Source organism: Emydura macquarii, unplaced genomic scaffold, assembly GCF_026122565.2.
Source record: "Emydura macquarii macquarii isolate MOO-44397 ecotype Brisbane River unplaced genomic scaffold, CSIRO-AGI_Emac_v2 contig_2768, whole genome shotgun sequence".
NCBI lineage: Eukaryota > Metazoa > Chordata > Testudines > Chelidae > Emydura > Emydura macquarii.
In genome coordinates this window covers 6616306-6687274 of record NW_027132905.1, presented here as the reverse complement: position 1 = coordinate 6687274, position 70969 = coordinate 6616306, and the positions used below count along the sequence as shown (strand labels likewise).

Sequence of the window (70969 nt, the reverse complement as noted above, 5' to 3'; positions counted from 1 at the left end):
AAATATAAAATGATTATAAATTCACAAATGGTCATTAGGGGTGGCTTTTAACTAACACGGGTGCATTGTGTTCCATGTTGTATTTTCAAGTATGAAGATGTAAATCTGCTTTTATTCACGTTAAACACAATGTACAACCAGGCAACTCATCTTAAATTTAGTATTTAAGAGAGTTATACATCAGTTAATAGAACCATGCAGCAAGGACAGTTAACCAACATCACTTTGTAAACTCTAGTTGTAGGTAGAGGAAAAAAACAAGGTTTTGGGGTAAATTGTCAGCCAAAGAGAATATGCTGACCCAGGGTACTATTTTTTTATTTATTTTTTTATTTTTTTTATAAATACACAAGATTTCACTTTATATACTAACGTTCACTAAGATTAATTTTTCATAAGAATGTTTTCATCCCTGATCTTAAGAATGTTTCATAGCCAATTATACCATCTGAAATCCATTCACAGATTAAGTGATAAAACATCAACCTGTCAAAAACAGAATGGACACTCCCTTGGGAAAAAAAAAAAAAAAAAAAAAACCTTACAGGTAAACTGGTACCCATTAGTGAAGCAAATGCTGTGTCTGACCAGATTGCCATAGTGAACACCTGTTTCTTTCCCCCAAAATATTGTATATTCTCTCCATCATGCACCCAGTAGAGCAGTATAATTTCAAAGTGTCCCTTGAAGTGTATATTTTAGAAACAATTTAAATCAAATAACTGCAGCTTGGAAAACCTATTAAACAAGATCTCCCTCAGTTTCCTGACTTCAACAGGAGTTAGGATTCTCAGTACATGCAGGATCAGGCTCTTAGGAAGCAACAGAAACGCAATTATACTGTGACAATGGCGCCAACAGATAGCTGTAAAGACAGGGATGATCAATGATCACTTATATAAGGCTGAGTCTACATTCAAGAAATGTACCATTCTAAGACCTATTCATTATAAAAACACCTTTTATTCACATGCAGACATGCTCCAATCATGGGTGGAGGTGAAAGTAAATACCACTTGGAATGGGCTATGTTTCAGCAGGGCTAAATATTTCAGCCTCACTCATTTTAGTGCCAGTGTAGGCACAGACTAGCTGAAAATTCAATTAGTCATCTTACTACTGTTCTACAGTGCACACTGGTGGCCTTTTGGCACTTCCCTGAAGACAGTTTCTAGAAGCAGAGTTGGGCACTGTGAGGTAGTTATCTAGAGGCAGAATCTAGAGCATGGCAGTTGAAACCATGTAGGATAGTACTAGATGAACACAGGGCAATCGAAAAGGTTTCACCATAGCTACTCTGTATGTACTCTGCACTACGAGAGTTCTGTGACACCTTAAAGACCAACAAATTTATTTGGGCATAATCTTTCTTGGGCAGAAACCCACTTCGTCAGATGCACTGAAACTTTTGTTCAATGCCCTAACATGCACACAAGCTAAACATACAAAATGGGAAGAGGTGGGAAAAGATTTCATTTTTAAAATATGTACTTTATCTCTGCATCACTGCTCTAACATCAGTGACCCACAGAATTTTTTCAAGTAATCAGAGTGAGATGCGTCACCAGCGTGACTGGTAACATTTGAAAAATCAGTCATCTGAACTGCCTGCCACCTTATACATAAGAAAACATATGGTTTATTTTCGTTACATTAATTTGTAGGGATTATATATTAAATATATAATTTATAGGTGTTGTGGGTTTCTTTTAAATGCACTAGTTGTCACTTTAATAAAGATTCTACTCAGGGCTTTAAATGAGTCAAGTAACTTAAGTTACTTTTAAGCTAATGGGTCAAATGCTGTTAACTAGAGTGTGTGTGTGTTAAATGCGCCACTTCACCCTCAAAAATCCTTTTGGCATACAAGTTAAAGCAACCCAGTTTATAAAAAAAATCCCTTACCAATTCCTTAGATTATAAAGATGAAAACATGCATAACAGATAAAGTAAACTAATTTATGTCTTCTACTTTTTTGTGCTTTATTCAACTTGGAAAGCTAATCAGTTGGTTTCACTTTGTTTCTCATTCAAAAGACCAGCACATTGTCTCTATTCATAACCAACAAGAATGCTTAAACCACAAAATTTTAATCAAAGTTGAACATCATTTAACACTTGATCTAATCCCTGCATAGATATGCCCATATAAGAAAAACAAAACTAATAAAGTGTAATCAAATGCACCAAATAAGGTAAAGAGATTTCTCCAATTAATCCTTAGGAGTTACTGGTATCAATAGTAGGTAAAATGTTTCCATACAGATGAGATTTAAACTGGCGTCCTTTTAATACACCACAGCATATTTTGACCACTTTTTATATCCAACAGGGGACACTCTTGGAAAGCGATACTATCATAAAATCCTAGTCACCTAAGCCTTTGAAAGGTTCCTTCACAACAGGTTGGTCCTGTTCTCTAAAGCAGTCACAATAGAGCAACTATCAACTATTTGAGACATTCTCCACAGAACAATTCTTATGAGAAACATTCATAAAAGTCCTAAGGACTGATAATCCTTCAGGACATAAGCAGTAGATAAGTCAAGCATCTCTCCCATAGCATAAGTGCAAGTTCTGGGGTTTTCACCTTTCCTAGAATTATGTAGTGGTAAATGCCAGAGGAAGGATATTATTGAATAACCAAATAGTAACTTAGCATTTGTTTTCAGTATGAGCAAGTTGCCACACAAGGTATGTAGGCACGTTATAAAGTTAAAGAATTATATGTGAAGCACTTGCCTAGCTCAATCAGAGGACCAGTCTATGCCACAAAATTGGTTTTGTGTCTCACAACACAAGGTTCTCCCTTGCTTTGATTAAAACAAGACAACTTTGCAAGGGACAGGACGGAACCGATTTAAATGTTTGCCCAAACCAGAGCCTGGAATTCAATGCTTAGTTGTTTGAACTGCCATGGGACAACTGCGCTTTTATGTGAGGGCCCATCCCCCCCAACCTCAGCATGTTCCTAGAGTCTAGAGCAGTATTTCTCAACCTTTTTGATACCAGGGACCAGCTTCCTATACTGTGTCAGAGACATCTCAGGGACCACTGCTGGTCCACGAACTGGTCGTTGAGAAACACTGGTCTAGCGCACATAGAAGAGAAGCCTTTAAACTTAAAAATCTCAGATAAAAACAAAACCACAAAGGGTCTTTTTTGAAAAGGAAAGTTGGTAAAGCTAACTAAATGTAATATGGTATTTTGCAAACACTTGTTAAACATAACTTACACTTGACTTCTGCACTTTGCCTAATCTGCTTAGGCTGGTTCAGGACAGATATTTATGAATTTCCGGATGGAAATTTGCATTATAATTGCAAGACAGACTTAATACCTACTTACAAAGCAAAATGACTGAAAAAGTTTCCCAGTTTAAGAGGTCTAAATTATAGTTACTGATCACAAGGCCTACAAAGGCCTCCATTTTGAGAGGTTGATTTCACTCAAGATCCTTAGTTTAGGCTTCGTCTACAAGAGAAAGTTGTACAAGTTTAATTCAAAGATGTCATTTTAAACCAATCTAGTTAAACTGCTATAAAATACTGACGGATGCTAATTTCGGTTGAAATCAGGTTTATTGTAATTCATCAACTACGCGGAATCAAAATAAGCCCAATTCCAACTGAAATCAGTGTCCATTAAGTTTCTTATACTGTTTTTAAAATAAATTTGAAAATTACCCTTTATACTGGTGCAGCTCTCCAGAGAGAAGGCTTTAGTTTTTTTAGAGCCCAATACCACTCCCTCTTAAGACAATGGTAGTTTTGCCATTAACTGCAATGGAAGTAGGATCAAACCCATAGAATTCAGTGACAGAAAACAATAGTTAAGTGTTAAACATTAAGTGTTTGGAAACCTGGACTCAAAGTGATTTTACAGTTTTTTTTAATCCATGCTCCATGTCATACACTCTCACTCAAGCATGTAAGGAATTCAATTCTTTATTTGTGATATCCATAAACCCATAAACGATGCTATTCTATATTTCTATCCAGGAAGGCAGTTTTCCCCTATAACATTATGCTTTTTTTTTTTTTTTTTTTTTTTGGCTTTTTTTTTTTTTTTTCAAATAAACAACAAACTTTAATTCTATTGCGTGAAAGGGCTACAAATATACAATTGTTAAATCAAGCAGACTACACAGATATTTTGCTTTACAACTGGCACCTCTATTACCAGTACACTTAGCTGGCTCATTTACCATAGCACTTTGCTCAAAGTTTAGATTATCACTTCTTTTGAAGGATGGGCAATTGTAAAAGTTTTAGAAATGTACTGAAGCAGGTATTTCAAATCCATTGTGTTTCAGTCAATACACAGGGAGCCCATCTTTAGTCACATGCAGATTTGATTTTTATTTCAGTCTACACCGATCATCTAATGGCATAAAATACCTTTCAAAAAATCTAGTAGAGTTGTTAGCAAACCAATTTTGCCTCTGTTGTAAGGAATCCTACAGCAGTGGTTCTGCCATTCTGCCAGTAGATGGTGCTGCAAAGGATTCTTGGGGAACTTTAATGAAGGACAATAGTTCAGATCAAGTGAAAAGTCTGTTTTAACCTGGTACTATGAAAACAAGTAGGCATTTAATAGAAAAGATAAATGTCGACCCTTTCCTGTAATGAATCATTTACAGACAACCCAATAAGAGGATCTGAAACTAAGCAATTGGAAATTTTGAACATTTTATATGAATGAAGCACATGCTTAACACAAACTATTTCTTTAGAACTATACAGTACATACGTTGATGGAAAAGTCCTATAGAAAAAATTGACCAACCATGTCAGCACATCAATCAAACTGCCTAGTACAAGATGGTGGATGCACACAAACTGCAAAAGTGAGAATTAATATTTAAAAAACAGACCACATCCACCAATTAGTACTTCAAAAATTTGTCTGTAAAGTGTTCGAAAACCGATAAATCCACTAAGGGGACAGCAAAAAAAAAAAGTAATTAGGACCTTTACTGGCAATAAAGTCTCCAATAACTAAGAATTAAAAGCAGAGGAACACTTGTTTCAAACCCAGAAAAGCCTTAAACCGTACGGAATGGATCCTAGGAAAAAAGTTAGACATGTAAAGGTCAATGAACACAATGATTTATTTAAAAAATAAAAAACGTAAAAACGATTTTTTTTCCTCCTTTACAGAAATGTTAATTTCAGTCATGGGATCTGAGCAGATTTGGTAGGGAAAAAAAAAATGTAGTAGCCAGGTATCGAGTCCTTACAACAAAGTAAATTCCCCCAATCCCCCTCCCCAGTTTTTACTTCAGAATCAGCAAGACATTTCCCACCCCCACTCCCCCACCCCAAAAAACAAATTAAAACAAGACATTTTCATTGCTAGTATAAAAACGACCAAGGTCCAAGTAATAATAAAAAAATAGAGTCCATCAATGACTGTAACACAAAGTATGTGTGTGTGGGGCCCAGTCCATCTTCAGAGAGAAAGAAGTGGCACAGGCAGAGGCGACCCCCAGAGAGCATTTAGGAGCTGCTCCCACAGCAGGGGAGGCATTTACTAGGAACGGCCCTTAGGCAAGTGAGGGGAGAAACCATTAGAAGCTGCCCCGTAACAAAGGGAGGGCTCTCCTTGCCACCCCCAATGGGTATGGGCGCCCCCGGTTAGAAGGAGCTGCCCCCATACCCTCCCCCACCATAGCCTCCTCTGTAGGGTCCACTGTTACTGCGCCCCCCCCAGCTGCCGCCCCCTCCTCCGCCTCCTCCGCCGCTCTTCATGGGGCCGTAGGAGGACTGGTGTTGGCTGTAGCTGCCGAACCCGCCGTACCCGTTGCCATAATCTCCGCCTCCCCCATAGGAGCCGCTGCTGTAAGATCCGTAGCCACCGCCTCCGCCGTAGCCTCCGTAGCTATTATAGCCGCCTCCGCCTTTGGAGAGACCGTTGTGGTCCCGATTGCCTGATCCGCCGCCGCCCCGTCCTCGTCCTCCTCCCCTACCGCCCCGGGAAGGCCTGGAGGAGCCACCGCCTCCCCCGCCCGACTGGATGTCCTCCTTGGGCACGGCCTTCTTGACCTCCACGCGGTGGCCCTGGATCGGGTGGAACTTGACCACGGCGGCCTTGTCGGCGGCGTCGTGGTTCTGGAAATAGACGAAGCCGAAGCCGCGCTTTTTGCCGCTCTGTTTGTCGGCGATGATCTCGGCCTTCTCCACGGGGCCGAACTGGCTGAAGTGCTGGACCAGGTCTCCCTCGCCCACGTCCCCCTTTAGGCCACCCACGAAGAGCTTCTTCACCTTCGCGTGGGCCCCCGGCCGGGCCGAGTCCTCCCGGGACACGGCCCGCTTCAGCTCGACCGCGTTGCCGTCCACGGCGTGGGGGGAGGCGGCCATGGCGGCGTCGGCCTCCTCCACGGCCGAGTAGGTGACGAAGCCGAAGCAGCGGGAGCGCTTGGTCTGCGGGTTGAGAACGACCACGCAGTCGGTGAGGGTGCCGTAGGCCTCGAAGTGCTCCCGGAGCCCGGCCTCTGTGGTCTGCACATTCAGGCCGCCGATGAACAGCTTACACAGCTGCGAATTCTCCATGCTGCCGCCGCCGCCGGGGCTGCGCCTAGGCCTGGCGCCGAGACTCCTCCTCCTGCTGGGAGGCAGCTCCGGCCTCTCCACGTTCAAGGAGCACGGCAACTTCAAGGCAGCAGCGGCTGCCGCGGCTCCTCTTCGGCCTAATTGAGCCTCACCAGCGACCCGGCCGCCACTAGGCACCACAGAAAAGGGGCCCGGGGGTGGGGGAGCACACCGACGCGCACAAAATGGCGGCTGCTACTCCTCAGGCGCTCGGCCGGCGACTGGTGTGGTGCTCACACAAAAGGGACGCTGGGAGCCCCGCCCGCCGTGCCGGCGCAGCACACGCCCTCAGTGCATACGGGGCCAATAGAAAGCCGCAAAAGGCGACGTGAGCGAGTCATTCATTAAGGGGCGGGGCTTCGTCTGTGATCGACCACTGCTAGAACGAATCAGATTATACGGCCTCCGCCGCGCGTAGGCAAGTGGAAAAGAGAGCCAGGGAGCGTGTTACTAATTGACTTCCTGGAGAACCAATCGAATTCCTCTAAAGCCGCGAGCGGAGAAGCGGGGCTCAATCAAGAGGTGACCAATTGGATTCTGCGGCCTCAACTCGCGCCGAGAGAAGAGTAGAAGGAGGAGGGGAAGGACGGGTTGAGGCTGCGCCAATACGTCAACCCAGCAGACGTGAGCCAATAGGTCTCCTCCTTCCCAGCCGCGCGCTTTCTCCCCGGCGGCCCCGCCCCCGCGGGTGGGGGAAGGGAGCAGCGTCGCTTCCGTGGCCCCTCTGCGGTGTCGCGCGGGAGCATTTGAAAAGCTGACCGTTAAGAGGCGATTTCAGTTATTCTAGTCCCCCTCCTCCCTTGAGTGAGAGCGAGGCCGCCGCACCAACCAGCCCTCCCCCCCCCTCCAGGGGAGCCACCCGCCCCAACACCTGAATCTTTACAAGCACTTAGCCCCCCCAACCCGTGCCATGAGGAGGGATGGGATGGGATTGAGACTCCCCTCAGTCATCTCCCGCCTCAGGGTCCAGCCCCCCCCCCGCTGTGTGCACGGCCAGGGCAGACTCCTGTCCCGGATGCGCGTGTCTCCTCACTGGGGGTGGGGGGAGGGTAGCTTAGAGAGCCAGCCATGCTGGGGGGAGTTCGCCAAGCGCTGGTCCCTGCGGCCTGCCACAGTCATTGCATGGCCTCACCCCCCGCGGCAGGGCTCCCCGTCGCCACACACCACAGGCACCAGGGTCCGTCCCCCCCTCAGGCCCATCGCATGCAGTTGCTGCCCCCCGAACGGAACAGGATGACTCGGAGCGTCCTGGCTCTCAGCCGGCCCTGGCAGCTGAGCAGCTTCCTCTGAGCCCAGCAGCAGGCCTTAGCCATTGCTAGGGGTTACCCACAGGGCACTACAGGCGAATGAACTCCCTGCTTCTCATGGTCCCTCTCCCCCCTAATTGCTCCACCTCAGCTCCCTCCTCCTCACAATCACCAGTGCCCAGCGAGGCCTCTGGGTGCAGATGGCCTGCAGCTCCCTGGAGGAGGGAGTGGGCACATTCACACCTTTGCTGCTGCTTGTGTTTGGGTCCCTGGATCTACTGCAGCGTGTTGGGGGAAACAGCCGTTCAGGAGCCAAGAGCAAGGGGGACACATGCCCTGTGTGCTGGCTCAGTGCGACATTTACAAGTCCCCGTCCCCCTTGCTTGATTAGTGGGAAGCTGCCTGGGACTGAGAGGTTATCCACTAGTGGCACATTTACACCTTGGACAGGGCCTTGTCTAGCTGGGGGGAAACTCCTAACCTCACATGTAATTTCCCAGCTTTTCAGTTTATTTTATTTTGCTCCTTCCTCCCCCTGTGGGTGGAGTCACAGATTTCTAACTTCCTACTACTGATTATACCAAATACGTTTGCATGGCTAGTCTTAGGGTAGGTGTGTTGGCCCCAGCATATGAGAAGGAGGGGGGCTAAGGAAATATCTTATTGGACCAACTTATGGTCGTGGAAGAGACAAGCTTTTGAGTGCCACAGACTGAGGAGGAGCTCTGTGGTGTGGCACTCAAAAGCTTCTCTCTTCTACCAGAAATTGGACCAGTAAAAGATATTTCCTCACCAACCTTGTCTTTTGCATTTTTAAACTATCTTTTTGTTCTTGGCCCTTCTCCATTCCCTGTTTTTCTTTACTTCCTTACTGTTCCCTCGTTTGGCTTTCCTTCCCTCTTTAGGTTCATTCTCACTTCCCTTTCATGTGTTGTGTGCAATCCTGGTGTAGCCACATTGGTTTGAGGATAGTAGAGAGACAAAGTGGGTGAGGTGATAACTTTTATTGGACCAACTTCTGTTGATGAGAGGCAGAAGCTGGCACAGAGCTCTTCTTTCCCTTTCGTACACATTTCCCAGTCCCCCCTCTTTTTGCTCTTCCTGCCACTTTCCCCAAATTTCCAGTCTATTTCATCTCCTTCTCCTTCTAGCATAGTTTTCCCTTAACCGGCTTAGTTAGTTCTCTTGTTAACTCAGAACAGCAGGCCCTTTCTATTTAGCTAAATAGGAAGCTACAAGAACACATACAAGATACAAATATTGTGAACCGATTAACGATGGTGTGCATCTACTTTTGATTTTTACATTTATATAGATTAGAGTTTGAAGGCTGGACTCCTGGTGCCCTTGGTGTAATTGCCAACACAATTTTCAAATAAGCTGGATGTTTTGGAGTAGGCCTGTGAGCTGCTGGTGAATTTTAGATAGTTGTTCTGCTATTTACCTTCTTTGAAGGTGAAAAAGGAGAGAAAATAAACAAAATTTCACCAGAATGCTCAGATGCTGAGGCCCAAAGCTTCCCGATCCCCATCTTAATTTAAACTGTTCCTTGATTATTTATCCGGATTCCTACTCTCCCCAATTTCTTACTCATGTAGTATCCCCTAATGCTCAATCACACAGTTTCCATTTGTGCTCCACGCTGCACCCCCTTGTTACCTCAGACATCCCCTTGTGCATCAATTTTCTTCCCAGTCCCCACTATCTGTTTCTTCTCTTTTACTTCTGCCTACATAAGATCCTCCCTTCCACTTTGTCACTCCTGTATAGTGCACAAATCCTCTAGTCCAGTCCAGGCAATTGCATCACCTCTCTCAGCTTCATTGGAAACAGATGCCTTGAACTAACATTGAAAAAAACTAAAAAGAGACTGGCTTCATGTTGGTAAAGGCTCTAAAAGCTAGCAGTAGGAGTGAGGAGCTGATCACATTCTACAGATACATACACATTCCAGGGGCTACAGCGGCATGGCTATGGCTATTACCCTGGTAGTGTAGATGCAGAATATAGCGACTTGAAGGGAGTTTTCTGTTTGTGTAGGAACTCCACCTCCCTGAACAAAGATAGCTGGGTGAGGGAAGCATTCTTCCATCCATCTAGCTATGTCTACACGCAGGGGTTAGGTTAGCATAGCTACGGAACTCTGGGGTGTGGATTTTTCATAACCCTGAGCACCATATCTATGTCAACCTAAGTTTTTCAGTATGGACCAGGCCTGCATAAACACCTGGAGAGGTGCTGCTGCTGCTATATAGCAGAACTACAACCCACAGTCCCTGGTAGACTGGCAGCTGTGTATCATGCAACACAAGCAAAGGTTGGCCACTACTACCTTAAAGGATCCATAACAATTAATGGAGCTAAAATAAATGGGAGTAAGACTTAAATGATACAACACCACTTTATAGAGTCACCTCCTTCCTCAGCTTCCTGTTAGCATTGTTAAACTTATGTAAACAGCATGTGTGTGTGTAAGCAATGTCAGACCTAAAATTGGCTGATTATGTTAAAATAAGATAAAAAAAAAGAGACCATAACATCAAAAATAAGTCCATAGTTCAAGTGGCTTCTTCATCCTCCAAGTCCTTATCCTACTGCACTTTGCCCAGCAATTTCTCAGTAGCTAAACAATCCCTGAGCAAAGAACCTCTCTCCTAGTAATTTGGCATAGAAGAAAACATTCTCCCTTTAGAAGACAATAGTAGTTGAGGTTTTTTTTTTTTTGCAGACTTAGGCCTGATCTACACTATAAATTTTTACCAGCAGAAATTGCCTTATTTTGGCACAATCTCGTGTGCGTCCGCACTCAATTTTGAATCCTGCCAATGCTGACTTTCTGTGAGTAAAGTTAAACTACCTCCCTGAATGACTTAAAATCTCTACAGGCACTGTTCCATCGGTACAGTGCCTGTGTGGATGCTGCATTACCTGTACAGCTAAAAACAGTCCTCCAGCAACAGTCCCAGAGTTCCCACAACAGGCATGACAGTGACGATACTTGTCACCATTCTGAACTCTGCTGCCAAGGGGTCACAGTGACCAAAAGTGACTTCCATTTTAAACTGCCTCTTTTTGCAAGTCCATGTAAAGCTACAGGTACACCTCACACTGCTGCCTAGCTCAGGAAAGTAGTGCTGAATATCCTTGGCCGATGAGGAAAAGAAACAGTGCAAGTCCAGCTGCAGAACACTGGCAGAAATAAAAAAGTTCATTTGGACAAAAATGGTGAAAGAAGAAGATTATGGGATGGAACAAAGGGAATTGTGGAAACTTGACTCTAAGCTCCCATAATTCCCTGACAGGAGTAAGGTATCCCACAATGTGTTGCAAAAATAACCCACAAGATACTGCACCAGATGGTATCATGGGGGACACTGGAATGCCTACCCACACTGCATAGCATCTTTTGCCAATATAACCTCTTACAGTGGGGACGTAAGGCACAAAAGACAGCCAAGTGTGCTCACACTGTAGTGACATTGCAGTCTTGGCCACGCTATGCCGGCATAAATGCTATTGATAAACAGGGTACTGAAACTATTTTTATAGTGACAGTGCTGAGAGACATTGAACCAAACTGTAAACCCTGTATATAATGGAAACAACTTCAAGCCTGGGGGTGTGACAGCACGCTCCTGTACCCCTAGTTCCAGTACCTATGCAGATAAAGCTTTCTAATGTATACAGGGCTATAATCTCTGGGGAAAATAATATACAGGAATTTTAATAAATAATTTTACTGTGTTGGGTTTTGCAAGACACTTTCCCTATCTATGGAGTTAGATAATACTAATAAATTACTTTTCTTTTATTAATCTTCTGTCTTATATGCATGACTTAATAGCCTACATTTATACCCTAATGGGGCAGCAGTGGTGGGAATTTTTAGGCAAGGCACCAACAGTTGCTGGCATGTTCATCACACTGTCATATAGGCCTACCCTGAGCAAATATAGATGGGATGGCTAAAATTTTCAGGACTTACTAGTGTTTTGACCAACCAAGTAGAAACACCTTCAAGCGTCCTGGTACTGAGAAGGAGGCTATTTAGTGCTTCCTGAAAATTAGACCCATTTAAGATGCCTCAAATTTGTCATAAAACCAAACAAATAAGATACCTAAATTCATTCATTATTTTTTAAAGTCTTGGGCCTCCGGCGCTTAAAATTATGGTATCCTTCAGAAGCCTTCTCTACAGTAGCTGCTCCATTATTAACATCAGTGGAGCTGCACTGGTGTTAAGATCAAGGAAATATTTCAGACAAGGTAACTATAGCAGATACAACCACAATGCCAACTTCAGTGGAAGTTCAGTGGAAGCCCCATTCACTTCAGTGGGCAGCAGGCTCCACTTGAGGCTGTAGCCAGGCACATTGACTGAAACCCTAGTAGGAAGAAAAGTATGAATTTCTCCTTTTCATCTTCAGGTGGTGTTAACTTCAAAGCTTAGTTATAAGACACTGTGGGTGACATCTTGGCCCCACTGAAGTCAATGGAGTTCTGCCATTGACTTCATAGAGGCTAGGAGTTTAACATTTAAACTCAAATGTCAACATTTAACTACTTCACTGCTGAATGATACATTAGATGCTTCCAGGCATCTCATGTCTACATCTTGTTACTGATTTTCTTGTTCTATGATATGTAAACACCACCCTCTTAAAAGAAAGAGTATGTTACAAATGAGTAGAATGACAATGTAATTGTCTGTATTTAACAATCATCCGTGGGAGATGTGACAAAGTATGTTTGTTCAAATTAGGGTGATCATATTTCCCTAAACTGAAAACGGGACGTGCGGGACTGGCCCAAGTCTTGCCCCACCCAAACGTTCCTCCGCACCCCCAAATGAGCCAAGTAGCAGAGAGGGCGAAGGGGAATGGGTATGGGCTGGGATCTGGGCAGCAATGCAATGTGTGAGTTCTTTTGTTCTCGGAGCCAGGAGGTGAGGCTATTGGACTATTGGCAATGCAGCCCAGGGTCCCACAACAGGAATACCTCTGACACTGCCAGCCAGGTGGCAGAGAGAAGGGTATTAGCTTCTCTACCCACTGCTCTCACTGAGGGTTTTGCCTCAAGTCAGAGCCTCCAAAGAGGAGGAATCCCTTCTCTAATTCACTTTATTTCACAATCCCTGTCACTCTTTGTTGCCAAGGAAGGGCAGAAAACTGACAGACCCCCGATCTGAATCCTCAATTACTGAGGGGCTTTGGAACATCCTCCCCTCCCCAGTGTTAGGGGCATCTGAGAGCTCTGAGAAATCACAAGAATCACACAGCAGGGAAGCCCCAGGCTGAAGAGGCACCAGAGGTTGAACTCCTCTCTCCACCAAGAGCTATTGGCTCCTTTCCACCAGGAATTGTTATTATTATGGTGGGAGGCACCAGGTGGCCCTGCTTGCTATACACGCTGACAGGTTCTTTTTCTTAGCATGCGAGCAAATGTTCAGTCTTTGGCAGACAAAGTGTTACTGTGTTACTGTGAGTTCAGCGATGCAGTTGTCTTGGGAGAGAAGCTGTGGCAGATAGCAGAGTTTGCATGGGTTTATGCTCTGTATACAGAGGCAATTCTTGGCACAGAGTAGCTTCCTGAGAACCAGGCATTGGTGTGTGCTGAGACTTCTGGAGGACAGGAATTTTCCTTGCAGCTCTTACTTCTTACTTCTCCAGCTTCTACTTCTCCAGCTCTTACTTACTTCTCCGCTGCTGCTGGCGGGCAGCATTGCCTGCACAAATCAGGGACAAATGCCCAGTTTTGGCAAAAAGTAGGGACAGCTGGGACAGACCTGAAAAAGGGGACTGTCCCAGCCAGAACAAGATGTATAGTCACACTAGTTCAAATTCATCTTTCTCAAAAAATAAATAGAGAGTCATCTTACCTGGTCAATTTCCTAAACAAGTCATGTCAGGTATTAACCCTGTTCCTGAATCCCGCTGCCAATTTCTGTGGCTTGGGAAAAAAAATCACTTTAAAAATGTAAAATAAATGTTTCCCCTCTTCCTAGCTGCCAGCTGAAAGAGCAACACAAGTAGGGGAAATGATTAAAAATATACTTTTAAAAATGAATTAGTTATACAGTTATATCATATAAGCTAATCATAGCTAATTTGGCCTTTTTTGCCAAACATCCCCATTAACAGTAGTAAGGGGAAAGGGCAGGCCGGCCTGCAGTTATCTGCTGTTTGATGCCTCCTTTGCCAGTTGCAAGAAACTAAGTCAATTCATGATGGACAGCCCTTACCATTTTCTAAGTGCTAGTATTATAACTATTTGCTGCCAGATTGCTGTTTTTATAATCTGAAATCAGCTAGAAGAGTGACTTTTTTGTGATGTACCAGTGTCATATTTCCCTTCTGATCCAGAGACTCCAAAGCCAGAAGGGACCATTGTTGTCCTCTAATCTGACCTTAGAACTTGCCCAAATTAATTCCTAGAGCAGATCTTTTAGACAAATATCCAATCTCAATTTAAAAATTGTCAGTGATGGGGAATCCACCACAATCCTTGATAAACTATTCCAGTGGATAATTACTCTCACTGTTAAAAATGTATGCCATATTTCCAGTCTGTACATCTTATATCCAGCATGTGATACCTGGCCTGGCTAATTGTTTTGTAGCTTATTAGCCATCATAACTCTGAACAGTTCTATTTTCCTGGCAGCCTGATAGTAGATCAAGTCACAGGTCAACAGTGGAAGAAAGTTCAATAGTGGTAGAGAAAGTAACGGGCAGCAGCAATACTATCCTGTAAACAAGGAAACAGCTAGGAAACCTCTCTTCACTTACCTGACACTGAGTTACTGAATTCTACAGGTTGCATTGTATATGAAGCTTTACAAGTATTACAAAGTTAATACTACTATGTGATAGCCAGGCTGTTATAGATTAAGGAGTCCTAACTTATATATTGGCCAACAGAACCCCAGTCTACTAGTCAATCTGAGAGAATGCAGTTGAGAATATAGCATCTCCTAAGCCACACCTGCTTTTGCTTTAAAATAAAAATAGCCCTTGAGGGTTTCAAAGGCCCTTAATAATTTACAGCAGAAGATGAAAAAATTAAGATGATTATAAAACTGGCAACCTTTCTCATCAGCCTGAAGAGTTACCAGTCCTTAATTCTTGCCTCCAGGCTCCATTTATTGTCTGAAAGCACACAAATGGAAAACAAAATCTTCCCCCTTGGGCTCACTACCCACTCATCACTCCCAGGGCTTTCCCCCTTCAGTCTTTCTTGCTAAAGGATTACTTCAGGGAACTGTCCCTTCCTGAGATCACGCTCTACATTCCCCACTTTTATGTCTTGTCTCTTCCTGCAGCTCAGCTCTTTATAGGGAACATCTGTCCCCCTTCTCAGCTGCATTTGACTAGGGAACAGGATGGGCTGGCTGTCCCCAGGCTCTTAAAGGGCATGGCACTTTGAGACAAGAGGATAATTATGGCTTTCTTGTCGCCCTTGCCTAAGACACAGGAAGCCTTATAACTGATTCCCTGTAGGTCACATCCTTCCTTGGTGCTAGCCATGTTCCCTGTGGCTACAGCTCCCACTTTTAAAGGGCTCAAGAGCTGTAACTGGCACATTGCAACGCACAGTTGATCCAGTTACAAAGTGGAATCAACAGTCTGAAACACAGGCTTGCACGATGCAAGTGATCCTGAACAAATAAGCATCATTTGCTCCTAGAGCTGAGCTAGGTCTTTTGATGACTTCCATCCCCAATCAGCTCATTTGAACCAGCATGAATCCTAATGCAGGCAACATACCAGCAGGAACAACTGTTTCCACACAATTTTGATTCGATTTCCTTTTCAGCTGGTTTAACTAAAAAGTTGGTAAAAACAGATCTAGCCATTGGAACTTGCCTACAAAAAAGCTCCCATGGGTTCTAACACAGGTTCAACAATTTTTAATACATTTTGCAAATGCAGCTTCAATTTGTTTTGATGTCAGCTGAGGCTTATCATTGGTAAAGATCATTTGCAGAAATAGTTTAATTTCCTAATATAGGCAGCATCTAGGTTTTTTATACAATCTAGGAAAATGTAATTCCACACCAATTGATAGGGAGACTCGGGCACTTGGCTGTCATATTTCAGTGTTTTAATGTAAACGTTTTTATGTGGTGTGTCAGAGTTTCAAGTCCTAGATGAACTCAAATGTAGTTTGCTTCTCTGACTCAAAAACCCGGATGATTTGACCAAGAAAAAAGTACCATGTAGAGACCACATGGGGGCATAGAAGTATAAGAGACCAGCTTTATGGCATTCATAAAGACAAATAAAAATGGGATATTGTGTACACTCCTTTTCCAGCATTAGACATAATAAGATAACATTTCTTTCACATCATCTTGTACCATGAGCATATCAGTAAGGAAATTATCATAATATTTCTTGTAATAAAAATGACAGACTTCAGCCATGCTACTGTCAGTTTAGTAGAGTCAGGACAGTGAAACAGGACAGGAGTTTCAGGGGATAGGTCTGAGAATATTGAAATACTGGAAAAGATTGTCAGAAATGATGGAAGGGCATATATAATTCACAAAGAGCTCTTACGAATTCTGAAGATCTTTCAGTTGTGTTTCGAGATTGCAAAGTAAATGCCTACCAAAGCTACTTATACATAGGCCTGATCCACACACAAAGTTACATCGGTTTAATTAAAGGTGTGATTTTAAACAGATTTAGTTAAGCCAGTGCAAACCTCTGTGTAACCACTCAATTTCTTTCAAACCTGTTTCATAGTAATGTAGTTTGCCTAGGTAAATTGATTATAACTGCTATTATAATCAGCTTTAAGTTGGTAGACAAATTCACACAAGGATTTGTACAAGTTTAACTATATCTATTTTTAACCAGTTTAGTTAAACTGGTGCAAAGTACTGTGTGTAGACCAAGTCTTAGCTTTCAACTACTGGAGCCCATGGGATTTCTATGTGCAGAATGTTTGCAGGATCAGTCCCATACTAATATTTTGCCCTTTGAAGCCTATGAGCCTATAATAATAATTTATTGTAATAATTTATTGCTACTTATATACACACCCCACCTAAGAGCTCAGGGTGCTTTACAGACATTCAGTATTATATACTCATCCTTTACACAAGGAGAAGCTGAAACAGGCTGATGCTAAAATTTTCAAAACATACAACTCAGTGTCTCTTTGGATGCTCAGGGGATTTTCAAAACAGCTTGTTAGTTGTGTTCAAGTCCCTGCAGCACTCTAGGAGCTGAGCACTTCAAGAAAGAGGGACTGGAGCATGGTTAAGAGGATGGCCACTAAACTATGATTTTCAGTGACACTCGCATTAAGCCAGACACTGCTAGTCTAGTCAAGTCAGAGGCACAAGTAATACCTCTGCACACCATCATACAGTCAGAAACTCCACTTCAAACCAATTGACACCCTCCAGGCAGAGGGCAAATCCAGTTTTCAGAGAAAGAGATTTACAGGAATAACATGGGCATCTGCAATGCAAGCTTCCCCAGTCTGGCCTCTTGCTATATACTTCTATCCCGACCTGGTCTCCAAGGAGATATGTGCCCACTGTTCTGGGGACAGTCCCAGCTCGCCAGAAAAGTATTTTCTTTTCTCTCTATGCTACCTATTTAATCTCCATGGCCACCAAATCCTTGACCTCTTTGCTGAGACTGCAGACACGTATGTGAATTAGTGCCAGTTGGGATGGTGTTATTTGTGAGCAAAATAGATGAAAAAGTAGATCCTCAAGAGGAAACTAAAGAACTTTTTTCATACCCAAACTGAGAATATGTGACCCTCTCTAAAAAAACTGAGCTGTTATTGGAAGCAAATATTAATGTATCAGAAAGCATCCACACTTCTTTTTTATTAATACACAGCAATTTACTCTCCATCTCCCAATGTGACAATAGAATGACCTATAAGGACCTCTTCTACCAAAAAAAAACATCAGAATATTCAGCCAGCTGAGTACATTGATCATCTCGAATGTTCCTTAGGGCATTATAAGGGGAACATGCTGAAAATAGGAGAGTCATGGTGGAAAGATGTCATGGAAGTCTGCTCATGTCCCACTTGCCTCCTTTTCCTCTACTGGCAGCTCTTCTTTATTCCACTTTCCCCTTGGTGTTGCTGTCCCCTTCCTCTTCTCCTCCCACAGAAGCTCTTTCTCTCAGTGTTGGTTGTCCCTTTTCCCCTTTCCCATGATGGCTCCCCTCTGTTTCCTTCCTTCATCCTTCCTCTCTTTTCTAATGGATCACAGTGAGCTGTGGGTTATAACTGGAAGTGAAGATAAGAAAAGTTAAAGTTAATAACAAAAAAAGGGAAAAGCTTAACAAGAGTGAAAGTTTCTATTAGGCCACAGAATAGTCTCCCAAGGGCAGAGATGGAAGCAATGTCTTTTGAGACATTAGAAACTAGAGAGGACAAAGCCTGGAGAGCATAAACCTCAGAGGCTCCAGGGAATGGGTTTAGGTGACATAATAGCTCTTTTCCATCTCTAATTTATGGTATACAACCACATTGCCTAAGCATATTAATAGGCTATTTCTGCTAAAATTATCAGCGGTGATATAGTTATCAATGTTGACATTTACATTCCATCATTAGGCTTCAAAGATAACATTACTTTAGGTGGATAGAACCAATTCACGCCTTTCTCAAAGCTGTTGTTTCTGAAACCGCAGGAAGATAACCATGTGTCTGTGACATTTGGAAGGTTTTAATCAAAACTACAAGGACTAGAAAATCATAGCTAGATCCTCAGCCCCAGATCAAATTGCTTTATTCTGCCTCAGCAGAACCTGCTACCATCTTAGCGGCACAAAGCACCCTGAAAGCTTCCCCGAAGGGTCATCTAAGGATTGGAAAACATAATCCCAACTATAAATACAAAATGATGGGGTGTAAATTAGCTGTTCCCAATCAAGAAAGACATCTTGGAGTCATTGTGGATAGTTCGCTGAAAACATTTGCTCAATGTGCAGTGGCAGTCAAAAAAGCTAACAATGTTAGGAACCATTAGGAAAGGGATAGATAATAAGACAGAAACTATCAGAATGCTACTATGTAAATCCATGATACATCCACACCTTGAATACTGCATGCAGTGTTGGTTGCCCAGTCTCAAAAAAGATATATTAGAATTGGAAAAGGTACATAGAAGGGCAACCAAAATGATTAGGGGTCTGGAATAGCTTCCATATGAAGAGAGATTAAAAAGACTGGGGCTATTCATCTTAGAAAAGAAACAACTAAGGGGATACGATAGAAAATCTATAAAATCATGAATGGTGTGGAGAAAGTGAATAAGAAAGTGTTATTTACCCCTTCATATAACACACAAACCCGGGGTCACCAATGAAATTAATAGGAAGCGTGTTTAAAACAAACATACAAGGACATACTTCTTCTTCACACAGCATACAAGCAACCTGTGGAGTTCATTGCCAGGTGATGTTGTAAAGGCCAAAAGTATAACTCGATTAAAAAAAGAATTAGATAAATTCATGGAGGATAGGTCCATCAATGGCTATTAGCCAAGATGGTCAGGGATGCAACCAAGGCAGGGGTAGGAAAGACAGCATAGCATTCTACTAGACTCTTGATTCATGAAGTCCCTATGGGACCACTGCTGTTGGCATAATTTGCTCTAAATTATGATAGGGGGATTTGGGCCAACCCAGATTATCCACAATTATGAGTTTTGCCTAAGGAAGAACATCTGGACCAGATCGACTGTCAGTGCAGTCTGATTTTCTCAGCTGCAATCTCTCTGTTTTCCATTTACATTAAAAGCTTCTTACTATTTTGTACAATGTTCTTGCTTTTTTCCCAGCTAGTCCTAAACCCATCTATTTATTGTTCAACAGAAGCACTGGAGGGCATATTTTTGTCTTGCCTTTATATGACTGACATTTATCTTTATTTAAAAACAGTAGGAGGGATAACTCTATAAAGTCCTTGTGTGCAAGTCCAGAGTTAGGTGTAATAACCATCATTTCTGTTTTCAGATACATTTATTTTCCAGAATTTTAAGAAGGAAGCTGTATGAAAGCTAAGTTTTGCTGTACACAAAATCATATCAACTTGTGTTAGTATTTTAAGATGGAAAACCAAAATAGTTTTTAAGTTTCTGAAATATATGGAAAAATTGAAACAGTTTGAGGGCAATAGGAAAAATCTTACTCTATGGGCCATTATTGTAGTCGTTAATCAGTCCTTACACTCAGGCAAAACTCCCAGTGCTGTCTGTCAGTGGGAGTTTTGACTGAATAAAAACTGTAGGATTTGGCGCTATGAACTTAATTAATGTCCTCAGTTACACCAGTGGAAGTCAGCACAACCTTCATTGTGGATCCATCCTTGCAGTGAGGGTGCAGAGCTGGCTGGTGCACTTCCAAAAGTGGGCAGGACAGGACTAGGAAGAGAGAGGCCAGGCTGCCGCAAAGAGGCACTGAATCAACTTGACACTCTGTGCCCCTAGAGCTCATACAGAGTCCCAGCTGAAATTTAAAGCTGCCCTCCCAGAGGTTAATCCTTCCATTGGTGCCTCTGGGTAGGTAGACAGAAAGGAGTGCAAATTGTACCCCTTTGTTCTCATAGGGTGAATTTTACCCTCCGTGTGTAAAGCACTCTGCACATTATTGGCACTAAAAGAATGACTGATGTTAACAAACAATATAAAAATGAGACACAACTAGCTTAATCCTAGCAAAACAACCACTTAGGGATCTGCTCAGTTTCCCTGAAGAGCAACCCAAACTGCAATTATTGGATCCAGATTCCAAACACTCCAGAAAGATCGGGCAACCATGAATCTAACTGGGCTACCACTCACGTAACCTATATATGCTGGCACATTCACTATTACTACAAGTTGAATAGTTAGTACAGATTATGATGAGAGGGAGAACATCTCCTATGTATTTTAGCAAATGGACAGGGGAGAGGTCATCTACTGAGGACTTTAAGTGCAAGACAATCTTGCTCCTTCCCAAACATTTTACAAAGGGCACAACTGCCCGTTCTTTTCCTTTTCCTCCTTTTCCCTCAGCCCCAGCTGTTTCAGCTGATTAACAGAAATATATTTCACTACACTTTTGACTATGCAGATAAATTAACTACACAAATATATGCATCAAATCCTTCCATAGCTGCATACTGTATGACAATAGAGGAAAATCTACTGTGCACACAAAATATATGATTTTTCAAAGGCTCATAATTAAGTCAAATCATAACCTATTTTTTCAAGATCACGCAAAGGCACTTCTCATCAAGGGCTACGTCCATGCCAGATTTTGGATGCAAAGCTGTTAAAGTTTTAAGGATTTTTTTATATATATCTATATAATAGCAAAATTAGTATGCTATCAATAATAACTAACTTCAAGATAAAATATTTTAAACAGTTGCCATTTCATTCTAGGCATGACTTTATTGTGAGATCTGGACTGGAATAAAGAATCGGTAATCGTACAAAGCTGATTGCTAGAATTATGTGATAAAATGGGGGACAAAGTTTAAACTTTCATTTAATGAATTTCAGAGATTTTTATCGTGAATTTTTCCATGAATCACTGGCCTTTATTTCATTAAACCTTACAGGGGGCCTGATCACTTCCTGACATGGGAAAACACAACAGAAGGGGTCTAAAGAGAAGGTACTCTTACATCACCACACTTTCTTCCAGTTACATTAGCTCACCAATCTGCCTCACCCTGGTGCAAGGCTCTGTAGAGGGGGAAGAGAGTTTTGCTTATTTTCCCATGTCTCCTTGAAGTGTTAGAAATGATAGCTTTTATTAGTAAGAAATATTTCGGCTCTTTCATGGACATTCACAAGACAGTGGGCCAAATCTCTATTACACTGATGTAAATCCAAAGTAACTCCCTTCACCTCGAAGACTCAGAAACTATATACATATAATATTACTGAACTGCAGCTTTCGCTGGGGTGGGAGGCACTGCACAGCTATGTGGGGAGAAGCAATTTTAACCTCTTTATGGAACCTTTTTATGAAAAAAGCCATGGGATCTTTAGTGTCTGCAGAGAGGACACTGGGGCCCCATTGACTGCAGTGGGAGTGGAAGGTGCTCTGCATGTTGCCAGAATCAGGGCCTCGGGTTTTTAAGGTCCCATCTGAATTTTAAATTTATGCATAACTGCAACCTCCAGGATTCCCCAAACTCCTCCAAATAGTGAAGGAGAGTCAGAATTCAGATTTTTGTTGAATCTCTGATGAATGGTTTTACTTTTAGATAGTTTGACAAAAACAAAGGTCCCCCAAACAAGTGGAGGTATTGTCACCTACCCTCTTGGATGTGGTAGAGACTGGGGGATCCTGGACTGTAAATGAACAAAGAAATGGTTCTATAAATCAGACCACAGCAACACCTAATCAGCCTTATTGGGATGCCAATATAATATCACTAAGCACAGTTACTTCAGTCTTCAAGCTGGTATAATATATGATGTGAGCTATAGAGAGCAGTCCTGGGGAAAGGGGACCTTCAGGGAAAGTTGGAACAGAGGAGAAATAATGGGGAAGGAGTTGCAAAAAGGTTGTTGGGACGTGGGAGAATTGGGGCACAAGAAGAGATGGAGGATGCTGGCAAAAGGAGGGTTGCCACCTTTTTAATTGCTGGTAACCAGACACCTGAGGCCCCAGCACCTTCCCCAAGTCCCATCCCTTCTTCACCTCTTCCTCCAAGGCCCCGTCCCCATCACATACTCCTTTCCCCCCTGCCTCTGACGCTCGCTGGATCGTCTCATGGAGCCTGCCCGCAGGTAGCATGTGCTCCAGTTGAGCAGGGGCTGGTGCAGGTTAATGATCTGGCACCTCCCCCCACCCTGCAGTAACTGGGTTTTTTGTTCTGGTGCCATTTAGGATTGCCAAGTCCCAAAAAATCTGGCACCTGGTAACCCCTAAATGGCACCCAGACACAGAAGCCAAAAACCAGAGTGTCCAGATAAAAACAGGGTGGGTGGCAACCCTATATTCTAGGGAGTCATCAGTGAAGAGAGGGATACTCCAGAGGAGGGATAGGGAGACGGATATAGATCAGATCCATGGATAAATAGATATATGGGGCCCATGCAAGCGCCTAGAATGCCTGGTCACCGACCAGGAGCCCACTGTGTTAGGTGCCATACATACACAGAACAAACAGTCTAGTTAGCAGTGCTCCTCTTGGCTTTCTGCAGAATCCTGCACATGGAGGCCTTCCAGGATTGTCGGAAATACTCCTGTGGAGAAGTAATTAAGAATCAAGCTAGTGACGACTAGGATTTTTTTTCCTTTTCACTTGGAACAGGGACCGCTTATTAAAAAAATCACCTCTTCACTGAATCCCTACTATTTCCTGAGATATTAAGACCACTCCTGAACTGCTGTGGTCCCACAGAGGTAGAGTTCCTAAATTCAACATCTCAAATTGGCCCTGCTTAGCAGGTCTAACCTGCAATATGCTGTTAATTATTTGTTAGCCGATTACAGAGACTAAATTTGTTTCCTAATAATATAGTTGTAGTCTTTCTTTCCATGAAGTTATCAATTTGTCTGTACCTGCTGCTAAAGGCTATTTGCCCATAATTTTTATTTAGCAATTAAAAGTAGCATGAACATTCATATAAAGTAAATATAATTCTGCTATTCATTAACCTATTTTGCAAACACACTATAGAGTTTGGCAGAAAACAATAGACCTTGATCCCTCTATACATGGCCACATACTCCACTTACTCCAGGCCTACATCTCCCAGTTGGGAGTTGTACAAACAGATCAAGAGCAGCTACATCTTTAAAACTCTGGGACTGAAATGAATCTTATTTACACCAGTGAACATCAAAATTAAAATCCAATTACTTTAATTGAATAACACCAACTTAAAAAACAGTGTGAGGTCAGAACCAGGCCCATACATTTCATTCTTTCCACAGGAGGCTATGTGAATCCAGAGATACAGTTGTTAGTAGGAACGGAGTACCCATTTGGATAAGAAGTAACCCAAACCTTTGTCCAAAACTTAAACTAAATGGAATTGAAATACTTGCTGAAAGTTTACCAACTTATTTTCTTTGTTGTTGCTGGTTTTATGTATCTGTTTAAGAATTTTTATAATCTATACAAAACCTTCCATTTCTGTGTGCGGTTCCATTTCTTGGGTTTAACTGGAACCAGATGCAGAAATTCCAAAATACATTAGGAAAAGATAGTTTCAGAATATTTCTGACCTGATCAAAACGATGAGTGCTAGAAATCCTTCTGGAAAACTTATCCTCATAATATAACAAAACAAAATCTATGCTAAAAACTCAAATCCTGGATCTTAAAACTTGTAGAGATTTACCCATCACTATCACTCTCCATTATAATGCAGTAGAGGCTCTGCATTATAGATGCAGCCTCATCATTTCTCTCTCTCATTCTGAAAATCCTACTGCTTTTCAGTAATCACATTCTGTGGGGTTTTTAAAATGTTGACCTCCCCACTTTTCACCCAAAAGTTTTGCCCATTGCTTTCCCTTTCTGCAACTTAGCAGGAAACCTTCATCTGCTCTGCCCGTGGCTTGCCACACATAAACACCCACTAGCTCTGGACACATTTCCTATTGTCACCACCTCCCCAGTACTGAATACCCCCATAGGAAATGGGGGTATTGGGAGTGGAAGGATATGAGGAAGAAAATCACTAAAAGATTAAAAACTAAATGTCCCAGCATCACTCCCTGAGTTGACCAGTTCCTTCCTTGTCACCCCCATTTCTAAACAGTTAATACACAAACATTTAATAAAAGTCTTAATAAAGAAATGACTATATGTTTTTAGTAAAATAACAGCAATGATCATGGATCCTATTTCTTTCCAAGCTTGGATAATGGTCTATGGTTTGATTTCGAGGAAATTTGTATAGCACAGGTATAAACACCTAAAAATAGAGTTTTATAGTGGAAAAAATCACAGTCATAATTGTAGGGCAAATACTGCCACTCCAATGGAACATGTATCCTCTTTCTAAGCAGTCTACTGTATATGTACTGTATTTTCATTCCCCCTTGGGGGAAAAAGCAATAAGCCACCTGCAAATATTTACCTGTGTGAAATCCAACCTAGGTTCTTAAGAAAACATTTGAACTATAGAACAGATAAGATAATTGAAAATGAGATTTCAAGATAATGCTTGAAAAAACAGGGAAAGAAAACATCATTCCCATGGCTACTGGTCCTCTCTCCTCCCTGCTTCCTCCTCATTGGTGTTTCCTTGTTTTTAGTTTCCAGAGCTTGTTTTATTTCTCAACAGCCTTTCCACAGTGAGGTGGCTTCAATCCCCTGTTGGAAATCAGAAATGCAGTTTGTTCAGGAAGGGAAGAAAGAAAAGTTTAGGTCTGGCTTTAGCAGCAGAGAGATGTGCTTCTGATTCCTTTACACACACAAAATATGTGTTTGCTGACTTTATACTTCACCTGAAAAGGAAAAGAAGATCTGTTAAAGACTGAAGAGTGGAAATATGACTTGAATTTTCCAACAGGTAAGAAGTCAGTGCATTCATGATCACTCTGAAGGGCAAAAATTTCCACACCAGAAGCCAGCTGAAGGTGAAAAATCATTATTTTATTCCACATTTCTTAAATTTAAGGATGACAGGGCAACTTTTTGAAGCTTTTAAATTTGTAATGCTTTCAAGTTTAAATCACAGATTTTTTTTTACTGCAACTTTTACTAATCACTTTGGAGGGAAATAACAGACTGGCATACCTCAGAGCAAATTCAAACAGGAGTGTTTGTATGTTTCTTTCTGTTATTCTTATTTTATGTTCATACTTGTCTTTTAACTTTCATTTACTTCTGGATGTTTCAAGAATGTTTCTGTTACAATGAAGGAACAGGGTAAATAGCTTATCATTTAGGATACTGTTAAACCTTCTGTGTCTGTTTATGGTGATGAATCTTTTAAAAATGAGTATTGTAGCATGAGAAATATGTGTCTCAGTATTACAGAGATAAGTTCTCTTAATAAATACTTGAAATAATTCTACCAGTAGCCTAAGTCTCAATTCAAGGATGCAAAATATTATGTTAACATTTATGGTTAGTTTAAAAACGTTGTACAATAGAATTAATACATGCTGTACAAGCTGTGTAGCTTGTTTTTCCAAGGCATCATTTCTTAGAGATTATGTATTTTTCCAGCTGTCAAAAGATGAGGGGTGTAATTACCTTATAGCTGAGGAAATGTTTAAATTACCTTTTACTATGACATATACTCTAAAATACCCTTTTTTTAACCCACATCACTAAGCAACCCAGTAACAATTTCCAGTTATCAAGAATGAAGCTTTTTTCCTGGAACAATGAAAAAATACAATCAGTGTGCAAAGAAATAATGATCGGCAACTGCCCACGTTACAAGGTCATTAAAAGGATATTCCTTGTAGGTAGAGAGAACCAGAGGAGTCCCAGAATCCACACTGAATACAACAGGAGGACATTCAGCACTTGTTGATACATAATCATTTGCATTTAATTAGAGATTGTTAAACTCTATTGTGAAATACTGGATAAATAAGTAAGCACAGTAATAGTGTGAAAAATACCACAAAGCTGGCTCCTCCTCATCTCCTGGAGGGTCCACATAGCCTCACCTGCTAACATAAAAGAAACGCGAGAGCAGGGCTTGTTTGTGATGGCGCATGGATCCTAAACAGGCAGACTCCCCCTGCACCCTATTTGCAAGGAGGCAAAGCTGTGGGTAGGGTGACTAGATGTCCTGATTTTATAGGGATTGTCCCAATATTCAGAGCTTTGTCTTAAATAAGCGCCTGTTACCTCCCCACCCCCTCCCAATTTTTCACACTTGCCATCTGGTTGCCGTAGCTGTGGGTCCGGCAGTGGGATTGGTTGATGCAAGGGGCAGAGGCCAGAGGTCCAGAGGATCACCTCGTGGATAACACTCCTTCCATACCATCAGACCCAGGATCCATGACCCGAACGCACCCTAACACTGGAAGCAAGGCTCTTTGGTTATTTCTGCCCAGCAGCAGGAAACGAGTCCCCCAGCCTAGGTAGACAAGATCAAGCTAGTGCACTAAAATAGCAGTGTGGATGTCGGGACTCAGGCTCTCAGGTGGGCAAGAGAGCCTGAGCTGCAATGTCTACGATGCTGTTTTTGCATGCTAGCGTGAGCCTGTCTGTGTGTAGACATACCCATGGTTGCATTAGGGCTACTGGCTGGCTTTGCTTTCCAGTACGCACATCCCTGTGCATATGAAAAAGTCCAGTGGGACAATTGCTGCTACTGAAAGCAACTGTAATTTATAGCGGATTCCAGGACAATACGTTTAATTTAGCTCCTGGTCTCCAACTAGCCACATCACCTGGGGCCCAATCCTGCAAGCTGCCAAGTCACTGAAAATTGAGGGCAGGTCCAGAGAGCTGGCTTGGCATACGCACCCACAGAGGTGACTTCTTGGGGTGATAGCGCTATCATGTGACGATGTTTCCTCACTGGTTGTGGGGGTACATATAAAGGACCATGGAGGCTATTTCAGTCATTAGGTTGCATTAGCCTCTGCAGAGTATCTTTGCAAATCCCTACTCCACTCCCTCATACAATTGTAGAGTTCCAGGCCAGGGCTTAATATTATCCCCTCAGCACAGACTTCAGCAGTCACATCTGGATCAGCAAGGCCATACACAGAGCCAAATTAGTACAATCCTAATGCCATCCCTCATCCCAGCAGGGCTGCACTAGACCCTTCTTTTTATTGGGATTAGAGTGATTCTTCCCCACTTGTGACAGATCTCTCACAGACTTCTAGAGTCAGGTGCCTGATATGAAATGGCAGGACTAATTTCAGACAAAGGTGTTTGAAGAAAGCAACTCAAGCTGAATACTGCACCTAAAATGCTATGTGCAGCTGTGAGCGTGGGGATCCTGGGCGGTCTGGGAGATATATCACCTAGGTACAATACCCAGCTCAGCCAAAGACTTGTGTGATCTAGTGCAAGCCACTCAACATCCCTGTGTCTGAGTGACCTAATAAAGATGGTGCCTTGGCCAAGCATTTTACAGAAGTGGGATATGTAAGTGAAAGTGTTAATAGAAATGATGATTTGTCTTTTATGTATGTTTTCTCTTAAAATTTATAACTGCTTCCTCATCCTGGCTTTTTCTCAGGGCTATCACAGTGTAGTGTTTATTGCTACAAATGCAGAATGACTCCTTCAGGCTTATTTCCCTATGCCTCCCACTAAAGGAACTAAGGTGAGTTAAATCTGTGTTGTTTAAAGCGATGTAAATGTATCTAGAGGTTGTGACAAGTGTAGTTTTTAAGAAAATTATGATGGGCAACCAACTATTTTATGTGGTTCTTTTTCTACCCCATGTTTGACAAACAAACTCTTTCTCCCCAGAAATTTGCTAAGCCTTTGCTTTGAGTTCAGCTCTAACTGGTCACTAACTCCCAGTCCCTAGATTCATTAATGCTGAACCTGATCTCTCATTTACACCTGTTTTCCAACAGCGTAAGGCTACTGAAGTCAACAGATTTACATGTGTAAATCAGGAGTAAGTGAGAGGAGAATCAGGTCTTTGTTTCTATAGACTGGACACTTCATTTAGCTGCAGTAAGATTCCTTTGTACTGTTTACCAAACCAATGCAAATATTAAACCATGTATAAATGGAAAGGAAGGAGAGAACCTGAGGCTAGCACTCATATGAAGATACTCCTGTCTATGTCAAAGACACTGCCTTAATTTGGTCCATATTCTTCTTTGCTTATGTTTATGGCCAAAAGGAGGCGGTATCTTTGACATATACACAAGTAAAAAAAGGTAGCCAGGATGGAAATCCAATATACAATTATTGCACCCTGCTCCTGTGTGCCTCCAGGATCCATGATGTTCATATTCTGCAGAAGTCATAAAGGTAGTGTTCTAGGACAGGACATGGCATTAGATGCATGTGGTTTATATGCTTTACCAGATACATTTCCTGACTTTTTGTTCCTATGTTTTTTTAAAGATTACTTCTGCCGAACAACAAGGCATTGTACATGAAGTCACAGGCAGATTTCAGTTTACTATAGCATTGCTTAGCAATTTTTGGGAAGTTGGTGCCAAGCCTGAATTTGGCTCTTTGATGGCAGAAGTGCGATTCTTTATTCTCCTAATAATCAAAAATGACTGAACCATTTTTGGTCAAACTTTCCAAAAATATGCAACTTTGGGCAGAGACTGACCTTGCAATACTCTATCTTGAAGTTGAAAGTTCTCAGCAACTAAAAAAAGAGAGTTTGAATGAAAACTATTATGAAACCTTAAATAGAGTGCTTATTGCTGTTTCTATTATAATATGCTGCAATCACAGAATCGTGTGAAGGGAGCCACTGATTCTCTGTAATTGTGAATGCAGAATCTCAAAAAGGCAGGTTCTGCACTCACAATTACAATTATTCACAATTTGTCTCAAGCCACTTGTGTAAATTTCTTTGATTTATAGGTTAACGTTAATGTTTTACCATTTTGTTTTCAGGATTCTTCAATGCTGTAAGTACTAGTATCAGATCTGCTCAAACAGAGCATCATGAAGAACAAATATAAAGATTGAATCCTATTAATCCTGGTCTTGGGAAGCTCCAAGCAAAATATCTTCTAAATAATTAGAGCCAAAAATGGGCTTTGTGCACTAAATTATGTCTATAGTTTTAGGATTCCTTTCTGATGGAGCAAACCAGTCTGCATCCCAGTATGGGTTTGTCTAATCGAACTACTGCCAACAGCAGCAACTCACAGTTTTCACACTTTGATTCATGTCAGCCTTCTTTCCCTGCAGTCTTCTTGCTCATCACGGCGTATGCTGTAGTTACAATAGTGGGGCTTTTTGGAAACCTTTGTCTGATAGTTATAATAAAAAGACAGAAAGAAGCTCAAAATGTTACAAATATTCTGATTGCCAATCTCTCCTTCTCCGATGTCTTGATATGCATCATGTGCATTCCTGTCACAGTTGCATACACTTTGATGGACTATTGGATATTTGGCGAGGCTCTGTGTAAAATAAGCTGTTTTGTACAAAGTATGTCTGTCACAGTCTCCATATTCTCACTTGTATTAATTGCTGTCGAGAGACACCAGTTAATCGTGAACCCACGTGGCTGGAAGCCTAATATTTCGCATGCTTACTGGGGAATTATCTTAATTTGGGGGCTTTCCCTTATTATATCCAGTCCTTTTTTTATATTCCACCAGCTCTCTGATGAACCCTTTAAAAATCTATCTTACCACAGCGATTTCTACACGAACAAAGTTGTTTGCATTGAGGCCTGGCCGTCAGTTGCCGAGCGACTGGTCTTTACCACCAGTCTGCTGGTTTTCCAGTACTGCTTCCCACTGGGCTTTATTTTTATCTGCTATCTCAAGATATTTGTATGTCTCCGGAGGAGACATGGTAAGGTGGATGGGATGAGGGAGAATGAGAGCAGACTAAACGAGAGCAAAAGGATTAATATGATGCTAATTTCAATTGTCGTAACCTTTGCAGCTTGCTGGTTGCCTCTAAATATATTTAATGTCATTTTTGACTGGAACTATGAGGCCCTGATGAACTGCCACCATAACCTAGTGTTCACATTATGCCACCTGGTAGCCATGCTCTCTACATGTATCAATCCTATATTTTATGGATTTCTCAACAAGAATTTCCAGAAGGATTTAATAGTGTTAATTCACCACTGCAGATGCTTCGCATCTCAGGAGGAATACGAAAACATCGCCCTTTCAACCCTGCACACTGATGTATCCAAGGGATCCTTGAAATTCAATAATATCCCTGTGAATATCTAAAATAATCCAGCACAGCCATCTCCAAAACTCTGTATTTGCTGTGAATTTACTGATTCTGGCCGATTCTTTTATAGGATTATGAAGATCTTGAGTTGTTCCCACTAATGTCAGCGGGGGTCTTTGCCGTTTAGTTCAGTGGGAGCAGGTAAATGTATTGTGTAAACTATTCCTTCCAAATAATTTCATTGCTTATTGTTTCTCGTAAATCATCCCCAGAAATCCTTTACAGTCAATGCTAGTGAAATACCAGCAGTATTAGCGTATCATTTTTAAGCACATGACTTCCCTATCAATGATTTGTTCCTTCAGAAATGCCACCTCAGCGATACATGTGACATTCCCAGGATAAAATGCTCTCTTCTGCTTCCCCCAGATAATCCATCCATTCCAGGGCGTCCCCAAATCCATTAGTCCTTCATCTGCCCTGCCCCCTAGCCCCGTGCCTCTTAACCCACTGCACCTCACAGCAGCCACTTCAGATGGCCCAGTTACATGGCAGCTGTCCCTCAATGTTGTCAGGTGCAGCCCCTGTTGGCAGCAGTGGTGGCAGGCAGGATGACCTGCAGCCTCTGGCGATGAGTGGCTGGTCCAGTAGAGAGCAGGCCCCCCTGGTGGATGGCAGTTTGGGGAAGGGGTTCCCTTTTGGCTTTTAATGTGAGCGGGCTTCCCTAGTGAATGGGGAGGGTTGGGTTTCGTCACAGCTGGTGTGTGCATGGGTAGCGGTGGCAACTGGGAACCAGGTATCCTACGCTGCTGGAGCGGGAGTTAACACAGGCAGTGGGATTCCCTGGGTAGAAATGGCAGCAGCTGCAAAACTTCCACTCAGAACAGCAGCAGCGTGGCCGGTCTCTTCTCCTTTCCTCCTTGTGCAGGGCTGGAGCAGCGGCAAGGATCAGGGGTGCAGGGAGTATGTGGTGTATGCCCCATTGACTCTTAGCAGTGCTTGTTGGGGGAGAAACAGCAGAGAGGCTCTCATTGGAGCAGATCCCACAGCACTGCATGGTGGCTGTCAGAGGCTGCAGCAGCCAGTTCAGTCCTAGCCTCTCAGAGCTGAGAATGCTGACAACCAGAGCTGGCCTTGCATTTTCAAGTTCTGTTCTACACAGCTCTTCTCCTACGTTCCTCACTGTAGCATCTGAGAGCCTTCCGTTTGGGCATTAGGTAACAGGATTACGCATCTGTCTAAGTTGGCCTGTGAAACAATTTTTAATTAGCTGCCCATCCACCGGTAGCTGAGTCCTGTATACTGTTATTACAGCACAATGGGCACAGCGGTACCAAGGGGTTTCTGAAGGGTTAGGACAATCATGCTTTGGCACATAGCCTTAACTCACTTAGTTTATGTAAAAAGCAAGTCTGTGGAGGAAGCTTCGTTAGGTTTTGCCAACCCTCTCTCTGCTTCTCCCTTTCAACCTTAGTAAGTGCTTTCCTTTGTTTTATGTCCACTTGCATTGGTTTACGGTTTCCAGGCTTTGTTCACTACAAAAAGAGCTAGAGGCTTCATTTTTGTTTTTAAATGAAAGTTGAGATGGGCCCAAAATGAGCCCCTACAACAGCCATCCAGCTCACCAGTATTCAAGATGAAAAATGCACATAGTATTCCTCTTATCTGTATTTTATTCTCCTCTCTTTCTCTAGCACAACTTGTAGGCTTCTTTGTTATAAGCATCGTTGGTTCAGAAAACTGACCCATTAGAACAGCTATCATCAAAACAACTATGAATTCATAATTACTCATTTGTTTCAGCAATTTATACAGATGAAAACGTGTTGGTCTTTGGATAGAAAATAGTTTTGTACTTTAGTTTCAGAAATATCCTCCGCCATCCCAATGTGTTAGTAAGAGATGATGCACGAAAGACAGCGGGGTAAGAAAGGGTGGTTTTTGTTTGCCAGTGTATATCCTGTTCAAAATGGCTTTTGCTATAATGCAGGGCATGGAAGACTAAAGCTGTAAAATCAATGTTATTTTTTCTTAATTAAAACATACTGTTAACTGTTTTAAAGCAGTGGCTCTCAATTTTTGCAGACTATTGTACCCCTTTCAGTCTGATTGGTCGTGCGTACCCCAATTTTCACCTCACTTAAAAACTACTTGCTTACGAAATCAGACATGAAAATACAAAAGTGTCACAGAACATTGTTACCGAAAAAGTGCTTACTTTCTCATTTTTACCCTATATAATTATAAAAATCAATTGGAATATAAATATTGTACTTATATTTCAGTGTATAGTATATAGAGCGATATAAACAAGCCATTGTCGGTATGAACATTTAGTTTGTACTTATTTTGCTAGTGCTTTTTATTTAGTCTGTTGTAAAACTAGGCAAATATCTAGGTGAGTTGGTGTACCCCCCCCCCGGATGACCTCTGCATACCCCCAGGGATACACATATCTCTGGTTGAGAACCACTGTTTCAAAGGTTAAGACATACTGAATATACTCCCTGTCCACCTAATGGTGCCATCAGAGAATCAATTAGGAATGTCCTAATGGCAATAATTATAGAGTTTAAATGGGCACAGCTAGAATGCCTAAAACTGATACGCACCAACACAACTCCATTTTCTTTTTCGGGTTATTTTAGTATAATTGTCTCTACACTTTGGCTAGTTAGCACAAATGTGTGTATGTCAGAAAAGGCTTTCTTGCTCCCTCCCTCATTGACCAATATCTCTATGTACAGTGTCCTCTGAATGCTAAATTTATGACCTCATGATCTTTCAGTGGCAACTGATTGTGATGTCATAAACACAGAATTAGGTTTCATAGCAGGATGTGTACCTGGAAGTAATTTTTTAATCTTAATTTTTTTTTCAATTTGAGAGGTGCATTTTCAGATTTACCTTGACCCAGCTCTCACCATGCATATTTATGCCTTTATCACTTTCTACACTGACTTCTGTTAATTTAATTCCGCTACTCTGAACATTGCTTAAGAAGACTCCAATTGTTCTAAGATTGACAGTCTTAATTACTGTAATAACTTAAAAAGTATTACCCTCATTTTGTAGTCACTGAAGGGAAGTTCATATAATTTTCAAAACAATTTTTTTTAAAAGTCTCAAACTACTACATGACATTCATGATTCTGGCTTAACATAGCTAATAATCTAATCTTTTATTTCCCTATACTGCAGCTCACGTTTTAACTCCCCATGAACAGGGTTATTAACTTTCTCCAGTTATAGATGGAAGATTGTAAAGCACAGAACATTTCAGTGTTTAGCTGCCTCGGTGCAAAAGGTGTGTATATGAGTTCCAAAACAGCTTAACTACAGTTTGGTTCTCTGAAGACTTGCAGATTATCTGAGGGTATGTCTACCCTAGACATATCTGAGGGTGTGTCCACACTAGAAATGCTACAGCTGTGCTGCTGTAGCATAGACACTCACTATGACCATGGGAGAGGTTCTTCCATCACTATAGTAAATCCACTTCTCCGAGAGATCCTTCCGTTGACTTAGCACTGTCTGCACTGGGGCTTAGGTTGGCTTAACTATGTATCTCAGAGGCGTGAATTTTTGAGTAATGTCGCTTGGTCAATCTAATCTTCTCGTGTAGACCAGCCCTGAGTTCTGTAGAGTAGAGCACAATATGTCTTATAAAGCATCTTTTAAAGTGTGGATGAAAAGCAATAAAGCTCTTGGAATTCTGTTTGCATTTTACAAATCCACAGAGACAGTGGGAGCTCTGCTTCAGCGAAGCGTGTAGGACCAGACCCTATATTGTTGTATACCATTAATTCTTCTCCGATAAAAGTAGGCATTTAAATATGGATTAATAACTAAGGCGATGTCTACACTTAAATGACAACAGCAGCACAGCTACAGCTACAGCTGCACAGTGGTAGAGGTTCGGTGCAGAGACTTACTGCAGCGATAGGACGGATTCTCCCAACGCTGCAGGTAATTCACCTCCCCAATAGGCAGTAGCTAAGTCGACAGAAGAATTCTTCTGTCGACTTAGCACTGTCTACGCTGGGGGGTTAGGTCGATTTAACTACGTCTCGCCAGGGTGTGGATTTTTCACACCCCAAGAAAGAGGTAGCTGTGTCAATATAACTTTTCAGGATAGACCAGCCATAATTTTTAGGAGTTGCCAAATAACCTTTAGCTATTTCAGTACTAACATACAAATTCCTTGTGATTGGGTTCATTCCTAAAACCAAATGATTTATCGTAGTGTCCAGCTTCAGTGAAACTGACAGCAGAACCAACCTAGGAACTTAACTTCTCTCACTGATTCCAGTGCCAGTCTAAAAAGCCACCTAGTGTTGTTGCAAAATCTGAAAATTCATTGACTAGGCTACAGAAAAAGATCAACACAGCTAAAAACTAGATTGCCTAGGCTTTGTCTACACTAGAAACTTTCGTCGGTATAACTACGTCGCTCAGGGGTGTGGACTGAACAATGGAGTTCCATCGACCTAACCCCCAGCTTAGACAGTGCTATGTTGACGGGAGAGCTTCTTCCATCAACATAGCTCCCACCTCTTGGGGAGGTGGAGTACTTACGTTGACAAAAGCAGCTCTCCCATCGGCGTAGGAAGTGTCTTCATTAAGCGCTACAGCGGAGAGCTGCACCAGTGCAGCACTGTAAGTGTAGACAAAGCCACTAGTCAGTTTTTATTGAGGGCTTATCTACACTTGAAACACCACAGCAGCAGTATTGCAGTGTAGACATTATCTATACCAAAGGGAGGGCTTCAGTCAGCATAGGTAACCCACCTGCCCAAGAGGCAATAGCTAGGTTGATGGAAGGATTTGTCCATCAACCTAGCAGTGTCTACGCCTGGGGTTAGGTTGGTTTAGGTGGTTTTCACACCCCTGAGAGACGTAGCTATAACGATGTAAATTCTCCATGGGGACCAGCCCTGGGAGTCAATCCGCATCATTAGCATCTGTTGCATTCATTTCTTAGGCCTGGTCTACACTAAAAAGTTAGGTCAACCCAGCCCCTAGATTTAATTGTACTCGTCACGGCTTTACTGGCCTCATTTGAAAAAACATTCATGTGCAGACACATTTGCACATGACAGACACGTTGGGCTGGATTCTATCCTCTATTCTAGCCACTTCACACCACTCCAGTGACATGACGTGGTTGCAGTCTGGTCCCCGCTGACAATTCCCTGGTATGAGGATGTTCTCAGTAATCTAGCATAGTTGGCTCCTATGACAACTTTCCCCTCTACTGTGGCACAGGGCCATGTTGGGGTTGGGTGGCACGCACTTGTGCTCTTCCAGTTAACTGATGTATAGTCCCCCTTGGGGACAAGAGATAGCTGGCATCAGTTTGAGAAGCCTCTATGTGGCTCTAATTCATGTCAGGATCAGGACACCTTGATGCTTAAGAAGCCATAACCAGCTCTCTCACTGCCCTTTTTTCTCCTGGACTGAGTAGATCTCACCCCTGGAGAGAATCTGGACCTTTCAGAATATAGCAATCTCCTTGGGAGGGAAGAGGATCCTCCAACTACTTAATCTTTCCAGGATTTGCTTTCTGACTGGTGTTTTTAAAAATGTATCTATTACTTTAAGCAAGAACACAATATTCATCTTAGAAGTAGCCCAGTTTTCTGTCTGTCATGAGACTTGGATATACAATGCACCTCAGGGAGCCACACGAGCAACTACCGCAGTTGCAGATGTAAGAAACTTTCTACTGTTACACCTACACTATCCATCCTCTCCATTCCCACCAAGGCCAACTAGCTGATCTTGACATGGTGGGGTGGACTAAAGCATTAAGAAGCAAACAGTCAGGGAGGGGGGCACTGGGAGGAAAGAGAAGGATTTCTCACAAACTGGTCTGTACAATAAGGCCCCGATCCTGTAGCAAACACTTATACACATGCTGAATTTTACTGTACTGAGTATTCCTGGGAGGGAGGGAGCTGCCCTTCAGGCATTTTGAAGCCTGGAGCAGGATTCGTACCTGAGCCAACCTGAGACATCTGGCACAGGGAAGAGGTTGGTAGCTTAAGCATCTGATTCTTGATATTAGAGAGCCTGAAGCAGCCCCTGCGAGGTCTGAGAAGTCTGCAAGGGAGTCAGTTCTGAGCAGGGCAGCTGCAAGCTGAAGCTCAGAGTGGGTTGCCTCCTATAAAGAGTGATAAAAGACTCTGTGAAGGAAGCTTTTTTGCTCACCCAGGCTCTGAGGTCAGAGCCAGGCCCTGGGACAGCTTTTTGGGACTTTGAGTTTTACTTTTGAGTTTATTTTGTCTGAATAAACCCAGACCCCAAGAGGGGTGTTATGATTGGATGAGCAAAGCGTGTGGAGTCTGTGCAAAAGGCAGTGCTTAATTTGTAATGAAACCAATGCTGGGGCTCAAGTAATTTTTTTACATCCCCAACTGGTGCAGCAAGCCCAGAGGTGCTGGGCTATGAACTGCCAAGCCCAGAGGTGTGGGGCTCAGCCCTGGCAATCCCTGGCATAAATGAAACATTGGCAAAAGGGCCTAGAAGAGGGAGAATAAAGAGCATGGCAGAGCACAGGCACCATAAGGGGGTACATGGGTAGTGGCCAGCTTGTTTACAAGTCCCGTCGTGGAACTCCTCAGGGTAGTAAAATTAAGCATGAATTAATACGATGAATTAATGAATAAAATTAAGCATAAATGTTTGTTGCAGGATCAGGGCCTAAAAGAGTTGGAAACCACTGTAAATGTAAAGCTTTTCATGCTAGTGTAACAGATAAAAATGCCTAAATACTTCTGTTATGATACTCTGTGCTTAGAAATTTCTCTCTCTTTAATTATATACAGCCCATTTTAGTTTGACAAGTATTGTGTAACTTTGCCTTGTTCTCCTACACAGCAGTTTTCTTGGAAGTTGTGAAGAAGACCATAGATCCCTTCAATAAGTCCTATTAACAGAACTTCACTATGTACAATTCGGAGCTTGAAATGAGTACAAAGGAAAGGTCTATACTTTTAACAGTGGCGTTCAGTGGTTTAAATTCAGAGCAGACATAAATGATAGCGTAAGTTGTAGGTCAGTGAGTTGGAAGAAGTTGGTGTCAAAATACCAAGTGAGCAGAAATGTACAGGTGTAGCAGGAAAAGCAATGAACGCATACTTTATCCTACACATTCTTATATCTACTTATTAGATTTATTTTCCCCTGGCACAAACCTACCTGGCCTCTTCATTTTGTAATTTGCAATCACAGGTCCCTGTGCTGATTTACCGAGGTATAATTTACATGACTTAGGTCTCCTCTGTGAATGGCTCTTTATCTCTGGTCCACAGGGAGTGCAAATAACATCATGCCTGGATTAGACAGCAAAAGGCAATCAAGGATTGATACGGCCTGCATCTCCTTTCTCCTCCCATTTTTTAATCAGAAAAAAGATATTTCACTTCTTAAAAATGAGTTTGAAGTACCTAGCAACCAAAAAGTGACCACATCCAATCTGCTTCCATGATATAGCAGCTACATTACCATTCACTGTGTGGTCCCTGAATCAAGAAATTTGCCACTGCTGATGACTGAATTATATCCATGGTCCCTTTATTCTTGCTACCGTTTGAGTGCATAGAGCAGTGTTTCTCAATTGGGGTTCCGCGGAACCCTGGGGTTCCGTGGGAACACTGTTAGGGTTCTGCGAGCAGCTGTTCTCCGCGCCGCCGAGAGCAGCTGTTCTCCGCGCCGCCGAGAGCAGCTGTTCTCCGCGCCACCAAAAAAGGGAAGATGTCCCGGATTTTTCGGTGGAGGGTATCGAGTGTAAGTGTAATTTAATTGAGAAACGCTGACCTAGTTGTTTGTATATAATTTGCTTATGGCCCCATATGTAAAAATACTGTTAAGAGTTTGGGGGGTTCCGCAATTATTTATCGAGTTCAAAAGGGTTCCGTGGCCAAATTTAATTGAGAAACACTGGCATAGAGAATACATTTGCTATAGCATTAATAGTTATACAAGAGCATTTTGTTGGTATATTCATGTCATTCTCATCAGAGCTAAATTAAGTAACCATTTTTGTCAAATCTTATCACACTTGCATAAAAAATGCTCTTCATTACCCAGGTGGAAGCACTTTGAGCACTGAGATTGCTTCAAAATGCAATGTTAATAATAATTGTGCCTTAATTTCTTAAGATTATTATTTCTTATGGCTTTATGTGAATGAAGTGTTGACAGGCATGTTCTGGTCTGAATGGATATATCATCTATCCAGCTTTTTTGGAAGGGGAGGGTATGAGTGGATATGAGGTTTTAAAAGATGTTGAGTCAAATCATTGCTAGATAAGCACATGTAACTTCATTAGCTCCAAAGACCTGTGCCCAGATGTGACATTACCTATATGTTACATGCACTGCCCTTAACTGGGGTCTGATTTAACTTCCAGTGAAGTCACAGGGAGTCTCTCTCTTGACTCTAATAGGAACTGGATCAGACAAAGAAATTATTTACTTTGAATGCATAAGCAACACAGAACTGTCCTTGGTGTAAGTTAGCGTTGTGGTCATAACGGTGGCACTATACAGTATATGGACACTGTTCAAATCACACTTTATCACAATGAGATGTCTCCACACTGGATAATACTGACCATGAAATATATTACTATTATATTTGAACTGAGTAATGTATAAAGTTATACCAATCTTGTGCACTAGAATGCTAAACTTTGTAATTCAATGTAACAGAGTATTTGAATTTCATCTGGGAGGTTGAAAACAGCGCAAGAGAATCAGTAGCCTTTGAAACAGGCAATTTCCCTGCATGAAGCTAATAGGGATATTTGCAGTCCAGAGCTCTTGCTAAATGTAAGCAAAGTTGCTCCAGTGATATTCGGCTAAAAACTGTGTCAAAATTTTATTCAGATACTACAATCTCACTGTCTGTGCCAATATGGTCTTTGTGAGAGAGCTGTCCATTTAGAAGGTACAAATATGTCTGTCTCTCATGGCTCCTGTTTGACTGTAAGTATATGTAACTTGAGTTAAAGATTTGGAAAGCACTGTCCACTGTAAGAACTAGGCTCCCTCAAACTGTAAACTGAATTGGATATTGTCTGTAAAAATGTGCATGCGCAAATGCAATGTCATTATATATGTGTTATTGAAATGCTTTGAATGACAGTTGTATATTGACTAATAAATGTTAGGCCTGTATGAAACGAATCCAAGTTGCATGACTGGTAAATATTATTCAGTTTAACTTGAATATTGTAGTGCTATAAAACTGTTCTTGGAAGCCATTTTCGGATCTGATGTATTCATGTTTCAGATGGTCTCATTATTCATCCTCATTTGTTATCTATTATTTCCAGGACTGACAATGACTTCAAACTCATCTGAAAATTTCAGTGTTTTGAATACTTGCATCGAGAGTTAAATGCTAATAGCAACAGAGCTTAATGCTCTCAGGTGTGGACAATACTGAAGACAAAGGTTCCTGATGCATTCATACCCTCAGGGTAAAGGAACCTCCTTTGCTACTGGAACTTGTGGGCCATAGATAATTCATACATTTAGGATATTGTTCTCTTTGAGATATACCATGTACACTAAATATTGGATTCCCCCTTGTTTGGGCCATTTTTTTTTTAAAGCTATATCTTTATTTAGGATGTTTTGAACAGGTTTACAAATCCGAGCCATGTAAATATCAGTGACATTCCAATAATCATTACAGTAGTGAGCTTTCCTTTAGAGAAACATGATACGGTGATAGACAAAGGCTATTATTTTTAATAACACTGTAGTGAGCATCTGGTCAACTGCTCAGGAAAATTTACCCATAGCCCAAGTATTGAAAGTGCTCCTCTGAATGCTATGTTGCAGACTAATTATATTGACTCTTGGCACACATCCAGTTTCTAGTGTAGCATCTGTATTGCTCTAAATCATTGGTAACGCAGTGTGAGCGGGTGGATACAACAGTTTTGCTTTCTCCTCTTCAAGGTGATAGGTGAATTTAGAGAGAAAGGTGAGTGCGGAAAAGGAGGAAGTTGTGGCTCAAAGGTAACAGTGGGACACAATAAGACTTGGTTTTGTACGGCCTCTTTCTTAAAGGTGTCGTTCCAAAATGCCGTACAGAATTATAGGATATATTATATGAATTACAGAAGATAATGGTGCAATAGAGACATTGGACCAAATTCAGACCCTGTGTAAGCATGTGCTGCAGTGGTGTTGCACCTGCTTAGCCCAGGTCTGACTCTGGCTCAGTGGCTAGTGAAGAAAAGCATTCAGTCATCAAGCCAACAATGGCGAGAAGTGAACTGAAATGGCTTTAGGAGCTAAAAATCAGTGACAGAGGATTAGGTTCTTCAGGAGGGAGAGTGGTTTGGTGGCCAAGATACTGTCCTGGGACTCAGGAGTCCTGAACTCAATTTCTAGTTCTGTCACAGACTTCCTCTGTGACCTTGGGTAATTCATTTAATCTCTCTGTGCCTCAGTTTCCCCTGCCATAAAACAATGAGGTTAACACAATCTCTCTCTGTTTTGTGCATGGAGATAATACAGTCTTCAGGGCAGGGACTGCCTCTTACTATGTGCATATATGCAATGTCTAGCACAACAGGGCCCTAATCTCAATTACTGCTTCTAAGCGCTACTGTAATATAATAATAATAACGACAGCGGGCTCTGTACCAAGGATGATTGCTCTCTGACACATTCATTAACAGACCCTGTCTTCTTATAAGGCTCAGATGGGGAAATCTGGTTCCCTCCCCTATGCCCATCGGTATGATTAAATGACATGAGATTTAACACAGTTCTTAATTATGATGGCAAACACTTGATTAAAATGAACTTCTAAAACCTTGAGACAAATGAAGATTCCTCTGAGAAAAGAGCAGGGTATAGCAAGGCTTTGAAGGCTAAACTCTGCAAAGAGGGGTCACAAGGACAGCAGATGTGCTTTAATGCCACTTTATAGACAAACCTGGTCTACACCTAAAACGTAGGTTGACATAGCTACATCGATCAAGGGCGTGAAAAATTCACACCCCCAAGAGACTTAGTGAACTGACCTAACCCCTGGTGTAGACACCACTATGTTGATGGAAAAATTCTTGCATTGCCCTAGTTACCACCTGCTGGGGTGATTTACTACAGTGATGGAAAAAACCCTTCCGTCACTGTAGCAAGTGTCTACAGTGGCATAGCTACAGCACTTGTAGCATAGACATGCCTTAATCATTATAAGGTGATGCTGTTCATTCAATTCTGTGCTAACAAGATGCTTTATAATACTCAGATGACAATGCTAAAAATCGTTTGCAGTGTTGCTGTGGCCATTTTGGTCCCACAATAAGAGAGAGACACGGTGGATGAAGTAATATCTTGCATTGGTCCAACTTCTGTTGGTGAAAGAGACAAGCTTTTAAGCTTACATAGAGCTCTTCTTCAGGTCTCTGGAGCACAAAAAGTTGTCTTTTTCTCCAGCCGAAGCTGGTTCAATAAATGCTAGAATTATCTTGTCTATAAGTTACTCATTTTTAAACAATGCATTCCGTGGCAAATGGCTTGGTTTCAATACAGATTCACTGACTGATCTCAATTCATTCATTTCATAGGCTTTTCTATTAGTCACAGGCTATTTACATAACTTGATGGAAATGTCACCTATACGGACTTACATTCTCTGCATGTCCCAGAATTCATCTTGCCCTTATCTTTGAGAATTAGCAGAACTATTTTTTTCTTCAGGTAAACGGTGGAGCTCTAATAGCTTTATTAAGTCAACGTAGTTCTTTAATCAGATACATCTAGTCTAGGCAGAAGAGGTTCTTAAACTTTTTCAGACCCCGACCCCATGTTCACTCACTCACTACTAGCCTCCTTGTAGTAAGTATCCCTTGTGACAGTGAAGAGACAGAACTCCGCTGCCATCAACACAAAGGGGATTCTGCTGGGCACTCATAGGCCTTGCAGGTGAGTTTCAACTAAGCGAGCAAATGTGCCTCAGAGAAGACGTGGAATACAAAATGGGAGAAGGAGTAGAACCGCACACCGCATCCCATGAAAAACCTGTTGGCAATCAACTGGGGGCCATGTCCCCCTTCATGAAAATCACTCGTATAGCGAATGGTCCAGTTCTCAGGGTCCAGCTTCAGTTTTCAGATCTTGCAGTGCTTATCTATAGTTATTGCAGTGTTTTCTTGGTGACATTATGTCAGACAACTATGTATATCCATTCTTAACAAGTGATGGGTCCAGCCAGAACTCCAGTTCTGAACACTCCCAAACCCTGAGAAAGTCTGAATCTGAATATAAACCACACAGCTGGCCCAAACCTCAGATCCAAGGGTTTCCAAACCTGGTGGACTTCTGATCCAGCTCTCAAGTTTGTGGTTCGGGCCCATCTCGTGGAACAACCGAGGGTGCCCATTAAAATTATGTGCAATCCTACAAAGCATGCCACTTGGGAGCCTTTGTATTGCCACGGCTATTTACTAATTTAACAGGTAGAGAAATACCAGAGAGAAATGTAATTTATTCATTAAAATCCTATAAATAAAAAAAAAAAATCACTCATAGTTCCCAAAACCCACCCAGGAAATTCATATTCTATCCGTACTGTTCTGTCTGTTATTTACTGGTCACTGCGTATGAGAGGTAACTTTTCCAGGTGTTAACACAATGGAGTTCCTGCCTTCTCCTGAAGAGATGGAACAACTTCTCCTGGACAATAAGTAAATAGCTACCTTGAAAGTCTGAGTCTATTGTTAAACAATCTCCCTTCAGCTCTGGTGCTATAGAAGTGAAGGCCAAGTAGATGGAGGTCTTTCTTTCTTTCGAGAGGGGAAAAAGGTGAAATGATAACTCTGCTGCAGCAGATGAATTGAGCTGTGCTGAACAGAACACACCTGAAGCACCGATACAATGGAAAATGTTCTCAGGGGTCTAAGAGGAGCAGGATGATGAAGGTATTAGGAAGGTTTTGGAAGAAAATTAGGGCATAATATAATAAGACTCACATTAGTTCTAAACAGAATTACAAACCCAAAATCCATTTAGCATAGCATAGGCTGGCTGTTGCCTGGACTTTAAGGACCAGATTCTTTTATAGTTGTTCCACGTGTGTCTAGCACAATATGTTTGTACAGCCTTTTATACAGACACAAAAGGCTCAGAAGTGTTCACAATCTGTATCAGTGAAAATAAAGATAACAAAACAGAGGGAGGGGGGAAGGGAAAGGAGGGATTCACATGAAAGTGTTGGGAGTCGCACTATGTTGCGGATGAATCTAATATCCTTCAGCTCCAGCCTTCATTTATAACCCCCTGCAGTTATGCACAGTGTTTTCTACTCTCCTCATTGCAATGGTGGGGTGAGGGACTTTCTTTGCTCCACTGAGTCCTGACTCCTATCCATCGAGTCTGCTGAGAGACCCCTTTCTTGCTCTCCATGCTCCATTCAACCTCTCTACTGGGAGGAACCCATGCCCTCTGTGGTGTTGGGAAGGCACTGGGCATTCTCCCTGCCTTCCAACCCCATCCATCTGCCGAGGGAATTGTAGAGAGGGGGCAGGTTGGACGCAGATCCCAGATGCCTTACACAGCTCCCATGAAAGAAGCAGAGGGGATCAGGATTTCATTAGGCCTCAAGGTCATAGCGGCACCACTCCAGCAGGCTTTGCAGAGGCTTTCTTGCTTGCATTTTATTTAGGAGATAAATATAAAACAAAACATGGTTTTGTTTTCTGGCAAGCCTCTTTTCGCTTGGAAACAGACAACACAAAAAGATTGCTCTTTGCCCCTGCACAGCCATTAAACCGTATTTTATCCTCGTTAACTTGGACCTGTAGTATTATTACTCCGTGAAAAACATCCTTCCAGGCCAATAACAGCCACCCCCAAATAGAAGCCTCTGAACTTTAAACAGTTAGCACCTACACCTGCTGCTTCTGGTTGTCCTGGATCTCTGCTTAATGGCCTGCCTGCTTCAGGGCCCCTGCAGCTAGTGCTTGGTGAAGGATGAGTGTCTTCAGTACTTGACATCCACATTTAACGTCTGATACTGCTCCACGGATATCAACAGCAGCTGCACTTCGGACTTCAACGGGTAGAGGATCACGGCCATACAGTATAGTCTTTACAGCCACATACCCTGGGGTAGTGTTTCTACTGTTGATGAGGTAAAAATATAATTGCACTTGTATTTCCTGTGAAATAACAAAAAATCAACCTCCCAGAAAATCCTAACTTGGTAAGCAGAGTATTTGAAAAATCCATTTTAACTACCACGTTTTATTTTCCCCTGGGAATTTTCTCCTTTTTCTCTCTTTCATTCCCCTTCAAATGAATACAAATAGGCAGAAGCTTAATCCAAGTTAACTCTCAGGCCAGTTTGGAAGCTGTAGATGAAAATATTCTTTTTTAGTTTCTCTCCCCCCATTCCCCACACGCTCTTCTTAGAAGCTCCACTGACAGAAAATTGTGTCTGGCTGTCAGATAATTTCTTAAACTTTTCTCTCTTCCCTCCCTTGAAAGCTGCCTCTGCCCTGTGCCAGACCAGTATAAGGTCAGGTGGGAGATCAATCATTTTGGTGTCTCATTTTGAGACACTGAACAGTGATCCGTGCCCCCATCCACATAGAACAACGCCCCAAGGCAAAAGGAGGGCTTTAGCTGTTTGCAGAATCTCCTTCTCTTTGCGAATGTATACCCCAATCCCACAAACACTTAACTTTAAGAGCTACTAATAAAAAGCACTACATATGGGCTAGGTATTCTTTAGCACGAGTAATCTCAGTGAACTCAATGGGACAATTCACATGCTTAAACGCTTTGCTGGAAGGGGCCCTAAAAATCATCTTCCTAGCCTTGACCTTTCTGTATCAATTAGGGCCATGCATGGGATTTACCCCAGTCCCAGTGCAATGCTGCCCCCGGGTCAGCCACAGACAAGTCTGCAGTAAGACTTTGTATAGCACAAGAGGCGAGGAGATAATGCATCCGATGTTCCCTTCTCCCCCAAAAAGAGTTGGCTTTGTTTTGTTTCCATTGTTTCGGACAGTCACAGAGTCATTCAGTCTGCCACCCCCTGCTTCCTGAATTGGCTGACTGGGGAGCAATCTGCTCAGACACAGAGGAGAGGGGCAGTTGCTGGGAGCCAGTTGCAGCTCGCATCTCCAGCTGCCTGGCCCTGGTGCAAGTTAGGGCTACACTGAGGCAGTTCCCGACACCAGTGGAGAACTGGGTGTGACAGACACCTGTTCCTCTATGCCTCTTCCCACGTCCTCTCCTTCCTCTTCTATTGGGAGCAAGGGGATAGCTGGTGTAGGGAGGCACCTCACTTGACACAAAGTGGCCTTAGCAAGCTGAAGAATCTGGCCTCCTGTTTCCTGTTCCTCAGCAGGTGTAAATCAGGCCAGATCTACACTACAGATCTCTACTGGTATAAGTACGTCGCTCAGAGGTGTGAAAAATCCACAGCCCTGAGCGACGTAGTTATACTGACCTGACCCTCTGTGCAGACCACGCTATGTTGATGGGAGAAGCTACCATCTCTCGGGGATGTGGATTAACTACACCAATCAGCACTGATGCAGCTGCGTCACTGTAGCAGTACATGAAGACAAGCCCCCAGTGTAGCTTCACTGATGTCAGCGGAGTTATGCTAATTTATACCCGGCAGAGTTCTCATCTGACCCTAAACAGAAAATATACACCCTGCAGAAGGTCCAAAATGACCTTCTTCCTGGGATTTGTCTTTATGGTTAACGTAGATAATAACCATCGAGAACGGCATAAACCTCCGCTTAAGCTTTCTCCTGAAAGAGGCTATTGCTGGAGTATTTCCTGAAGGCCGCTTCTGCCTTTGTCCCAAGTTCACTCTGCAGCAGAGCCACACACCGATTCTCATACTCAGAGCCAGATTTACACCTTACATGCTCCTTGGCACAGCATCGTCAGCATCCTCCTTTTCCCCCCGCCTACAGCTGACCTTCATATTTTCTATGTGGGTGGCGGGTGCATGGAATGACCGGCTTAGCCAACTCCAGTTGGGGGGGAATATGCTCACCCCGGGCTTTGGCTTCCAGGCTAGCCAGAGGGTAGGGCTTCAGGGAGAAGAGGGGGAGCAGGGGGCGGGGCCAGAGTCCTGGCACTCAAGCGGGGCTCCCAAATTGTCTGAGGCCCCTAGGCACAGGCCTCATTGGCCCGTGCGGTAATCTGCCACTGTTTAGGTCCCCCTAGAACGCTGGCGCCTCTAGGCATGTGCTACTGTGCCTAATTGGAAATCTGGCCCTGCATATACTTTTGAATTACAGGTAATGGAACTCGATTGACCTACCAGAGACTAAGGAGGTGGTCCACTGTCTGTCTGACCCTGACAGTTTTGAAGGCAGCAGCATGAAACAGGACAGCCCGACGTGTTTGAGATCACTGCCTAAGGCAATCTTTTTCAAAAGTGTCCACTGAGTTTGAGCACATCCGTTTTTTGGATGCTCAGCCTCATATACCAGGTTTGTCAGGTTGGATGCCCAAAATGTAAGCAGGCAGAGTTAGAGGGCACTTTTGAAAATTTGGGTCTAATTTTTTAAACAGCTTCTCATATTCTGCCTACAATTAGTTGCAGGTGCAAAACTGCAGGCACAAATTACAGCATTTAGACATTTAATTGCCTGATTGCACTCCAATTCAGACAGTAAAAGCCTAAATGCTATTACTTGTTCCTGCGACTGACAAACACAAAACTGATGGCACATAATTAGAGATTGGGTTGAGGCCCCTTTAAAAATGTGACCTTAGTAGTCTGAGATTTAACACTAGATACTAGAGCAAAACCAGAGTTTAGTGAAAGGTCAGCAAACACAGGAAGATGATTGCAACATGATGTTCCAGGAGGTCCAAGCCCTTATACTGAATGAAGAAAACATTACAAACTCCTAGTCTACCAGAACAATGATGTGCTCTCTTTGACAGAAAACTCTGTTTTTCAGGATGCAAAGCACTAGATGTATTAAATACTATAAATGGAAGTTGAATACTTGCCCAGGGCATCTTAGAGAAAGATATATGCAGTTATGTGGACTGGAATGTTTTGCTGAGTCTTAAGCCAGGTCTGTTGGAAGTCATTGTAAATCAAATAGTTGCATAGGAAAATCAGTTTGTACCAACATCATCATCTACCTTGATGAGTAATAAGTAAGTCAAGAAACTCTTTCCTTATCCAGATTTAGGTACTTGCCCTCCTTCCAGATCAGATGTAGAATATATACTGAGCCATCCTAGAGCTACTAAGAGCATTTTCACTGAAGGTATTTTTTGTTAAAAGATGGGAAAATACTATTGATAAAGTTTGATTGAAAGTGTTTGTGAATTTTAATGCAATTAGATACAAATGTAAAAGATTAAAATATTCATGTTAATGTAATCCAGCATTCATTTTTATCAGGAGCTTCAATATTTCTGCTGCTAAGAAATATTCTTGGAAGAGCTGAAAATCAATTATGATTGTTTAATGATATGGAGTGGTTTCAAGGCATATGTGGGTAATTTTTTTTACCTTTCAAAATAATCAGGTAAATCAATAACATCTGCTCACCTGAAGAGCTGTAATTTCAGTCTATAAAACTCAAATAGACAGGTAATAAAGAGTAATAAAAATATATCGTATGTTCAAATCTGACATTAACATTATTACACAGTTTGGGAGAAATATTAAATTCCATAGCTGAGTTAGGATAAAATAAAATAAACTTGAAAAGGCTGATGTCATTCACATGGCTGTATTCTTTATTCAGTATCAGAATCAAACAAGACTGAAGCCTGGTCAACACCTAAAAATTAGATGGACCTAGTAAAGTTGTTCAGGGCTGTGAAAAATTTCATGCCCTGAGCACTGTAGTTAGGTTGACCTAACCCACGGTGTAAACACGTCTAGGTCAACAGAAGAATTGTTTTGTCAGCCTAAAGGGGGAATTAACCACAGCAATGGAAAAACCCCTTCCATCAATGTAGGACATTGTACATTCCAGCACTACAGCTGCAGCGCCATAGATGTGCTACTGGTGCAGATGTGGTGTAGACATGCCATCCTTATTCAAAAACTCTCGTCTCAGGAAACCACATGAGTCAATCTGGCTCTGAAGAATTTAAAGGAAACCATGCAAGTATTGGTTGGTTTTGCAAACTATTGTTGGGAAGTAAGCACCATCATTAGACATGTTTTTCCCTGAAATCCTAGAATCCACAATGCTTTGCTGAGTCCTCTTTGGAAGCTGGTGTTAAATAATAAATAAATAATACTAATAATAAGCACTTTACTAAACCTGCAAATAATGAGAAATCAAAATTTTAACAACTGAAAGAAAATGCAGCACACTACAAGATCTGTTCTTTGTGCAGGCTAATGATCTATAGTCACTTGCAAATTAAAGAATAACTGCAAACAATATGTCCCTTATCTTGTAATCAGTATTTGCTAAATACAGTTATACACAGAGTTAAATATTTATTAAGAAGGAGGCTGGCTCCTGACTCAGGCCTGGTCTGAAACTAAAACTTAGGTCGACTTAGCTACATTGCTCAGGACTGTGAAAAATTCATACCCCTGAGAGACATAGTTAAGCCGACTTAAGTCCTGGTATAGAGATGCTGGTAGGTCAGGGGTGGGCAAACTACGGCCTCCCTGAGCCTTTCATCAGGCCCTCCAGCTGGGCCTGGAAGGAGGATGGTGGCCACTCCCCGCTCCCAGTCCCACCCCTCTCTCACTACGTGGGCCCAGCGGCACCCTGGCCAGAGGAGCGCGGTGGCCGCTCCCGCCTCCCAGCTCTACCCCTTCCCACCATGTGGCCCCGCCATACAATTTCTATACCCAGATGTGGCCCTCAGGCCAAAAAGTTTGCCCAGCCCTGTGCCAGGTCAATGGAAGAATTCTTCTGTCGACTTAGCTACCACCTCTCTAGGGGGTGAATTTACTACAGTGATGGAAAAGCCCCTTCCGTTGTTGTAGCAAGTATCTACACTACAGCACCATAATTGCAGCTGTGCCACTAACACAATTGTAGTATAGACATAACATCAGCCAGTACTCAAGAGAACTTCCATGGGCGTTAGCAAGAAGTTCCGGATCCAGGAGGGAAAGACCCCATACGTGCTAACCTCTAGGAAAATCTCCTGTATCCCAGCTAGTTACCTTCATAGTCGGTTAATAATGTTTCATCCTCAGAACAATTTGACAACAAAGTGTGTGGAACATAAATTCTTTGGCTAAAGATTTGATCAATGGAAATAAAGGAGAAATTCACCATGGTTACCTTGGGCACCTAATTCACTGTAGGTACTACTGGCACAGATCAAGTTGCAGGATTAGAGCCTTATATTGTTATTAGATACCCAGCTCCACACTGAGGATCATCCAAGTTGCTCAAGAAAACAAAGTGCAGTTCTTTTTTGCTCCAGTGCTCAAAGTTAGTTTGGGAATACATATGCAATCTAAATTTACTGCTGTAGGTAGAACCAAGATAAGTATTTAGAGTAAAACCTGCAGACATATCTCCACTGCTACAATGATCAGCACCCCCCACAACACACCTTTCAAGGTCCACGGATCCTATGCATGCCTATCACAACATGTGACGTACCTCATCCAGTGCCCTAAATGGCCCAATAACAACTAGGTGAGTGAAACCAGACAGTCACCACACCCTCAAATGATCTCATATAAAAATGCTAAAAGGCAAAAACACCGCCGTGGGTGAAAACTTTTCATGAAACAATCACTCCATATCTGACCTTTCAGTCATAGTCCCCAAAGGAAACCTACACAACACCTTCAAAAGACAAGCCTGGGAGTTTAAATTCATAACGTTGTTAGACACTAAAAATCACGGCCTCAATAAAGACTGATTTATGATAGCTCACTAAAACAATCTCGAACCCACTAATCCTCCTCTGCCCTAGGACTGCAGAGATGATAACTGCAAAGGTGTTAGCTGCCCACTTCACCTTGAATGGTCTCTTCCAATATGTGTTAACGACTTAAGCTAAATAATCTGCTTCACCTTGTATTTAGCTGTGACACTCTGAGTACCTTTCCCAGATCTGAAGAGCTTTGTGACTGTTGAGTACCTTTCCCAGATCTGAAGTGTAAGTTCAAAAGCTTGTCTCTTTCACCAAACAGAAGTTGGTATAATAACAGGTATTACCTCACCCACCTTGTCTCTCTAATAGCCTGGGACCCACACGGCTACAACACCACCGCAAACAGGACTAAAAAGTGAGTCTTTAATTCCTTGTTTCAAAATTCATATTTTACATTGAGGAGCACAGTTCATTAAAAGAAAACAATTGCACAATTTACCGTCACATTTTGCTGCTTTGATGCAGTCCACACAACTGTGACCGATACAACCAGACTCCTTTCTATGTGCTTTCCTTGGAATCCTGTATACCAGTGAGATCTGGGGTGAAATCTTGGCCTTGTTGAAGGCCATGGGTGTTTTGCCTTTGATTTCAATAGGGTCAGGTTTTCACGAGTTGATTTGACTTGACTGTGTACTCGTTACCACAGTAAAAAGGTAATAGGGACAGCTCTTTAGTGGGTGTAAATTGTCATAGGTTCATAGATATGCTTTAGTCAAACACAAGTTAACAGGCTCAATATAGGGGTAACTGGGGGAAATTCTACGGCCAGCACTGTATTTTATTCCACTGGCGGGCCACATTTGAATTTCCTGCCGCGTCCTAGTCTCCGCCGAGAAATCTCGCAATGAACGGGATTTCAGTGGCAGATAGCGGCATGTTCCCGTCCGCGGCAACATCACACGGCGACTTCTGTTCCCTTGTGTCTGTCTACTGATGGGTGCCAAAGATGCTTCTGTCCTTGCTTGTATCTTACAAAGTTCAATAACCTAGTTTCAAGAGGCAGGATGACCTTATGCTTCCCTTCCTGTGGGCTTCCCATCCCCCTGTCTATAAATGGGGCTACTACCCCCATTCCACCATGCTTAATTGACATAGGAGACAGATAGCTGCCTTCTCTCCTGTCTGAGATGGAACCTGTTTCTCCTGGCTTGATCAAAGGCTTTAAAGCATAATATCAATTCTCAAGATGTGATGGGGTATTTATGGATTATGGGATATTAAAGAATTATGCAGACTGAGAGGGGGGCTAATTAACCCAACAGGCCACAGTGCAGAGGAAAGCAATCCCCTGACTGAATGAGGAAGCCCAACTGAGGAGGAATGAGCTGAGCTGGGATTTATAAAGGCAGGAAATGGGAAGCTGAAGGGGCTGTTGGGAAAATCTAGTCACTCCTTGGGAGAAGGGAGGTTTGTTTGGGCTGGCAAACCAAGAGAAAGGAGAAGCCAGGCAGGTAGGATGGGGCTCAGGGAAAGGCAGTAAGGTATAAGAGGGAACAGACCTTGACTGCTGGCAGGAGGATCCCTGAGTTGGAACCCAGAGTAGAGGATGGGTCCAAGTTCTCCTGCCGGCCACTGAGGGAGTGGATGCCATGAGGGAGTGAATAGGAAGACTGACTGAGCCTGTTTGTGGAAAGAAACCTTCCAACCCAGGAAGGGGGAAACATTTGGTGACCTGGTGGGAGGGCTGAGTCATGAGGAGGCAGCAACGGCCCGTGGAGTGAGAAAGAGGCTGCAGCCCCAGAGAGAGAGGCTGACAGGGAGATAAATGCAACCATAAATGTTATCTGTTTTTCAATGATATCTTACAAACCACCCTTTAGATACAGATTAGGATAACAGTGGGTCAGGTATAGTGCGAATGTCAGGCCTGAGGAGCTGCTGACACAGTAAAGAGCCACAAATGGGCCTCCAGGTAACAAAGGGCCCACATCTAACATACCATCTGAAGGGTACAATGAACAGTGTTGGTAGATACAGGACGAGAGTCCACAATACTATCAGTGGACACAGTGGTAAGATCAAAGCCCCGTTTTAACCCAACTGCTTTGATTCCAGTATTTGCAGCTAGCGCTGGGTACCATATGGTAAGCATTGTTCTCTCGGAACACAACACTGGGAAATAGGGGTCACATTGTTTCCCCTGAAGTGTTAAAACCAGAAAATTCAATTACATTTCAACAAAAGTTGAGTGTTTCGAGGGCACTCAACGGCTAATTTGATTGTGTGAAAGGTGACATACAAGTGATACATGATGCAGCTGCTAAAGCAATCGCTCTAAAGGTGATGTGCACCTACATAGCTGGTCAGTATTCCTGCAAATCAAATGTAATACCCCCAAAATTTTTTAATATCGTTTAGTGCCAGTAACTTGTCCCTTGCTAACCAGGAACTCTGAATATTGCAGATTCTCTTTTCTTGTGGCACCTGAACTTTTACTCACACATCCTTCACGGTTTCACAAACAACGGGGGGCAGAGGAAGAGGCTCCTGCCTATTAATTTCACCCCCAGGTGGTCTTGAGAGGTGAAAAATCCAATTTTTCACAGATGTCTGTCCAAATATGCCAGGCTTCTGCCTCGCTGCATCAGAGCCTCCATGTGGTATGCCCAGAGCGCTGCCTTTCCGCTGGCTGTTTTCTTCTTGTCACTCGAAGTGGGATCCATGGGGGAATTTCATCCCTCAGAAAAGCCAGCTCCCAGTTATTGTCTGTCAGTAGCACAAAATGGAATAGAGACACAAGCCTCTGGAGTAAGGATTTATTGACTCAAAGCCAAGGTTAAACCTTCAACTGAAACCAGCCAGCGTTCTGTGGCACAGAGCGGTCTAACGCACTCGCTGAATGACAGCTTGTTGAGACAATGTGGTGGGCACAAGTGATACTGACAGCTCCAAGGTCACGGCCGGAAAACCTGATTCTCCCTCCTGCCCAGGGAGAGCAGGAATTATGCCTTGGCAAGTGGAGCTGCTGTCTCCTCTGCGGGGAACACAGAGAGCACCTGAGAAGAGATGTCGCTTCTCCTGGGAGAGGAGGCAAGAGCAGAGAGTGGATGGAACTGCTGCTGCCGTCTTTGGAGGGGGAACCAGGAGAAGCAGAGCTGCCCTGGTGGGGGAAAGGAGCTGGGAGGCTGAAGGCCTTCCCTAGCAAAGCAGGAGACGGGGGCAGAATTAATGAATTAGGGGGAGAATGGGGAGCCTGGAGTTTGTTTGCTAGAGTGTGAGGACGTGCCCAGAATTTATTAACTGGTGTGGGGGGAGCACAAGATGTGAGACTTGATCTTCTTTAGGGAGGGCAGGACTGATTTATTTGGGGAGGACAGATGGATTCATAGGCGAGTGGATGGGTGGGTCTGAGCTGATGAATTGGAAGAGAAGATGCAGCCGCGTGTAAGTTAAATAGACAGGCCACGGGGATGGGGAGTAGCCGTCAAGATATTTTTCACCTTGATTCGTAGCCTCAGTCCTTGGGAAAGCAGGTGTCAAGGAAATGTTTCTAGCCCCTCTCCTCAGGAATTACCATTTTGTCCTAAAGAGCCACTATGCGACGACAACTTGCTCATGAACATCACAAACCATAAAGCGTCCAGCTGCTTTGACGCGTTTTTCTTTTAAGAATTTCTAAGTCTAAATAGGACACACGGGAGCCCTGCAGAGAGAGAAAGAGCCACCGCTGAGCGTGAGCTTTCCACTCAGCAGGGCAAGCCGTGAGCTACCCATTCATATCCCACTTCTGGACGGCGCCTAATCACCCCCTAGAATTCAGCATGTCTGGAGGGATTAGTTAATCCAGGAGAAGATAGCGAAGTTCCGGGAAGTGCAGTATAACACTCCAAGAAGGCAGGTGACATCAATTTAGCACTATTAAAAGATGCCAGCGAGATAACTTAAGTTTCCTAGGCAATCTCTTCACGGAGCAGCCACAGCATAGGAAGTGATGATGCAAGCTTCCTCCACGCTGCACCATCAATCTGCCTGGACCCTGCTTTGGAAGGATACAATTTCTCTATGTGAGGAGGCAGCTTCATCTTCATCGCCCATTCAGCCTTTGCCTTCTTTTGCAGAGATGGCAAATGAATGTGACATGAAGCTTTGTCCATTGGGAGCTGCACTGAGACCCCCAATTCATCTCCCTTAAGTCAACAGACAGCTGTCAGATCTTTTGGTCACCAACGAATTAACCAGGGGTTACACAAATTTAGCCTGGTGCTACCCATACCTCTCCACTTGTGAGGCCTTTTAAAGGCTTACCCAGCTGGGTTCTGTACAAAAAGCAGACAAGTAAGAGGTTGTACCTACTGTTCAAAGACTGGAGTGGCTTAACAGACAACAGGAAAGGTTAGTTTCAATCAAGCAGTGTGAAAATACATATGGGATTAAGTTGTACTGGTTTTGCTCCTTATTAGCTGTCACTGACATAAAATAGAAATTTTTAGCACATCACCCTATTACCAGAAATTAAGCAGGTTGTCTTTGTTTTACTTTCAATAAGATTTGCAGCTTCCCAAGGGAAGATTTTTGGCATTTTAGCAAGATTTCTTACTTCTAAGGGAATTGGCTAATTAGCTGTGTGCCAATAATCCTGGATAAAGTTTACTTCTAATTAACCAAGCTGACAAGAATTCAAACACAAATTACTCTGACAAATTAAAGGTTAACCACAGACCGGTGTCAACCTTTGCCATAGCTTTAGATAGTTTTAAGAGTGAAAAATCATTGCAGCTGAATTAAAAAGGGGGAACTCAATTTCTATATGAGACGTTCTCAACTTTTAAAACCCAGAGGTGGTTTTGGGGTACAAAATACTTATTCTTCCCTTCCCAGAAGAGAATTAAGACTATAAAATATTCATATCTAATTTTCCCCCTACTACTGAGAATGTAGATGAGTCTGTTGTCACTGTTAATTTTTTTTTTATATGCATGTCTGAATGTTAACACAGTCCAGCAGCCTTAAAATAATTTAAACTAGTCTGAAGGGTTTTGTTTTGTTTTTTTAAACAGAAGCTCATTATTCACTGAAATTCCTTCTGCAAGCAGGAAGAATCTTGAGCTCCAGAACTGCAGGAAAAGTCAAAACCTGGCCCTGCCTTACACAGATGTCTGAACAAGTTGTTTGGATTTTTTTGCAAATATAAAGTAAATGACAAATTGTTACAGGCTCAGCTGCATCTTATGCTTAATACTGCATAGGTCATCAGTCTGTGGCTATTGACAGAAAGCGTCGATGGGATGGACTATTTCAGTTAACCAAGTGCATGGGTGAGAGTGCTCTGTATAGGATTCGGATCTGGGTGTGCAAGGACAGATGTGAAGGAGTGACAAACGCACCCTTCTAAAGACTTTGGGTTACGGGTATGAGAAAAATGTTCTAACACTAATCATCTAACCTCCCCCACTCCTCCCCGTGCACACACACACGCACACGCACGCACACACACACGTGTTACCATAGTGATTGATTCTATCTAGGGCCTGTTGGTGCATTGGCACTGAAGGGCCTACGGCTATTGAATTTGTTTTTTCCACACAGAGCTTGTCACACGCAGTTTGTCTCTCTCAACTACAGGTCCAATAAAAAAATTTGCCCTCATCCACCTTGTGTGATGGGCCTATCCTTCATTAATAAATCTAATTCTTTTTTTAACCCTGTTATACCTTTGGCCTTCACCATCGCCTAGCAATGAGTATCGCACATTGACTGTGTGTTGTGTAAAGAAGTACTTCCTTGTGTTTGTTTTAAACCTGCCGCCTATTGATGTCACTGGGCGACCCCTGGTTCTTGTGTTACCTGTAGGAGTAGCTAACACTTCCTTATTCACTTTCTCCACACCACTCATGATTTTATAGATCTCTCTCATATCCCCCTGTAATCATCTCTTTTCCAAGATGAACAATCCCAGGCTTTCTAATCTCTCCTCATATGAAAACTGTTCCAGATCCCTAATCATTTTTGTTGCCCTTCTCTGTACTTCTCCCAATTTTAAGAGATCTTTTATGAGCTGGGGTGATCAGATCTGGACACAGTATTCAAGGTGTGGGTGTACCATGGATTTATGTAGTGGTATTATGATATTTACTGTTTTATTATTTATCCTTTTCCTCATGGTTCATAACATTTTGTTAGCTCTTTTGACAGGCTACACTACTATGTCATGTATTGGTCTGAATCAGGATGAATCTTCAGCTTGAGTTGATCATCCTGCTTTGTGAGAATTTTATATTTGAGCCAAAAAGTAAAAAAAAATAAAAAATCAACCCTTCAAATTAATTTATTGAGACCATGGAAGTATCAGTGATACTGAGTTCCACAGCACCTTTCACCCCAGGATATCGAGACAATACTCACACATTCATTAAGTCTCAAAACCACGAGGCATCAGAAGAGCAAGTGGGCAAGCTGAAGTTTAGGGAGATCAAATGGCTCGACAGAGGTCACCCAGCAAGGCAGTGATGGATCCAGGAATAGAATATAACACTACAGAGCCACAGGCTAATGCTCTAACCACTAGAAATGCTCCCTCAAGTAACCAAATGCATTTTAATTCAGCTAAATTTGATGCAAAGCTGTTGTGCTCATCACACCCTTAGTGCCAATTCAAGTTAATAATTTTTTTTGTTTTCCTGTATGGTCTTTATTCCACACAGGTGCCAGATAAAGTTAACATGCAATTAACTCCATGTCACCGGTGATTAAAAGCGCACTCTATTGATTTGTGTATCTTTGTATGACAAGACATGTCAGTGAGCTGTTGTGAATCAGAGGTGAATGAGAATAAGGGCTAGAGACATTCCTCTTCATAAGAGAGAGAAGATTCTGTAGCTGTGTGAAGTTCCCCCAAGTATATACACGCACAGCCTGACTCCCATGCCAAACTGCTGAGCTCATGATGCCCACAAAGCACATCCTAAGGCTCAAATAGAGACTGCCACGCTTTGTGATGCAGGCAACGCCACAATCTATGTTAGTTTAGCATCAGCTTGTCTTTCTGGGAAAACTATGCCACCGGTAAAAAGGTCTGAGGACAGAGTTACAGCCATATCCTTGTCATTAAAGAACTAGGGCTTGATCCTCAACTAGGGTAAGCCCAAGCAGCTTCAATTGAGCAACACCAATTTACTCCAGCTAAGAATTTGGCTCTTAGCCTATTTCAGGACTATAAAGTTCTTGATTCTTCTGCAAGAGGATCCATCTGCAAGAGCTGTTTCTTTTATCCACTGAGGAAGAATATTTTGTTTAAACAAAAGACTCAGTAGCAACAGCTTGGCACGTACTCAGCTGTTGTCTCCAGGCAGGTAGTCTCTATTCTATTGTTGGATTCGCATAGACATGCTACATCAGCCAATCACTAAAGACCAGCTATTGCTTTCTGCCTGTTACCAGGGTTGCCCAAAAACTCATCTTCTAGGATCATTTTGTTAAGAATTTCTACCCAAACAGTGCCCACACGCCTACAGCACTACAATGAAGGCAACTATATTACTAAGCCATTTAAACAGCTATGTTTGCAATCAGGCACAACTAAAATAATCTAACCACATGCGTCCATTTGTTCTCTCTACTACGTACAGTTTGTGCTTTCACTGAAGTCAGCAGGAATTGGGCATATATCGGGGAGCAGACTTTGGCCACTTTTCAAGTTTTGCTGGAAGTACATCAGGCTTTATACATGAAATAACCAGATCTCTTCTTTATTAAGTTTTGAGAAGGGTGGGGGGAGAGAATTTAAACCTGATTGTTGTTTACATTTATTGTTGCATTCATGCCTTTGTTACTTTAGAAAGAGAGTTCGTCTTTCAGCTCTGGCATCCTGGCTCAAGTCCTAATGAGGACACAAGCGGCCAGGAGTTTGATGGCATCACCACAGGCCCTTGTGGCTATTAGTCCACACTGTAAAACTATCACTGCCCAGCTTGACAGCACCAGCTGCCACTGATTAGCCACGGCCCAGAACGGCAGGACCTTTCAGGTCAGGACTGCGGTGCCAACAGAGCTGGGGGTTGTAGCCAGCAAAGCACCCAGCTCCACCTAGGGATATTATTCATTCATTTGCACATGGACCAAATTCCACACCAAATTAAAATGACAGGTATTTTATTTGCACGTTATACAGGCTCAATAGGCACAAGCCAGTTATTGCAGCAGAGAAAGTCAAGGCAACATTCTGCTTAGACAGTATTTGCTTAATTATTCACATTAGGAAATCATTCTCAGTGCCATATGGCTGATACGCAGAGTCATTTAGAAAGCAGTTAACAGCAGATAGGCCAAAAACTTTGTTCATTAAACAATGAGGGTGGCTACCTTACTTCCTTTAAACCAATATGTTTAGACCTTTATGCTTTTGTAAAAGGAAAGGTAATGTTTCACAAAAGCCAACTAGAAAGCCCAGCAGCAATTTATAGAGTATCTATGGAATCCTGGTATTCAGTATCTATGGAAAGATCATTATCCTGGGTCACGCTTTTCAGTTATTTGCACATAACTGGATTCCTGTTCTGTGTTAGGCCTAGTAAAACAGTGACGATAGGATCATATCTTCCTTGATATCTAACCACAAGGCTATTTGGTTCCCTTGTAACTGCAGTACTGAAGGACAGCGCTATTCTTCACAGAGGTGAGATCTTTGTTTGTGTATGCTATGCCGAGAAGGCACTGTGTTACATACGCATTAGAAATCTCTTGAAAGCAGAATAAATAAATTAGCTTTCTGTTCAATCGTACCATGAAAATGTCAACACCAGGAGAGATTTGATTAGACTACTAAAGTGAGAACTGACATTTACCTTGAATCTAGCTGAGCTCAATGGGAAGCAACAGATCATCCAGGTTCCACCCCGCACAGAGATCTCCCTGTTTCAATTTGGCTTGTTAGTCAGACTGTGTTATATGCCTCCATATTTAATGCACCCCTCATGGTAGCACCTCAGTAGCATCATGCCTGTCCATCAAGGCCTATTCACTGCCCCTCCTCTCCTTCATTTCATGCTTCAACGATCAGAGTGATTACTTTGTGGTCTGCCACAAGAGTTACCAGGCCATGTTCCTTCCACCATGATTACCGAGGGATGGATTGAAGGAAGAGATGGTCTTACGTGGTGCACTAAATATTGCAAGATTTAGGTTCATCCTGAGCCAGAGCAAGTAGCTCTCCACCAAGAACCCCTGTCCCTAAAACTTCATGGAGACTGTCAGCTTAACATCACCATTGACTGCAACGGTGAAGCACAGAGGGAGAAGCAGCCCCTTCAAGAGCTGGGTCCTATCCCTTTAGATTAGGACCGGGACTTTGAAATGAATCCAGAATCAAACAGGAGTCAGCATAGAGCACCAACGACCTGCATGACGTCTTCTAGTCACTCTTCTCTAAGAGATAAGGTGTTGCAACAGTTCTGGACCGGCTGAAGCCTCTGCAAGGCCCTCGGTCAGCCACAGGCAGAATGCCGCATGTAGCAGTTCGAGGTGGAGGTGATAAAAGCAGGCATGGTGGCCAGGTCCTGAGCCTAAAGGGGCAACCTCCTCGCTGGCAAAGATGGAGGAAAGAATTTCTAATCATTGCGACTCAGTGAGTGGCAACAAACAGTGATGAATTCAAGAGAGTCACACTGAAAATTGACCACACGATTGTAAGCAGGGACAAAAACACATTTTGTTCCTAGTCGTGTTTAGGTTTATGCCCTGGTCTATGTTTAAAATTTGAATTGACCTAACTAAATAATTCAATGCTGTAGTTAAACTGATCTAACTCCCAGTGTTGCCCCAGCTAAAATTCTTATTTTGATCTAGCTATCGCCACTCAGGGAGTGGATTACCTATAGCAAAGGAAAAATCCTTTTTGTAGGGTCTACTCTCTAGCTCCCTTAGTGTAGACATGCCCTAGGGTTCCCCCTAGGGTTATTTGCAGATAGGAACAAACATTTGTGTCTTGTCTGCACTAGAATTAACCTAACATACATGTCAGTTCACAGTTGTCAAAACAGGATTAAAATTTCTGGTGTAAATAAAGCCCATAGCTAGTTATAGACCTTTTTATTGTACAACTCAGTATTTTTATGAGCAAGTAAAAATGCAGAGTGGGGTAATCTAATATTCCCTGCTAATGGAGACCTGGAGGCTGGACTTTCAAATGATTATTAATGGAGCAACAAACACGTACATTCATGATACAGCGTCTCGGCATTTGAATCCGACAGCTATTCCTGTTACATAAGGAAGGATTAAAGAGGATGATTAACAGCACACACTGGCCTCAAACACTAATAGCTTCATTAAGAGAGCATTGAGGTTTGAAATCGTATTTCCAAGCTTTGTTTCGAATAACAAAAAAATAAATTAAAAAAAATCAACTACATGGTTTCCACATGCAGCTTTAATTGCTAAAAGCAAGAATCTTTCTGAAACTTCACACAGGGATATTTTAGTGACAAATTCTCACTCGTTGGAGGTGAACCCATTCATCTTAACACGTCAAAATCAGTCACAGCAGGATGATCGTGCCATGATAATTCACACACACACATTTGAGCTTAGACCAAAAGGAGCAGCTGCCAAGAAGTCAAAGGCCGAGGGTGTTTCAAACAGATCTCAGGAGGGCAGCTGCTTAGAAACAATGTGCCGGCGTAGAAATGATGCCACCTGCCCAAGTGTGCCATCTTTGAATCTCCCTCTGTAGGCAAGATAGCATCCACAGAGAGCTGGAATAGATACGTTTGCCGCGGTTCCTTCTTATGTTGATTGACATCCCCGGTCTTGAGAGGTGCTGAGTACCCTCAGCTGATCCCATTAATGCCAATGGGACTTCCAAGGATTCAACACCTTACTGTTCATATACAACTGTTTCTCTGCTTCACATGGAAACTATCAATGAAGAAATCCAGATAAGGCAAACCTTGTAATAAGTCACAGCCATTAACGGGGCTTGGTTTAATCCTCCCTGCTGCCCAGCCCCCATGGAGGCGATGCCACCAGGGATGCCTATGATCTGCTTCCTAATTTCCTAAATGTAGGAATCAGACAAAATCTCCCTAGTGATTTAATACCTGAGAAATCCCCAATGAGCTCATTACTTTAAATCCCTTAAATTCTGTTCCCACCCATGGTCAGGAAGCACTTCTGACCACATCCCTGGCATGGGGCAGAACTTCTCAGTCTACACCCTTCTACACCAAGATTACTAAGTGGCGTAGGCTAAAGATATCCTCTTTCACTACCTCTTCTTAGAGTTCAGTTATTCCTCCCCACAACTCTTCACAATGGTCTGCGTGAAATTCCTAAGCAGCAATCTAAAGCCTTTTGGATTGTAATAAACCAATATCGGCTAAGAAAGCAGATAAATTCCTATGGAAGCCAAACAAACTCATGTGGTAGACTGATCCTTCTGAAGTCTGGGACCTCTTAGGGCAGTGGCTCTCAACCTTTCCAGATGAGTGTACCCCTTTCAGGAGTCTGATTTGTCTGGTGTACCCCCAAGTTTTACCTCACTTAAAAACTACTTGCTTACAAAATCAGACATGAGAACATAAGAACAGCCATTCTGGGCCAGACCAATGCTCCATCCAGCCCAGCACCCTGTCTTCTGACCCAATGCCAAGTGCTTCAGAGGCAATGAACAGAACAGGGAATCATCAAGTGATCCATCCCCTTAACCATTCCCAGCCTCTGGCAAACAGCAATCCCTGCCCATCTGCCTAACAGGCATTGATGGACCTATCCTCCATGAACTTATCTAGTTCTCTTTTGAACCCTGCTGCAGTCCTAGCCTTCACAACATCCTCTGGCAAGGAGTTCCACAGGCCGACTGTTTGTTGTGTGAAGAAATGCTTCCTTTTGTTCATTTTAAACCTTTCATTGGGTGACCCCTAGTTCATGTGTTATGAGAAAGAGCAAATAGCACTTCCTTATTCACTCTCTCCAAACCAGTCATGATTGTATAGACCCCTATCATATCCCCCCTTGTTGTTCATTTTCCAAGCTGAGAAGACCCAGTTTTATTAATCTGTCCTCATATGGAAGCTTTTCCATATCCCCAGTCATTTCCACTGCCCTTCACTGCATCCCCTCCAATTCCAACACATCTTTCACACACTGTTCAAGATGTGGGAGTACCATGGATTCATAAAGAGGCAATATGATATTTACTGTCTCATTATCTATCCCTTTCCTAATGATTCCTAACTTTCTACTAGGCGTTTGACTGCCGTCACACACTGAGTGGACGTTTTCAGAGAAGTATCCGCAATGACTCCAAGATCTCTTTCTTGAGTGGGAACAGCTAATTTAGACCCCATCATACTGTGTTTTGTAAAAATACGCAAGTGTCACAGCACACTATTACTGGAAAATTGCTTCCTTTTCACTGTACAATTATAAAATAAATCAATTGGAATATAAATATTGTACCGACATTTCAGTGTATAGCATATAGAGCAATATAAACAAGCCATTGTCGGTATGAAATTGTAGTTTGTACTGACTTCACCAGTGCTTTTTTTTTTTATGTAGCCTGTTGTAAAACTAGGCCAACATCTTGGTAAGTTGATGTACCCTCTGGCAGACCTCTGCCTACCCCCGATTGAGAGTCACAGTCTTAGGGTCTCGTCCACCCTGCAGCTGGCAGTGAGCTTTCCAGGCTGGGTAGACAGACTTATGCTAGCACGCTAAAAATAGCCAGGTGGATATCGCGGCTCAGGCTCAAGAGCTCACCTGACCCCCTCGGCTTACCCAAGCCGTAATGTCCATGCTGCTCTTTTTAGCACACATCCTCAAGTCCTGCTAGCACAAGTCGGTCTATCCGACTGGGAGGCTCACTTCCTGCTGCAGTGTAGACATGCCCTGAGAGCCATCACCAGGGAAGCCTCAGTACTTGGAAGTTGCAGAAAAGAAACTGAGAAGTGTATCCTCGTATGTCTAAAGAAATGCCTCCCAAGCTGTTAAAGGCCTTTTCTGCTCCTTAGCAAAGCAATGCCCAAGTCCTAGCCCCTACCGTTGAATGCCTTATCCTTTCCCGGTGGGCTTGTCTACACAGAGAGATACCAGTGTTAAAAAGTGCTAACTCACACGGTGTTAAGCACAGGTCAGAACTCACTGTGGACAGGGATTGTGGTGTTTAACGCAGTATCACAGACTGGTCATGATTAGCACTAAGGTCCATCCTAGGTTTTATGATGACCAGCTGCCGTGCCTTTAAACAGGATACTCCCTGTCTACACTACAGCTAGAATTTTCAGAGGAGTGTAAGGGATTTAGGTGTCCAACTCTCAATGGATTTCAGCATGATTTGGGCTCTTTCTTTGAAAATCCTAGCTCAGAAGTTATGTAACCTTATATCAGCTAACATAAGTTCTAAGCCAAGGTAGTTTTCCAGTGTGGACTAAGTCACTCATTCTTCTCAAAGTACTAGGTGCTGAAGCTTGAGAGCGTTCCCATCCCCACTGGATTTTGGTGAACACATGCAGAACAGGTGTAAAACGTCCTGGCCTTTGCAGATGAACAATTCAGCACAAGTCAGAAATACAGACACAACTAGAACCCACCATAGCGAAGTAGAGCCAACATTTTCAACCATCACGTTGTCACGCTTTACACAAGATCAAAACTGACACAGCATTGCCCTTACAAACCCAAATGCTGGAACATTTTTCTTTGCATGTGGGAAAATTACTTACAGGGAACCTCTACTATGATCTGCGTGCTTCACTCCAAGCAGCATGTAGGAATTATTCTCCAATTCAGAGGGATGGCAACATTAATAGCAAGTCCTGGAATCTGTTTCCATGACCTTTTATTACTTCCAAGATGTGGCATTCATTGCCCCTTGCAATGTATAATCCTAAATTAACAGCATACCTGTTACACAAGTACTACAGAATTTCCACTTTCACTCACTAGGTGCTGATGTTATTAGAGAGCCAAGTGACTGATCCCAATTTACGCTGAAGCCTCCAGCTCATTTTGCTGGTAAATATAGTCTTGTGGCAAAATGAATTTATCCCCAGTTTTTCAACAAACATGCCTTAATTTCCAATTAGTGCACTGCACAGGGCACCGTTACTGCACATGCATTTAGTATGATTAGCCATTGCATCGGCGGGAGGGAGAAGAATAAACGAAAGCATTGCTTACGCACTTATCCCACAGAGCCATGCAAAAGTATGCTCACTTATTCTTCAGCTAGACGTTTTGTGATGCATCTCTGATAAAATCCATCTATGGCTGCTGTACCTGCACTGTATGGTCATCAAAAAAGGGTTAGGCCAGGGTGGAAGATGATTAAATGGTTATGGATCCACCCAAGTTTTGAGGCTCCTTGATCTTTCTCCCCTAGCCTTACCAACATGATTCTTCTTCCCAGTCTGCTTCTCCTGGACAGACCCTTCATGACTGTCACCCCCTCTGACAATGACCCATTTTTCCTCTCTCAGTCATCAAGCTAGGTGCACTCGTAGGTGACTCTAGGGTGAAATACTGACCCCGATGAAGCCAGCCAATGGCAAAACTCTCATTGACTTCAATGAAGTCAGGTTTTCACCCTGGGAGAGAGATTCTGGCCCCAGTTCCAGTGCTGCAGAGCAGCTGGGAAGCCAGTTTAACCAGTTACCTAGAGAGTCTCCCATGGAAGGTGACTCCCTGGGTGACACAGAGCTCCTGCACTGTTGTATGCCATTGCTCTTCTGGCCCTTGACACTGATGGTGTAATCAGGGCACCTCTACACACCAGCTGCTTAAATAGTTTCTCTGAGCCATGGGCAGCCAGGCATAAAAGTTATAGCTGCCTTTGGGCTGGGCACCAGACTAGTCCCCGGATTGGGAAAGTCAACTGTGTCCTACCCCCTCCTCAATCCCCATGCCAACCACCACTCAGCTGCACCAGCCGTCTGGTTTGTGGAGTCTAAAGTTCAGCAAAGTGCCCTCAACTCTGAAGTCCAAGGGAGTTGAGGATGCTCAGTGAGCTCCTACTGCATCAAGCTCCCGTCAGATGACAAATCCCAAAGATTCAAGAACTGGACATTAATACATCCTTGGATCCTTCTGTTGAAGTTAGCTCCTAGACTCCCACCAGGACCCTAAAGCAGCCCAGTGCTAATCACCAGGCTCAACTCCCGCTTAATGTATGTCTCACATCTATAGGAAGTGTCTGAATCACAATATCATGATTCCCAGAATGACTAAAAGCATCCTTGTGATGGCTTCTTTATAACTTTCTAACCCAGGTTCAAATTCATCATCTAATATCATGAGAGAAAACCCTGCCTTTCACGTTAACAATGCAGCCAAGAAAGCCCAGTAAAAGGAAAAGGGTGGGGAGGGCTTTTTATCCTTTTCTCATCCACTATTTTAAACAGGAGGAGCACAAAAGTGTAAGTGGACACACACAGAACCAGAGAGAAAATCAGCTTAATGCCTCACGCTAGTATAGGTTCAAAAATAATCTTCTTGTTGCAATTCATAATTGCAATTCAATACTGTAATGGACTCATTTTCTAGAATGCCCATAGTATTATCAAGAGGTGAACAGGGACATGACACATTTATCGAGGAAGGTGCAATAAACGATGGCTTAATTTTCATTTTCGCTTCTGTTTTTAAAAAGGCTTTGCAAATATTTTCCCTTAGGCAATTGATTCAATCCATAAACGGAGAAGTAAGATCAAAATGGACCGTGTGCTGGCCCTATTTGGTGTAATATGATGTCAACCTCCTTTATTCCAGTCTGATCGTTCCCTCTCCGACTGAGAGTTACAGTCTCAGAGTATTTTGAAATAAAATATTTTAAGTATTTCTCAAAAAAAAAACAAAAAAAAAACCAACCCAACCCCAAAAAATGTTTATTTTCAAAAACACTGCAACCAACTTCCTGGTGGGAGAAGATTTGCGAGGCAGGAGTCTCATGACGCACTATCGCTAGTTTTTTTTTTTTTCATACCGGTAACAATACTGTTTTCTTCTAAAATAAAGATTTTAGAAATTGGCAAGTGTGAATTTAGGCTCCAAGGGAGCCCAATGGATTTAGGCATCCAAATCCCATTGCCTATCAACCCGGCTTCCCTAGTGCTCCTGTGAAAATCCCACCCTGAATGCTTCAGAAACATGGCAGTCTATTTAAATTCTGGGAGGTGGGCAGAGCACCAGGCCTGCCTTCTTGTGAGAGGGAATGGCTGCAGGACCCAGAATTCAAGTGGATTTCAGAGAATGAAAGGGGAAAAAATTACAGTGACGGGGCGCAGGTCCCAGGGAGGCATCTAGAAGGGTACACAGAATAGAGAAACTGCCCACTGCTCTGAGAAGGAATTGAAGGAGTCAGCAGACACGAGAGGAACCTTTTTCAGTCCCTTGTCCATGTATCCATCTGGGCAAAGGCCCCACATTCACACTGCCAACCCTGGAAATAGGAGCCCTCTATTTGTCCATACACCAGGCAGCAGTAGTGCAAGCTTCCCCACACTGCCCAGCCTTTGTTGCCTCACCCTAGACCAGAAGGGATTACCTCAGTGGGTGAAAGCATAGTTTTGTCTCCACATCCTCGGCAAACTCATCAGGGAAGTGAGCGAGCCAGGGTGCCTGCTGTAGGAAGGCACTGAGATAAGGACACCTCCGGGACTGTGCCTGCACTTATCACGCTAGCCACCAAAAAGCCACCAATTATAACAGCTTTGATTATGGCTTTCCTGGGCTGGATTTGAACTAGCATCCTACAGGCAAGAAGCTGCAGGTCACCTTATCAACCCCCTGAACCACCCACTCTCACAAAGTAAAACATACCCACGTACCGGTTTGGTAGGTTAATAAACAGCCTCCAAAAAGCTGCTCTCAGAGGACTTCTCTTTTACCCTCCACCCTATAAGCAACTCTGCTATGAACGGATTGAGAGGAGGACTCAGTATTAACAACATGGTTAAGTTAACATGTTCTGTTCTTTCTATCGCTTATCTCCTTTTCATCTCCCAGGTCTGTTTTTAATTCCCCTTTCTTGTTATGCTTTCTACATGTTTAATTTCTTCAGGCTCTGTCTAAGCTCCGTGTTGGAATTATGCCAGGATTGATCCCCATTAGGTCAAAAAATGAACTCCAAAACCTACTAGCAAGGGGAGGGTCACCGCTCCTAGGTCTAGCTGTTGAATTCCAACTCTGATTAAGCTCTACCTAGATTAGAGAGCCCAGGGAGATGTAAAACAGAAACAGCAAGTTTAGTTTCCACATTTTCAAACCCACCTAGTCCTAACAATAACAACCTACGCTTATAAATGGAAAGTCACAGCGGTACAATGCATTCTGGAGAGTTAACACAGCAAACACTAAATGCTGTATTAGGGAATTATTTACAGTCTCCCAGTCTTGTAAGTGTTTCTGTAATTTTGTTTAATGAGCCTCAGCCCTCTCAACATTGCAGATGGACACAACATACATTGTCCTCTTAAGCATTTATTTGGTTGGCCTCTGGATGGAAAATGCCAGCATCATTCTGGATTAGCAGCGTTTGCAATAGCTGTTGATAACTGTAGAGGGGAACTGATACAAGATGTAGCATTGCTGTTTCAGGAATGCTCCCTAAAACCGCTCAGCAAACATCTCAAAGAAAGCAATTATCCTCATCGAGCTATGAATCTCGGCAGCATGTCAAAACACTTGCCCTTCCTAATCACAGCCCTCTGCCAGTTCTTTAATTATTTAGTGACATGACGGATGCTAAGATAATCAGAGCATGCAAACACTTACTGAAGCAGGGATTCAGGGAGACTTGGAAAATCTGTATTTTAAGTATGAAACATGATGGTAGAGACATTTAAAAAATAAACCCCCGCACACCTTTTGGTTCTTTACTGCCTCTCGTTGGGCAAGTGTATGGTTTACTATGTGCGCTCTCAAGGGAGTAAGAGATATAAAGACTATCTGCATTGTGTGGGTGTGGGAGAGCAGCATGTGTGACCCCACACATTCTCCCTCCCATGCAGGTGTGTTGGCTGTAAGTGGGCAAGGGGGTGAGGCCTTAATTCACCCCCAGCTCCATCACCAGCTCCCAAGGGACCCATCAGAACAGCTGAGTCAGCACAGCAGGGGTAGCAACATGATACTGGTGTAGGCCAGTAGCTGATTACTCAGCCCATGGCAAGGGGCAGACTCTGAGGCGTGGTCTACACATAAAAATTAGATCAACCTAGCTACTTTACTCAGAGGTGTGAACAATTTACACACACAGGCACTTCAGTTAAGCCGATCTAACCCCCAGTGCAGTCACGGCTAGGTCTATGAAAGAATTCTTCTGTCAGCCTAGCTACTACTGCCACTTGGGAAGGTGGATTATCTACAGTGACGGAAAAACCCCTTCCATCAACACAGGAAGCATCTACGCTCCAGGCGCTCCAGTGGCATAGCTACAGTATGGCAATTGTGCATAGTGTGGACATGGTCTCAGTCACATTTTCCTCCCTGATGCCCTCCTTGCACGAGGGAGGGTTGGGGGAAAAAGTGCACACCCTTCATATTTTACAGCAATCACCAGAATTCAGCAACAAACAAGAATGTCTGGGCCAAACTTGCTGAAGACATTTTGATTCTAAGAAGCCACAGATTATTCCCGATTTTATTACACTGATCAGGACCTTAATTCCTAAGCCCACTGAAGCCAGAGGAATTCTTTCCATTGGATAAGGTCCCTGAAGGCTTGCCTTTATTTTTCAGAATGGCTTGCATCTCTTATGTCATATACTGCTCTGAGTTACACTGGTGCAAATCCTAAGTAACACCATGAAACCCAGTTATTTACACCAGTGGGTCTCAACCAGGGGTACATGTACCTTTGGGGGTACACAGAGGTCTTCTAGGGGGTACATCAACACATCTAGATATACACCTAGTTTTACAACAGGCAAGATTAAAAGTACTAGCGAAGTCTGTACAAACTAAAATTTCATACAGTCAATTACTTGCTTATACTGTTCTATATACTATATCAGTGTTTCTCAACCTGGGGGGGTCGCAATTTATTTTATAATTATATAGTAAAAATGAGAAACTAAGCAATTTTTCAGTAATAGTGTGCTGTGACACTTTTGTATTTTTATGTCGGATTGCAAGAAAGTGGTTTTTAAGTGAGGTGAAACTCAGGATACACAAGACAAATCAGCATCCTGAAAGGGGTACAGAGGTCTGGAAAGGTTGAGAACCATCGATTTACACCACTGTTGCTGAGATTTGGTCCTGTTTGTCAGACTACTTTTTTTTAAAAGGAAATATTGTAATGACTCTCTAATTACACAAGCAAGAGACTACTAAACCAGCAGAGCAAAAGTTGCTATAACTATTCATTTACAGACACTTTGCTGTTATTCCATTGCATTTAAATAGTGATACCCAAGAGCCCAACACAATGCACATGGATGTCAGTGAAGACTTCCTCTTGGCTTCAATAGGCATTGGCTCAGGCCTTCCATATCATGTCATGTCATGTTACAGGCTTGCATATTCGTTTCTTGCAGTGAAACATATTATCACATCAAATCCTGTTACAATAGAACTCTACCCTAGCAATGGTTGACATGAAAGATATTTTCCTGAAATAACCAAGGTATCTATTAGTGTCTACCAACACAAGATTCTCTTTGAGTCCTAGCAAACATTTTTGTTCAAATTAATTATCTCTGGACGGTTAGACACAAAATTTAGGTTTTGTTTAACATTTTTAAAAGTGCATTTTATGAAATTAAAATATTTTTGCATTTAAAAAAAGTTCTATTAATTTACCCAGTAACATCTACTGTAATGCATGGGCTGTCTAATCACTAGGAGCAGAGATTTGTAGATATTAGTCCTGATTATTTTATTGCTAGGAGCCTTGAACGTCGATGTTGGTATGGGGTGATGAGGAGAAGTACTTAATTACCTTGGATGGAATAAGAAGTGGATTCCTAATATTAATTACTATCAGGGGCCCAGACCACTAGTCGAAGTCTTAATTTGAACATCACTCTTTATAAAATCAAAAGAATAAACAAATTAAGCAACACACAGTTTTTTTTTATTCATTGCTGTTACCAAAGGAATAAAGAATTGATTAAAACAAGTAGATTTGCTATAGAAATTAGGCATGCAAACCAATGTATTCACAAATTGCTTTGACACAACGTCAGTTTCCTTCATTTTCACAAGCTGAGGTTGGTTTTTTTTTTTAAATACAGTTCCCATCTTCTGTGCTCTCCTAGGCCATGTACACTCTCACTTGTATGATCCTTTACTACTTCTGAATTGTACAAAAGAAAAATAAATGGGCAAAGGAATCATATCAAATACATGGGGATAGAAGATGTGAAAGCATAACAAACCTATTTGGCTTGAGCTGCCAGCAACAAAGTCACTAAAAGGCAGCATTTCTGTCATAACTATTTGTGGTCTTTGCCTGCTCTCTTTCTTCCATGTGTTCATATAACTTGAGTTCACATCAGTTAACGTCTGTTAGAT

At 42.6% G+C, this 70969-nt stretch overlaps 2 protein-coding genes and 1 long non-coding RNA gene across 3 annotated transcripts; 1 reads left to right on the top strand and 2 right to left on the bottom strand.

The window, feature by feature from the left end:
- Positions 1-5094: 5094 nt before the first annotated feature.
- On the bottom strand, positions 5095-6804 carry HNRNPA0 (heterogeneous nuclear ribonucleoprotein A0). Its single transcript, XM_067566484.1, has one exon. The coding sequence runs from the start codon at positions 6552-6554 to the stop codon at positions 5640-5642; it is 915 nt and encodes a 304-aa protein (XP_067422585.1). The 5' UTR covers positions 6555-6804; the 3' UTR covers positions 5095-5639.
- Positions 6805-16078: 9274 nt separating this feature from the next.
- Positions 16079-25155, bottom strand: LOC137165541 (uncharacterized). The gene is made up of 3 exons (XR_010923416.1): positions 24927-25155; positions 22990-23078; positions 16079-18106 (listed from the first exon to the last, which is right to left on the bottom strand). It is a non-coding gene; the product is annotated as an uncharacterized lncRNA (long non-coding RNA).
- A 4309-nt stretch (positions 25156-29464) lies between these two features.
- On the top strand, positions 29465-31094 carry LOC137165337 (neuropeptide Y receptor type 6-like). Its single transcript, XM_067566577.1, has one exon. It carries the CDS (start codon positions 29557-29559, stop codon positions 30676-30678), a length of 1122 nt encoding a protein of 373 aa, XP_067422678.1. The 5' UTR covers positions 29465-29556; the 3' UTR covers positions 30679-31094.
- Positions 31095-70969: the final 39875 nt, after the last annotated feature.

Excerpts from the sequence above, each read along its gene's own strand:
- HNRNPA0 (XM_067566484.1), bottom strand. The coding sequence starts at position 6,554 with ATGGAGAATTCGCAGCTGTGTAAGCTGTTCATCGGCGGCCTGAATGTG.
- LOC137165337 (XM_067566577.1), top strand. The coding sequence starts at position 29,557 with ATGGAGCAAACCAGTCTGCATCCCAGTATGGGTTTGTCTAATCGAACT.